This window comes from Clupea harengus, chromosome 3, assembly GCF_900700415.2.
Source record: "Clupea harengus chromosome 3, Ch_v2.0.2, whole genome shotgun sequence".
Classification (NCBI taxonomy): Eukaryota; Metazoa; Chordata; class Actinopteri; order Clupeiformes; family Clupeidae; genus Clupea; species Clupea harengus.
Genome location: NC_045154.1, coordinates 18,806,135 through 18,878,223, shown reverse-complemented (window position 1 = coordinate 18,878,223; position 72,089 = coordinate 18,806,135). Strand labels below are relative to the sequence as shown.

At 42.5% G+C, this 72,089-nt stretch overlaps 3 protein-coding genes and 1 long non-coding RNA gene across 5 annotated transcripts; 1 reads left to right on the top strand and 3 right to left on the bottom strand.

Annotated features, from left to right (window-relative positions):
* Positions 1-21,551: 21,551 nt before the first annotated feature.
* LOC105892478 lies at positions 21,552-22,279 on the bottom strand. The gene is made up of 3 exons (XR_001162063.2): positions 22,203-22,279; positions 21,999-22,121; positions 21,552-21,621 (listed from the first exon to the last, which is right to left on the bottom strand). It is a non-coding gene; the product is annotated as an uncharacterized LOC105892478 (long non-coding RNA).
* Positions 22,280-25,998: 3,719 nt separating this feature from the next.
* bnip2 (BCL2 interacting protein 2) lies at positions 25,999-42,419 on the top strand. Of its 2 annotated transcripts, XM_012818800.3 has the most exons (11): positions 25,999-27,060; positions 29,396-29,491; positions 29,968-30,050; positions 30,524-30,700; positions 34,044-34,226; positions 35,093-35,195; positions 35,504-35,635; positions 36,612-36,698; positions 36,846-36,944; positions 37,323-37,358; positions 41,448-42,419. In XM_012818800.3, the coding sequence occupies exons 1-11, from the start codon at positions 26,663-26,665 to the stop codon at positions 41,503-41,505; spliced, it is 1,452 nt and encodes a 483-aa protein (XP_012674254.2). In that variant the 5' UTR covers positions 25,999-26,662; the 3' UTR covers positions 41,506-42,419. The 2 variants fall into 2 exon arrangements, with proteins under 2 accessions (XP_012674254.2, XP_012674255.2); XM_012818801.3 differs by lacking the exon at positions 37,323-37,358.
* A 2,566-nt stretch (positions 42,420-44,985) lies between these two features.
* On the bottom strand, positions 44,986-46,351 carry LOC105892402 (beta-1,3-galactosyl-O-glycosyl-glycoprotein beta-1,6-N-acetylglucosaminyltransferase 3-like). Its single transcript, XM_012818648.2, has 2 exons — positions 46,343-46,351; positions 44,986-46,258 (listed from the first exon to the last, which is right to left on the bottom strand). The coding sequence occupies exons 1-2, from the start codon at positions 46,349-46,351 to the stop codon at positions 45,065-45,067; spliced, it is 1,203 nt and encodes a 400-aa protein (XP_012674102.2). The 3' UTR covers positions 44,986-45,064.
* An 11,540-nt stretch (positions 46,352-57,891) lies between these two features.
* On the bottom strand, positions 57,892-59,181 carry LOC122132800 (beta-1,3-galactosyl-O-glycosyl-glycoprotein beta-1,6-N-acetylglucosaminyltransferase 3-like). The gene has a single exon (XM_042707425.1). The coding sequence runs from the start codon at positions 59,170-59,172 to the stop codon at positions 57,892-57,894; it is 1,281 nt and encodes a 426-aa protein (XP_042563359.1). The 5' UTR covers positions 59,173-59,181.
* Positions 59,182-72,089: the final 12,908 nt, after the last annotated feature.

Genomic DNA, 72,089 nt, shown 5'->3' with positions numbered 1-72,089 from the left:
CCTTAAAAGCTTCTCTGTCTTCATAAAAAAACAGGCAGGGAGCACGCCTCAGCCTCAGACTCACATCGTCTCTCGTGCTTCAAAGAGTCCTTAAAACCCCACACACATTAACCAGTCTCACAGCCTTAAGCCAGCAGACTGCCATTCAGCTGAGGTTACCGCCCAGACGTCTCATCATTTTTTCAAATCTTCATGACAATTTCAGGTTTTATACCATTTCCCTGTTTTATGACTCATGACTATATGAGTATAACTACCAATAAGCCATTCTGTGGTGATTTTTAGCGCAGCATGCTAAATGTAGCCCCCTTGGGCAGGTGTAGATGTGTGCTCACCTCTTCTCCAGAGAAGCCAGTCAATCACCTCTCCACCCGTTTTATCTGTGAGTGCGTGCCCTAGGGGGACTGACAAAGGACAACAAACAGTGACATTAGGCGAACAAATGAGGCTCTTTTTTTTATCTGTGTGAGGCCATGGAGGGGGTGGGGGGGGGGGTAGCATGAGGGAGATAGAGATAGAGGCATGATATAAGAAATGTAGAGAAAGACTGATCCTCAAAGAGAGTTAGAGAAAGAGGAATGAGATGAGTGGAGATAGAGTGATGGTGTGAGAGAGGTAGAGAGAGGAATGAGAGGATAGAGTGATGGTGTGAGAGAGGTAGAGAGAGGAATGAGAGGATAGAGTGATGGTGTGAAAGAGGTAGAGAGAGGAATGAGAGGATAGAGTGATGGTGTGAGAGAGGTAGAGAGAGGAATGAGAGGATAGAGTGATGGTGTGAGAGAGGTAGAGAGAGGAATGAGAGGATAGAGTGATGGTGTGAAAGAGGTTGAGAGGTAGAGAGAGGACTGAGATGAGAGGATAGAGTGATGTGTGAGAGAGGAAGAGAGAGGAATGAGATGAGAGGAACAGATGGAGTATTGGCCTGAAAGAGAAAGAGGAGTGGTAGAGGGTACGACATCAAAAAGAAAATTGAGCAGAAGAGAAAGAGTGATGGCATAGAAAAGGTAGGGAAAGAGGGATGGGACGAGAGCAAGAGAGAAGAATGGTGAAAGAGAGGTAGAGAAAAACTGATGCCATGAAAGAGGTAAAGAAAGAGGGATGACACAAGACAGGCAGAGAAAGAGGGGTGGCGTGAGATAAAGAGAGCAGAATGACATGAGGAGGGTAGAGGGGCTATGCCACTGAACTCAAGCTGTTCTGTTGCCTAGCGGCAGATATTATGGGCTTGAAACAGAGCCCTGACTGACACTGAGAGTGTTCTATGGGCTTTTCTGTCAGCGACAGCTCGTGTGAGTGCTGTATCTAAGGTGTGTGTGTGTGTGTGTGTGTGTGTGTGTGTGTGTGTGTGTGTGTGTGTGTCATAGAGTGTTCAAGTTTGCATGAATGTGTATGTTTGTATCAGTGTATGTGTCTCATAGAAACTGTGTGTATGAGTGTGTATGAGTATTAGGGTGTGTGTGTGTGTGTGTGTGAGAGTGAGTGTGTGCTTTTGTGTGTGTGTGTGTGTGTGTGTGTGTGTGTGTGTGTGTGCGTACGTATGTGCATGCTTTTGTGTGAGAAGCAGGAGCAGTCTGATGTGTATGGTGTGTTTGTTCCACTGGTCAGTCTTCCATGTGTGTCATCAACAAATGAGGAGGAGATGAAGGGTGAGGAACACCTGGTCCTGGGGGGAGGGCACAGTCTGGTGTGTGTGTGTGTGTGTGTGTGTGTGTGTGTGTGTGTGTGTTTGTGTGTGTGCGTAGTGAGTGAGTGTGTGTGTGTCCTTGCCCTAAATGATGTAGAGATGAAGGTTAGGGAACACCTGGCTTGGTGAAACTTGTTGTCTGGACAGCGATTCCCATGTGTTTTAGTTCTGTCTCATGTGTGTGTGTGTGTGTGTGTGTGTGTCTGTGTGTGTGTGTGTGACAGAGAGAGAGAGGGACAGTGAGTGTGTATGTGAGCAAGGAAAAGAAAGACACAGAATCTGTATCTGTGACCAGGTCACTCTTTATATTTGACATCTGGTTGTGTTTCATATTGAATGAAATAATAAGCACACATGCATACAGGTGTGTTGAAAGTGACTACGTATGTATCCGCTGGGTTCACTTCAGCTTCAGCTTCACCTCATTTCTGCATCTATCTGCATTTGTTATAGTGCTGTTTTGAACCTCACTCTCATATGCACCAGACCAAAGCAAATTACAATTCCCTGCAGTCCTGTCATCCTAAATGAACACAGACCCCTGAAGCCAACCCCCTCAAGCCCACGTCCCCCCAACACACACACACACACACACACACACACACACACACACACACACATCCCCCCCTGTGATGAGCTTCCATCAAAAGCAATTAGTTAGGCATGTGGCCGACAGTAATGGATCATATTATCCACCCCTGAAAGGGGGGTAGAAGTAAGAGGGGGAGGGGGGGGGGGGGGGGGGGGGCACCTCCATGCTGCTACGGTTAGAGGCTCTAATGGCTGTAATGCTGTGGCCGTCAGATGCATCCCAGATTATCCCCGTCTAATGTTTTTATCTCTCTGACCCAATCAGTGCAACCTGCCCGCAGAGCCTCTGTGGGACCGCAGACCGCACGGATGGGGCCCCTGTTCACACACACCAGACATTCAGCTAGAAACAAACAACAGACAAATTATCAATCAATCAATTCAATTTTATATAGCGCTTCTCTATATACCCGAAGTCGCTTTACAGAGTCCAGAGTCCAGTAGTCATACACACACAGTCATACCGGTGGTGGTAAGCTACCTCAGTAGCCACAGCTGCCCTGGGGCAGACTGACAGAAGCGTGGCTGCCAATCAGCGCCAACGGCCCCTCCGACCACCACCAACATTCATTCATATTCATACAATGCAATGCATGTCTTTATGATGGTGGGGGAAACCGGAGTACCCGGAGTAAACCCACGCAGGCACGGGGAGAACATGCAAACTCCACACAGAAAGGACCTGGAACGACCTGGAAGGCGAACCCAGGGCCTTCTTGCTGTGAGGCGACAGTGCTAACCACTGAGCCACCGTGCTGCCCCAAATTATGGGTGAAATCATAACACTAACATAGCTATGACCAACCTACTTCAATGTGTTTTAATGTATGTGAATTGCATCTGCAACACTACAATTGTCCTTTAGAAAAGACAAGTATAAGACAAAAAACATGTTTTCGGTGGTCATACCATTCAGTGTTCAGTCGTATATAGTAGTGTTACATCTCTATTATCAGTAATTGCTGTGACAGCTCTGAAAAGGCTAGAATGTCTGACAGTTTTGTAGCATGTGACATAAGCTGTGCAGTTCTAGAATTCTGAGCGCTGCCATGGCGATATTTGAAAATGAGATTCTGCTGCCTTATGATTGGACTTGATCTCCACACGGTTCACCTCACAATCCATCACAGGATTCACAGAAGACACCATTTGTCTTGAACAAACACTGCCTACAAACTCGTTACACTGTCTCCAATCAGACCTCGTGATAGCATTGGAGGTGGCTGTTAAATCAGTCCTCACAACAATAACTGAGTTGAACTGGCATCGCGCTGCACCACTCTGCAGCGTCTGGATCAGATTAAAAAGGAAATTAATCTGCTGTTGAACTCCAGGTACACGACACACAACACAGGCCGTGGGGGCGGATGGGGGGGTGGGTGTGCCTTCATTAAAGCTTAGGCCAGTGGACAAAATGCTGGTTTTGCGCTTTACCTGAGCGTGTCTCTGATGTTCATAAATCCCCGTGTCAGCACTGGGAGTAGATCAGGCTGGTGAGTTATGATGGCTCTGATGAGGAGCCGCGGTCAGGCAGACCCGAGCCGTACCCCCAGTGCTGGCCTGCTGCCATATCACTCCTCTTTTAGGAGGTGTGGGGTCAGTGAGGCCGCCGCAGACGGGCGGAGGAGGCGGGAGAGCAGAGTTTGGATAACATTAAGTGTGGGAGAAGAGTTTAGATCATGTGAACCGGCATCGGTTTGTTAGGTCTGTCCAATTTATTATTTCAGTTCTTCTGCAGCTATTTCATTTCAGTGATCTTGTCATGGCCTCATCTACAGTTTATTGAATTATAGGCTATTTCGTCATTCTCAGACCAACATCTGTTGTATTTATATGTGCACCATAAATAAACTGACCTAGCCTTGCTTTCTGTACATCCTCGCATACAAGTCCATACTGCATGTCTGCGTATGCCAATTATGTCTAGACAACGATGCAGAGAAAGAGAAAACTAGCAGGAAACTAGCAGGAAAAACACAGATGCCAGCTGTGGTTTATCATCAGCAAGACAGGACCGGTAAAAAACACCCCTGACAGCAGATAGCTTTGGATCCGATTGTGGTCGAGAGGGTCGGTCCCGTTCTGCCCCAGTTCTGGCTCAGTCCCGCTCCAGACTCGCCTGCTGTGTGGGATGAAGCCTGCTAATGAGGCGAGCTTCTGGGGGAGCAGAAGTCATCGCCTCTCGGCTCTCCTCACAGACAAACTGTGGGAAAAGCCTGCAGTTGAAAGCCTGCTACTGACTCAAGTTAAAGGGTCAGACCTATTGAACCCCTGGACTCTGGGTAGTATTTCCACTACATCAGTCCCAGTGAGACATCAGGTCACGTTCAGGATACGTAACTCAATACTGTCACCCACTGAGGCCCACTGCACGCATCTCTGAGTCACTCATTCTCTCACACAGGGGAGGCTTCTCTCGCACTTTCTGCATTACATATGGTCATAAATTCATAAAATAATTAAAAAAAAAGTCGTACTTTTTCCATCTGCATTTGATAGGAACTTTATCAAGCTATTTCCTGATAGTGCCCAAAAACTGAATTAGTCATGAAAGCCCGGTTTCTGAATTACTACAAAAGTGAAATTCATTATTATTATTATAATAACCAGCGGGTCTTTTTTACAACTGAGCCTTAAGAACCAGTTTCTTCGTGTTCATTAATTTAACAGATGAAACTGCCTGATTAGACTCTATGTTTCTCGCATATGGCTACTGTTGAAATGTGCAACAAAACAACCTAATCAAGTGACTTTGTCCAGTATCCTTAACAAGTTGTTCAGAGCCTCTCTCCCTCTCCACTCCCTTTCTCTCCCTCTCTCTCTCCCTCTCTCCCTCCCTCTCTCTCTCTCTCTCTCTCTCTCTCTCTCCCTTCTCATCTTCCCTCTCTTTCTCATTTCTCTCTGCGCCTCTTTGATGCTCTCATGTAAGAAAACATTCAGATGAATGAGTGGATCCAGACAGTAGCACACACACACACACACACACACACACACACACACACACACACACACACACACACACACACACACAGACACAGACACAGACACACACACACACAGACACACACACAGACACACACACACAGACACACACACACTCAATTGTCTTTGCTTCTCACTTTACCACCACATTCCTGGCCTTGGGCTTCAACAGCAGAATGATGAGATACATCTGTTCTGTAACACATTATAGTGACACACACACACACATTCACATTAACCCTCTTAAGCTCACACACACACACACACATTAACCCTCTTAAACTCACACACACACACACACATTCACATTAACCCTCTTAAACTCACACACACACACACACCACACACAAACACACAAGGAATGGTTTGCAGATATGTATATGGATATGTGTATGGTGCTGAGCTGCTGTACATTAGCAGCATTAGAGCAGTGACCCTGCTGTAAGGAGGCCCTAGCCTCACGCTTGGCCAGAGGTGTGCAGATGTGACAGCTGGAAATCATGAAGTCTTTCAGCACAGCACACGGCCATCCAGAGGTGACGCAACCAGAGAGGATCACGTTTCCATCACAGGACTCGTTAGCCTGACACACACACACACACACACACACACACACACACACTGAACCTCTCTCTCTCACACACACACACACATCCACATCATTAACCCTCTCAAAGACCCCCACACTAACACAGACACACACACACACACTAACACACACACACACACACACACACACACACAGACTCTCTCTCACACACACACACACACACACACACACACACACATCCACATCCACATCATTAACCCTCTCAAAGGCATACACACACAAAGACACACACACAGACAAAGACACACACACACACACAGACTCTCCTCTCACACACACATCACCAGGGTGCATGGTATCGCACTTCAGTGAAATGAGCTGGGTGGAGGGCAGGAGAGGAGAGGGGCGTTGATGGAGTCTGGTCGCACAGGTCGCAGTCTCTCTCTCCCCTCAGACATCCATATGGCCATAATTAAAAGTCTTTTAATGCGTTTTCATCTCCAGCGGCAGCTGGCCCGACCATAACTCATCTTCATGTCATGTCTCCGCCGCGACCCTAGCCTTCCCAAGGCTCCGCATGATGTCATGCCTCTGGCTAATGCAGCCGCAGAGACACCCCCCACCCCCCATCCCCCCCGCCCTCATGTTCCCAGGGGACGATCCGTCACATGACGCCTGGGTCACCTGTCACCTCGGACAAAATACAAATGCCCCTGTCCTTAGCCAAACACTGACACCCCCTTCAGCAAGCCACTGATTCGATTCACTGGCCTCTTAATTCCAGTTTTATCCGGAAAGTACCTCTGGCTACAGTTAGAACGACAATCACATAGCATATCCACAAACATCACACAACATTGCTGAAATAATCACATAGCATATCCACAAACATCACACAACATTGCTGAAACAATCACATAGCATATCCACAAACACAAATCACACAATGGTGCTGGAATTGTTTAGCATTATTACATGTTTGTTGTAACCCACTTCTGTCAACATGGTCTTGTGGTCAAATGGAGCAATTTGAATGTTGTACCAAGACTTTTAGTTACTCTAAAATATATACCAATATACCATTACACCAATGTTGTAGTGTGCTCATTATTTTTTAAAGCAGAATACATGTGCAATTGACTCTGTTTTGATCTCCTGTTCATGATGAAAAGGAACTCAAGAGGGGAGATTTCATGCTTCTCTTTCTCTCTGTCTGTTTCTGTTATTATAACTGTGTTGTGTCTCCTCTCGCTCTCTCTCTCTCTCTTTCTCTCTCTCTCTCTTTCCTTCTCCCCCCCTTCTTTGTGCACACATTTCCTGTGAACTTAATGCCCCCTGCTATGGCCCCTTTATTAGAGACACACACACTAAGGCACACACACACACACACACACACACACACACACACACTAAGGCACACTCACATAGAGGCCCTGTCTTGGTGGTGTAAGCAGTAATGCCTAATGACACACACCCTAACACACACTCAGTGTGTGTGTACGTACATGTGCAGGTATGTGTAAGTGCCTGTTTAAGAACATAAAGAAAACACACATAAAGTCTCTCACATGCATATGTAGCGAACACAGCTGGAGAATCTGAGTTTGTAAGTTAATTCTCCTGTGCTGTTTGGGTCAGTGGGACCCATTTCAAAGTTGAAAAAAGGGGACAAAAGTAAAAAAAATGACATTCAGAATTTGTAACTTAATTGTGATATAATAATGTATAAATATAATAACTGAAAGACAATCAAGAACATCAGGTTTGCTCTTGAAATGTGTGCCTCCTGAAATAAAGAAGCTGTTCTATGGCTACTGTAGCAGGAAGATTGGATGGAAGAGGTGGCAAAATGGAGAGAACACAGGACTCAATTCAATTCAATTCAACTTTATTTATATAGCGCCAGTAACAGCTGAAATTGTCTCTAAGCGCTTTACAGAGCCCAGAGCCTGCACCCTCTAGAGCAAGCACTGGAAAAACTCCCATTTAACAGGACAAAAGAGGAGAGGGGAGGAGAGGAGAGGAGAGGAGTGGACAAAGGACAAAAAGAGGTGAGGAGAGAGGAGATGCGAAAGGAGAATAGAGGAGCAAGGCCAGGGTTGTCAGCCAAGCAAAGGGGACAAGGGGAAGTGTGAGTGTGTGAGTGGGTTGGGTGGGGGGTGTGTGTGTGTAAGTTAGTGTGTGTGTGTTGGTGTGTGTGTGCTTAAATTACTGTGTGTGTGTGTGTGGGGGGGGGGGGGTATATTATTGTGTGTGTGTGTGTGTGTGTGTGTGTGTGTGTGTGTGTGTGTGTGGCCATGAGTGCATGTGGCTGTGTGTGTGCATGTGGCTGTGTGTGTGTGCATGTGGCTGTGAGTGTGTGTGTGTCCGTGTGTGTAGTGTGTGTGTGTGTGTGCAAGTGTGTGTCTGTGTGTGTGTGTGCAAGTGTATGTCTGTGTGAGTGTGTGTGTGTCTGTGTGTGTAGTGTGTGTGTGTGTGTGCAAGTGTATGTCTGTGTGTAATGTGTTTGTGTATGTGTGTGTATGTGTGCGTGTCCGTGGGGGTGGGGGGCAGACAGGCAGGGAGACTGAGCAGCGGGGGGCGGGGGCTGTGACCGCGCCAAGAGCAGCAGAAAGAGGGATGGAGGCTGAGGGAGCACGGAAAGGTTATCAGAGAGCACAAAGCACACGTCCCTACAGACACACCTAACAGAACAGGAGGGCAGGGATGGCAGAGAGGGAGATTGACAGAGAGAGAGAGAGAGAGACAGAGAGAGACAGAGAGAGAGAGAGAGATGGAGGGCGGGAGAGAGAGAGAGAGAGGGCGGGAGAGAGGGAGGGGGGAGAGAGAGGAAGAGAGATTGGCAGAGAGGGAGGGGGAGAGAGAGTGTGTGTGAGAGAGAGTGTGTGTGAAAGAGAGAGAGGGAGAGAGAGAGAACAGCCATATAGACATCCTATTAGATCCACATGCATTACATCCCCAAAAGACAGTCCATATTCTGCTTCATATTTTAAAAGCTATTTACCCATGCTCTCCAACCTCACACAATTAATAGTAAATGCTTACCTTCTTTTCCTTCATTTACCAATTAATAGTAAAGGCTTACCTTCTTTTCCTTCATTTACCAATTAATAGTAAAGGCTTACCTTCCCCGGACTTTCCTGCCACCAAACCTCTAAAATACTCAGGATCAGTTGAACCACTCCCTTTCTTTCTGCTCTTCCAAATGGCCCAATAAAAAGTCCAAATGGCCCAATAAAAAGTCAATCAAAATACACCTACTTCTTTTTCTTGAACTCATACATAAAGCCACCAACAAAAACAAACTTTCCCAACCATCCTGTCAAGAACTCAAAAAGCCTTCTGCACCTCTTCCAGCACCATCTCTGGAAGCCAAAGGGACGTAATTCCTGCTGTTTCCCACTTGCTGCAGTCTCTCATCTCAGATGGGCCCAGCACAGGGCATCCAATCCTCATCAGACAGGCCTCCTAGTCCTCAAAAGAGAGTTCTAGAACAGATGGTAGCATCCTAGTCCTCAAAGGAGAGTTCCAGAACAGATGACAGCATCCTAGTCCTCAAAAGAGAGTTCTAGAACAGATGGTAGCATCCTAGTCCTCAAAGGAGAGTTCCAGAACAGATGACAGCATCCTAGTCCTCAAAGGAGAGTTCTAGAACTGATGACAGCATCCTAGTCCTCAAAAGAGAGTTCTCATCGACGTTGCATTCCCCAAGTACATCCCGAACAACAATGTCTATGCTGCCTGCAGCTGAGAGGAATGAATGCAACTTATGTCCACCACACCTTGAGCCCACTCCCAAACGGGTACATATAGCACTGGAGCAGGAGTCCAGTGATGTCCTGACCAGAGAAAGTTCTCCAGAACAGTTTATTTATGCCACAAAAGAGGGAGACAGGGAGGTTTGGAAGGACAGAGAGCAGTGATGCATGCGTGAGGCAGCATCTCTTTTGCATGTTCAGCACCTACACGTGTGTGTGTGTGTATGTGTGTGTGTGTGAGCAAGATTTTACCTTAATCTGTAATTGAGAGAGAGAGAGTGTGTGTATATGTATGAGAGTATCTGTATGTGTATGAATGTGTGTGTGTGTGTATGAGTGAGAGAAAGCAAGACCTTATCTTGTCTTTGGATAGTTGCATAAAAATAAGAAAAAGAGGAATATGCAGGTAACATTGAGTGTATATACGCTGTATTTGTGTGTGTGTGTGTGTGTGTGTGTGTGTGTGAGTGTGCCCGTGTGTGTGTGCGTGTCCGTATATGTGCATGTGAGTGTGTTTGTGTGTGTATGTGTGCGTATGTGTGCATGTGAGTGTGTGTGTGTGTGTGTGTGTGTGTGTGTGTGTGTGTGTGTGTGTGTGTGTGTGTGTGCGCGTGTGAGAGCGAGAGAGAGAAACACCTTATCTTGTCTTTGGATAGTTGCATGAAAATAAGAAAAAGAGGAACATGAAGGTAAAAGTGAGTGTATATAAATACATGTGCATGTGAGTGTGTTTGTGTGCGTGTGCGTGTGTGTGTGTGTGTGTGTGTGTGTGTGTCTTTAGTGGTAGACCATATAACCTGCCTCTGTATGCCTCTTTCAACTTGCTCACTGAGCCATGTGGTAGCACTCATTGTAAACCGCAGCAATATGTAATAACCCTGTCATTCTATTAAAGCTGTTTTTTGGAAGGGAGACGCATACACAGAGGCAGGGGAGAGAGAGAGAGAGAGAGAGAGAGAGAGAGAGAGAGAGAGAGAAAGACGGATGGAGGCAGAAAAAGGAAAAAGACAGCAAAGAAGAATAGAGTTTGTGTGTGTGTGTGTGTGTGTGTGTGTGTGTGTGTGTGTGTGCATGCATGCACCTTGGGAGGGGAGATTAAGGTGTGGCCAAAATGAGGTTACAGATACACATACAGACTCACCAGGTGTGTGTAGCGTCAAGGAGGATGTTGAAGGGACCAGCATAGGTCATAAGAATATGCCATAGTCAATAAGTCAATGATATTATACCTAGTCATAATTGTTACTTTTATTTGGATTTAATTAGCCATGAGTGGACTTTGCTTGGTGAATATTCTTTGTCTCTGGCCTGGGTAAGTGAGGTGCGACATTGGTCTCACCTCCCCCCCAGGTCGAGACAAAGAACCCTGCATGCATGGCCCATTTGAATAGACGGTGACACCCCTTAATGTCAGTGTATTTAACCGACTGTTCCCCAAGGAACAAGTCAGATGAGTCTGAGGTGAAGCTATGAGTGGACGTTCAGGCTTTGTCTCCCTTGGTGGCCACCACTGTATAAGAATAAACCTGAATCCTGACTGATCAAACCTAAGACTGAATCTTCAATATATGGTATAAAACTAATTACCATCAATGTTTACCCACTTGCTCTGTGGCTTTCTCCCTCTCATTCCTCATTTGATCTGAACAACAGCACTTCACATACTGACACACCACTTTACAGCCCAATACTGCAGGGAGTCTTATTGCTGATTGCTGCTGCTTTCTCAGTAGGGAAGGTGGCAGAGTTGTCTGCAGTATGAAAGGCACATGGCGGAGGAGGTGGTGGAGTATGGAGGTGGGGGGGGGGGGGGCGGGGGTATGTGTCTGAGGTGCTGCTAATCCTGCTTTAGCGCTAAGTGAGCTTCAAGGGTTGTTACTTTAAAGGGAAAATAGAATGAAAGTGGTTGATACTCATCTGAGCCATTTCCTCTTGAGTTAACCTGAGCTTGTTCTGTTTACTACAGAGAGGATGATTACTGGGAAATGATGGATGGATGTATATGTATGTGTATATATGTATGTATGTGTTTATGTGTATGTGTGCGTGTGCGTCTGCGTCTGCGTGTATGTATGTATGTATGTATGTATGTATGAGAGATTTGTGTGTGGATGGGAGAATGACATTGGGGTCTTCAGTTTGTTTTTATAGTCCACACCTCACCCTGAATACATTTTGCTGCTGGCTAATATAGACTATGCACAACCACTGCTAGGCCTACAGGGGAGCACAGAGGGTCGTGACACACACACACACACACACGCACACGCACACGCACACGCACATCACATCACACAAGAAATACACGGGATGGGATGGGACAGCACAGCACAGGACGCAGGGCTGACTTAAGTGAGCAGTTTTTTAGACTTGTCCTCTTTAAGTCAAATCAAGGGGTTTGAGTTTCTTTTCTTACCAAACAAACAGAATTCCCTACAGTACAGGAAGCAGGGATTGCATATAGAGAACGTCTGGAGTGACAGTGGAGAAGTGGTCTGAGTGTGAGAGAGAGAGAGAGAGAGAGAGAGAGAGAGAGAAAGAGAGGGAGATAAAGAGAGAGAGAGAGAGAGAGAGAGAGAGAGAGGGCTGTGAAGGGTAGGAGGTTAGAGTGGAGCACAGTCGCTTGCATCAGATGAGGAGAACTGGTCTGAGGAGAGGAGAAGGTCAGAGAAGGTCAGAGAAGGTCAGTGGAGACCAGCAGAGGAGGAGAGGAGGTGGGTGAGAGGGAGGAGAGGAGGTGGGTGAGAGGGAGCAGGGATTGGGCCACCACAAAACCAAAACAAGGGCGATAGGAAACTATGAGGCGCAGAGGGAGAGAAACTCTAGCAGTCAGGAAGAGAGATGTGCTCTGCATACGGGAGTAATAAGTAGGTTGGCTGTGAATAGAGTTACCTGTCAGAATGAGGCCCGGCTGGCCTTCTGCTCTGTGGGGTTGCCGGAGGGCCGGGCTGTTTGAAGAGCACAGGAAGCAGGTCAGGAGAGCAAGGAGCAGTCAGTCAGCAGTTTGAGGATTTCCAGGTGGATGGTCAAATCACAGAGGATTGCCACTGGTCTGGTCTACTTTCCTCAGCAATGGAGGGAGGGAGGGAGGGAGGGGGGTGGGGGTGGGGGGGTGGAGGGTAGTGCAGTGTGTCTGGCTGGCTAGTTCTTTGATTAAGTTTTACGGCTGACCCCGCGGGCAGCACCAGAGATTAGAATTACTCCCGAAACAAGCTGATGATCCTGGAACCGCTCTGGACCTGTGGCGCTGATCTGGCACGGATCTGGTGTGGACCTGGTGTGGATCTGGTGTGGACCTGGTACACATCCAGGCTGGACTGGCTCCAGAGGCTCCAAGAGCAGTTGGTATTTGGCTCCAACTGTAATGTGTCTGGTATCTGTTCATTTGTGTTGTTTTAATAATTGCCTTTATTCCAGAGACCTGGGTGATTACCTGCAGGTGTCTGGTGCCTTTTTAAGACCTTGCCATCGTCCCCCCCTTTCGCTCACAAACACACAAGCTGTCTGACAGCAGGAGTCCCACTCCTCTTCTGGTCTAAATCCTTCTTCACTTTAGTAAACCTTATTCTAATTGAAATCCTGCTGTTGTGTACTCATTGTGTTGCTTCCTGCCTCCTGAGCCAGGATTGTTATAGCAACAAATAGATGAAGACAGATTATATCGATATCACAGAGGTATGGGTTTCCAGTGGCGGGATATCAGTAAATCCCCTCTCTTCCTCAGTCAAATTGAGCCCGAGAGTTTTTGTTGTGTGTGATGCCACCAAGTGGTGAAATGGGGGAATAGTGTGAAGTTTCTCATTATGGCAAAGACTGATCTGCATTTACAGGTCAGGTCACTTGCGTGCTGCAGTGACATTCATTCTAAATAAAGGGTTCTTAACTCTCAGGGGTAGCGTAAATCAAACTTCTGGAAAAGTCTACATTACAGAAATAGGCTTACCTTATTCAGATGTATGCTTCTCCTCTGGACAAACCAAATGAAGTGAAAAGACAAGCGCAGGATTACATTAACTTGATTAAACGTAACTTATGAAATCAGCACTGGTAACAAGTGCCTGAAGGTACTGAAAGCAACAGTGCAAACCTTCTATATCCTTCTGTCCCTCCATAACAGTGCCAATAGCAGGGACTAGGTTCAGCCCAGCCTTGATGACATTTCAAAGGTACACATTTGATCAGGAAAAATGTCCCCAGGAATAGTTCTGTAAATCTCAACTACGTGGTTGTTGCTGCCGTCACTGTCACCATGAGAACACAGCGGTGTGGACTTCTCAAGAGCGCCAAGGCTCCATTAGGGCCATTCTGTGCCCCTCTGAGACACTTACATGCTCTCTGATAGCAAGTTATGAAATAGCCCTTTCACATCACATAAAAGTACAGCAAACAACAATGTTTGAAACAGCCGCTTAAGTATCAGCCGCTTAACAGAACTTCATGGTAGGTTAGTAGAAGGTTCTCAAGGTGAAAATTACTTGTTCAATTAAAGACGTATGTTACACACTGGTAATATCTAAGGGATGGTGAAAATTAATGAAGTAGTATAAATGAGTAAAAAAAAATGTTTGAAAGCGAGTGGCAAAATGGTGGGCCGTTTGTCTGTAGCTCACTAGCGGACCGCCTGAAAACCATGAGAAAAAGACCCGCTGACCGCCAGCTCTGCCCCCAGTTGGCTGACAGTGGTCCACTGGCCTTTTGCTATCAAGGTTAAACTCGATTTTTGCTGGTATGCCTTTTTTTTATTATATGAGAAATACAAACACAAATTTCCACTTTCCTGATCGATTTCAATTTAATTTTAAAAGATAATCAATGATAACTTTATAACAACAATAACCAATAGTAAGTCTATAATATTTCGCTTGACAATTCTTTTGAGACCAGATTTTTATTAAAGATTTGCCCCCCTTGAGACCAGATTTGAATTCAGTTGTGAATTCAGTGCATTTCACCAAAGATTTCAAAATGTTCTGCCTCAATCAGCTCTGATTTCAGTGTCCATTGCCTACATTTATGGGCGACATTAGAACAATAATTTGGGTGACGTTAAAAGGCTGCTATTGTGATTAAAGTATTACTCGATAGTCGTAATTAACTGTTTACGGGGTCCTACTGGCAAATAAATGCCACCAACTAAATTCTGACCAATGAAGTAGCAGAATGTATCACTCCGTAGACAAATGAGGAGTTGACGCGTCACAAACGCGACACGTTCTATGACGTATTCTAGCAAGTTGTATACTCTAGCAAGTTGTATACCCACAATACCATGCAATGGAAAAGCATTATTTCCGTTGCTAGGCAGCCTACACTAATTCTACCTGTCTGTTTAAATTTCTTCGGTTTTATTGTTGTGTTGTATTCCATTCCAAATGTCCCAACTTCAGCCTGTGTGTCCGTGCACGTCTTCTTTCTTCTGTTTCACAACTTTGCGTGTTTTTGTCTAGCACCCAAATTTAAATATTAGATGTGGGTATTTAGCATGCATGTTGGACACCTACAGTATGATTACCTATTTAATTATGTAATTGAAAGACAGGCAGACCAAACCAATCACAAATTATTTCACCAAAGTCCTTTAGGACACAGCATCAACAAAATAAGAAGCAATATTATTGATCAAATATTGTGGTCGATGTAAAACTGGATATTTGCTACACTGCTGCCACCTACTGGATCTCTAAAATAGGCTCACGTTGTGCTAATATAGATCGTCATAGAGAATATGCAAAGCAACATTATCCATGCTTTTACCATAGATAAGTTATGATTATGTTGGTGACTAGTTTTTCTGACATCCTCAAATTTATTTTGATGGTATTGTCATGTGATGGAGAGATGAACCTCAGTTCTTCCCACTAGTCACCCAGGCCAGTCGTCACGTGCTGGGGGTATTTCATCTGTATTATGTACCCTCAATCAGGGCATGGCTGAAAAAGAGCCCTGTGCTCAGTCAATTCTCCCTGAATAAATTATGATGATGATGATGTAGATTTGTGCTCCAGAGTTCCATAAAAACGGCTTTCATAAAAATGTTGAGGTTTGTTATAAGATGAGGGAAACTCTGAGTTTTCCATTCCAGAAAGAGAGGTAACTCAAACTTCGAATCAGTTACAGCTGCGCAGTTCTGTGCAACTAACCCTGTCTCCTACCTCCTGCTGAGCAGCTACAGTCCGGATCGTTCTTACGAAGTGAAATTAGAACACTGATTTGAGCTTGAACACAGAATCATAAAGGGGATCATCCACTTATCACCTGTAGGCAGCTGTGTGATGCACTGAGAACAACATTGTCAGTGCTGGCATCTGGGAGAGGGCGGGGCTCCTATTGATTGACAGCTGTGCTCAGGAATCAGAGGTGGTGCTGTGTGGTTCTGAACAGGGCTACCTTTCATGTCACTGAGCATTTATCTCAAACATCTGGTTCAGCTGAAGATGTCACAGTCCATCATGCCAAATGTTTGTGCAACAGCACAGTCTAGTGCAATATTGATATTAATATAATTTACCAGAAAGTATTCAATTCACACTTTGCTCTAAAGTGTTCAAAAGTTTTGTCAAGTTCAAATTCAAAACATACAGTATGTTATGACAAAAAGAAGAGTTTCCTGGGGGGCACGGTGGCGCAAGCCGATAAAGCCCCCCACTTACGGGCTACATTGACCAAGGGGACACAGGTTCAAGTCTGGCCTGATGTCATTTCCCAATCCTCTCCCCACCTCTTCTCCGCCTCGCTTCCTGTCATAACTTCAACTGTCCTATCCAAATAAAGGCATAAAAAAAGCCCCCAAAAAAATAAAAAAAGAAGAGTTTCCTAAAGAACTTGAGAGTGAAACTTAAATGTGGCCCTAAACTGCACAAGCTGTTGTTGTTTCCCCTACTGACTGTCTTGCTTCATGTGAGGCTAGATACTCATAAGGACCAGTTCACACCTGGTATTAACATGAGTCCTGGGTGATCCAATCACTTGTGGTTGCTCTAAGTATGTCAGTTCACACCCTGCGTTAAATTTCGTCTCCACATGCCTCGAGTGACCACTGATGCAGGGATTTCACTTCCCCACTCTGTATGCTAATAAACACGCATGTCATTTCCACTTGCAAACAAATGTGTTTTAGTTTTTAAAGCCCCATTATGTGAGAATTGGTATTTTTTGCTATTGAGCTCCCCCTAAAGTTGTGGAGTATACTTCAATTTTACACCACTGTTGTGAATACAAATTGCGCTTTGGGCCCCCTTAGAGATGGTGAATACAAATTCTGCTTTAATGCAAAGGAATGCAGCCCAAAGTGCTTTTAGACACCCTAATAGATGGTGGTACTCGTGTATTTGTTGACAGGCTGAAGGATATGGAACCAGCAAAGACAACGCCAGAGGCTAGCTCGGCATCTGACTTGCATTCTTTTGTCTCTTTTAGCTCTCACCAACGAGTAAAAGCCAGTCTGGGACTGAGTCTTGTTTGGTCTCTTGCTCGGTTCCTTTTTTTTTTTTTCTCTTCCTCACTTCCTCTGACAATGTCTTCGTCGGTTTCTTCGCCACCTCTGCCATGATGTCTATACAAAGAATACTGCGCTAGCTTCCTCTTACAGCTAGAACAAGAGTCTAATTGTGTGACGTGGTGCCGTACAGCATTACATAATTCTTGTGAGGTGTCACGCCCTGCACCAAAGTTACATAGTGCAATACATTGGCGTACCTTGGCAGTGGAACAGACACCATTCTCCATATTTCAAGTCAGTGTAACACCAAAATTATTTTGAAGCTGTTATTTTTTTAGGTAAAACTGTTATATAGTGTTGCTTTAACTGGTGGAAGGCAGCAATCAAGGATTTTATTTATGACCTGACTTACATGTCAAGAATATGCAAGCTCTTTACCACAGATTTATCATGCAAGTATTGTACATGACAAGTGTGAGTCCTTTATGTTTGTTTACGTGTGTATGTTTCCTTTCCATATGGGAAACAATAGTAAACAACGAAAAGCCTTACTCGTTTTATACACTCTTCTTTTTTGTTCCCCAGACTTTCCTTTCATCTTTTTTTTAAAAGTAGCGAGACATGTCTAACGCTTTTTAATCTACACTGAGACCTTGTTGAAAATCCAGATGCCTTGCTCCTTCCTCATGCCACAGTGCAAAAACTGATTACTTTTAGAACAAATTTGAAAATGGCAAAGACTCATCTTTGCGGAGATCACCTTTTGATTTAATACAATACCCCTGCCCTCACTAGAGTAGGGGGAAACTATATAGTTAAAACTACAGCTTTTATTGTTGCTATTATTGCTGGTATTTTATTATTGATTATTGATGTTATTTTGATTGTATTGATTTTTCTATTTAGTAAGTGTTTAGATGTATACAAAAAATAAATAAATCTGGTGACTTTAGCCTAACACCTACTAGAGTATACTCTCAGTTCATTGCATTCACACGCACACACACACTCAGAGTGAAACTTAACAATATATGGCATGCCATGCCGTGCCATGTCACTAGCACAGAGAGCAACCCTAAATGACATTGTGATGTGAAACCCTTGCCACTTCCTCCTCCCTCATTCTTTGCCTGGGTGACATCTTTCCTAAGGTGCATTTGCATTCAGCACTGTCTGTAGGGCAGTTTCATTTCAGTTTGACTTAGTTCAAGCACAATGGCTCTGGTAAGAAAAAAATGTAGACAAAAGACACTGAAAACTATGTGTATGATATTGATGTGCATGTGTCTGACTTTGATTTTATGGAAGACCTCAAAACACAGAAAAACTAAAGACAGGTCTTCAGACAAACAGAAGTTACCGACTGGGGACCTGGGGGAAATACAGGCATGCTCAGCAATCATTCGAGGAGATCTGGATGGACTCAATAAGGAGGACCTCAGCAGACTTCTGAAGAAGACAAGACGTGTCGCTTTGCCAGAGTTTTTCTATCTCAATTCAACCAAGGATTGCAGTGCTTACATCAAAGACAGGGGCTTTCTAACCGTAGCTCTCAGTGAAGAAGAGAGGGACTTTCCTATTGCCTATTCCATGGTGATCCATGAGAAGATGGAGATGTTTGAGAGGCTCAGAGCTGTGTACACACCACAGAATGTGTACTGTGTGCATGTGGACAAGAAGTCTCCAGAAAACTTCATGAAGGCTGTGGAAGCAATTGTTTCTTGTTTTCCAAATGTGTTTGTGGCAAGCAAACTGGAGATGCTTACTTTGTGCTGTCGAGAGAGTTTGTGGAGCACTTGTTTAAAAGCCCAGAGGCTAAAGCTTTGATGGAGTGGGAGAAGGACACATACAGTCCAGATGAGCACCTTTGGGCATCTCTTCAGTGCATGCCAGGTATGCCAGGGTCCAGCCCTCCCAACAACAAATACAACAAGACGAACATGAACTCCATAGCCCGTCTGGTGAAGTGGGCTTATCGTGGGGGAGATGTAAGGAAGGGGGCCCTGTATCCTCGATGCCATGGAATATACAGAAGACGTGTGTGTGTGTGTATGGTGCCGGTGATCTCAACTGGATGCTCAGGCATCAGCGTCTTTTTGCCAACAAATTTGACACAGAAGTCGATGAAATTGCAATTAAGTGCCTGGAACATTACTTGCGCAATAAAACTTTAACTGGTCAATCACTTCAGTTTGCTGAAAAACCACACATAATGAAAAACCTTAAAGTTCTATCAATTTGTTTTATGTATATAAATGGCTTCATGAGGTGGTGAAAAAGTCATATTGCGATTATTATGAACAATATTGCGATTTGCAATATAGACTAATAAACAAATGGTATTGTAACCTTATATTTTATGGCTTTGGGTTAATGAAGATAAAAAAATTAATGTAGAACTTATTGTTTATATTACATTTTGCTTTCATGCACACCAGTAACCTAGTCTGCTGGGTCATGAGAGATTGGTTCCAGGGGGATGTACCCAGTGGTAAGGTAAATTTGGGCGCTATTGGGAAGAAGAGTAGTGTGTTGTGTGTGTGTGTGTGTGTGAAGTGAGTTTGACTCTGTGTATTTAGGTTGTGTCTCATTTCTAGTCTAGTCTTTTAATCTGTTAATTTATACTTCTGAGCGTTCGCCCCGTGACTCTGCTAGTCTTCCCTGTTTGTTTTCTATTCCCTTTTCCCTGACTGAGTTTAAAATAAAGACTCAGTTTGCACCTTACAACTCTGCGTCCTGAAGTCCCTTGACAATAGGGTTACAGCATCATGATATACTTGGTTATCAGATTGTCAGCGCAGATTACTGATAGTTTTAAATGTGTAATTCTCAACTCAAACATACAAACTTAAACTGGCAAACACAAATTAAGTATTTGTACAGGACTCTTTCCAAATAAATCTAATATTTTACTAAATTAAATATCAATAACAAAAAACAATGAATGCCCATACAAGGACATTTAAGCAGGGTGAAACAAATATTGGTGATTCAATTACAATATGGGGCATACTTTGCACAACCTGTTCTACAAATAAAAATTGGATATCAAATAAAAGTGATATTTTAGGTGGTTCACTCACACCCAAACCACTTAAACTGAAAAGTGAAATAAGGGGGAGTGAGCTTAGGTGAAATTGTTTAGAGGAAGTGTGAGGAAAAGGCCCAAGAACTGGAAAAACAGCAAAAGACAGAGATGCAGGTGACTAAGTTATTTCCCCTGTGCCCCCGGCTCTGGAGGCTCTCAATAAACTCCATCTCCCAGCATTCCCTGTGTTGTCCGACATTCCATGACACACACACACACACACACACACACACACACACACACACACACACACACACACACACACACACACACACACACGCACACACGCACACACACACGCACACACACACACACACACACACACACACACACACACACACACACACACACACACACACACACACACACACACACACACACACACACACACACAGAGAGGGAGCCTGAGGGAGGTCTTGTGACATGTACATTTTATAACAGCTTAGACGCTGCCACTGCACAGAGAACTAACCTGCTCTCCCACTTGCATACCGGCTAGATTTTATCGGCTAGTTTTCTGCTGCTGTGAATGCCAGTTCCCCCCACTCTCTGGGACAAGTTTTTGACAGGGATGCCAATTTTACTTGTTTGATGAGCTGATTTATCCTCAAACTACTGGTTGTGTTAGTTATACTCTTGGGAATTTTCTATATGCATTTGGGACAGCAGCTGTAAGGGGGAGCCCCACAGCCCTGTATAAGTAGCCAGACTACGCCACCCTGGGAAGTGTTCTGCCGCACTCAAGCAGTGCCCACTAATTAAGTAATTGTTGAAAATCCAGATGCCTTTCTCATTTCTCATTCACCACAGTGCAAATGCTGATTGCTATTTTCAAAGTTGTTCTAAAAGTAAAGACTCATCTTTGCAGAGATCACCTTTTGATTTAATACAATACCCCTGCCCTCACTAGAGTAGGGGGAAACTATATAGTTAAAACTACAGCTTTTATTGATGCTATTATTGCTGGTGTCATTATTATTGATTGTATTGATTTTTCTATTTAGTAAGTGTTTAGATATACACAAAAAATTAATAAATCTGGTGACTTTAGCCTAACACCTACTATACTCTCAGTTCATTGCATGCACACACACACACACACAGAGAGAGAGAGAGAGAGAGACTGTTATGAAGACAATATATGGCATGCCCATGTCATTGTGTCACTGGACTGGCATTAAGAAGAGCCCCCCTCCCATAAGTACCCCAACGCAAATTTAAGCTGGGTGAAACAAATTTTAGTGAATAAATTACAAATGGGGCATACTTGAAATGAAATTGGATATACAGTACAGTGCCCTCCACAATTATTGGCACCCTTAGTGAATGTGACCAAAACAGGCTATGAAAAAAATATGTCTTTGCTGTTTATCCTCTTGGTCTTTTACTCAAAATATTCACAAAAATCTTACCTTTTCATTTAAGTAAAAGTATTGAAAGAATTTTTTTTTTTTATATTAAATAAATATTATTCTCCAAAACAGGTGTGCAGAAGGCCCTCCACTATAGAGGAGGCTGTCGAGTTAGAGACTGAGAAAGAAGAAACAGAACTATCAGTCAATCATTAGAAACATTTCCCCATGGCTAGAGTATTACATGAGTTCTTTCTTTGAGATGCTGAACAACATAGACATTTAGAACAGAGATGTCAAACTGTGAACAGAGTCTTCACGACATCTGCTGCAGAGATAAGCACAAAAACACTAAATGACTCCACAGTGTTCACAGGTTTTTGCCACATTAGAAACATCAAAAAGGAGAATATCCAGACGGTAACGTATAGGTTCATTCAGATGATGAGACTGATACATGTCTATGATGCAAAAGCAAGATGTTAAGAATGCCTAAAGCTGAATGTTGCTGTTTTGAGAGACGGGAGGTAGAGTCTGATTAAAGAGCGTACTTACCAGGTGCAGACTGGGTCGCAGCATGGGTCGCAGCATGGGTCACAGCAGAGTGCATACAGAGAAGAGCGGCCAGTATGAGAACCTTCATGTTGATTTGTGTAAATTCTTCTTCCTCTGGGGAATCTAAGGATAAAAAATTGTCACAGTTAGTAGATCATTGAAGGTTTTTCAGAGTGCATGAACAGAGAGAAGCAGGATTCTTACCTGTTGTAGATGAGTATCAGGCACACCTGTTCAGGTAAAGTAAACTAATGCAGTGATGATCACAGCGTTTGGTCTGCTTTTTATACCATTCTGAGACAGGTGTCGGAGTGTCACGTCTCTGCTGAGCTCCGCTCCGGCCACGCCCCCCTCAGCAATTCAGGGCTGCATGTCATCAGTCTCATTCACCGTCCCAGCTGCACTGCATTCACGTCTCCCAATCACACAATCACACACACCTGTTTCACTCCCTACCAGTGGCGTATCTAGCCCTATTTTGGGGGGGCTGGAGACCCCCCAAAAGTTTCCTTAGCCCCCCCAAAAACAAAAAAAAATATATATTTTTTGATTTTGAGATCGTCAAATTCACACCTATCAACCGATTTAGTGAACTTGTTTTGTTAAATTTTTAGAGTTAGAAATAAAGTAGCACAGGAATCCCGCCTGTTAAAGACTGTGGTCCCAAAAGTGGGAACCTAAATTCGCCCCTGCTAGAAAGAATCACTGTTGTTTTGTGTAAAATTAACCTTAATGTCTTTGTTTAGGGTTATAATAATAATAATAATAATAATACATTTTATTTAAAAGCATGTTTCAGGACAATCAAGGTCACCTCACACACAGCCTACAATGAAATATATATGGACCAACCAGCCTCAGCCAGAAAACATACATGGGCCAACAAGCTCTTTGAAAGGTGCTGTTTCTCCCTCAGAATCAGTGGTCTATGGGATACTGTTCTTTCCTCTGTTACATGATGCCATTTAATAAAGAGATAAATGAACAATCAACCTAAGTTGAATTGAGTAATTCAGTGGACTTTCTTAGTATTCCCTATTTTGCATTGCTATGGATAGGGGCACTTTTGTCTCTCCGAGCCTTTTTAGCCCCCTACTAAACTCTTTTAGCCTCCTACTAAACTCTTTTAGCCTCCTCTGCACACAAGCTGATTGGCCAGAGCCGTGATCAGTTCTGTGGTTGTTATGGCTGCTGTTGTTGTGGGGTGGTGGTAGTTGCACAGGGTTTTTCTGACATTTAAATAGTGTTTGTGTGCTAGCTGTACTTTTTCACACTAGGAAGACCTGAGCTCCAAGAAGAATGAAATTCTGTGATGCGTGTCCTTTTCTGCCGCTGATATGTGTGTTTGTTTGTTTTGTGGATATGCAGGTATAGCACATCCCTTTTAATTGGTACCTTCTCATAGGTGGTGTGTCTTTATCTCATGTTGGTGAAGCCTCGTCTGTTTGACCTCTCTTTGACATTTTCTCTAATATACTTAAACACATCTAAAACATTGTCTCCAGTCCAGATTTAATATCTAAAACAAGACATAATATTATCTATATTTCTGACGCTGAGAAAGAGTGCCACTGCCATCTACTATAAATTATTTGAAAGCCATTTAATAAACCAAATGCTGCCACCTGGTGGAGAGAATTAAGACTTTGGATGTAGTGCGTTTTTTATCCAGATATCAAGCATATCAATCCACCGATGGACTTTTGGTCGGGACACCAACCAAAATCCACTTCTGGTCCACTCTCGGACCACGATCATCTTTAGTGTAGCTGTACGTGGATATTAAGAAAATAACATTTTACCTGGAATTTGTAAATCATATCCATATCCAAGTCTATTTAATCGCTAACACCCTCTTGAAGCAAGTCCCATAACACGGTTATAACCATCTTGTGTAAGGTCCTGCTTTGTTGACCCTAGCAGCTGTCAAAGAAGAGCATATTAACCCTATTTCTCCCTGTGTTTTCATCCACACAGATCTAACCAATCAGTTAGTTCACAGTTCTAACTGATTCTATAGAACAGTAATTGAAACCTTGTCAGATTAGATGGTCTCCCACAATAATAAATTCACACTTGTAGGTAAACTAAATTACATTAATGAAGGCCATAATTACATCTTCAACCATGTGACATGTAATCAGTACATGATTACTTTTCCTAAGTACTGTGACTGTGAATGCTTGAACAGTTAATTAAAAGGGAATTACCTGCACAGTGGGCCTACAGTCTATTTTACACCTGTGAGAACATCTTTGAAGATGATCAGATTAAGAGCCCCTCTACTTTTCATCAGACTTTCTATACTGGCATTGACAGTATGTCTGAGCCAGTTTTATCTCAAAATATAAATACAATGTTGTAATATGTCAATAAGAAGAAAAAAAAAGAAAAAAAGGTTTGTTTTACTAGTCAGTGTCACCGTGTGAACTGACATGTAAACACGCATTTGCACTAACACATCTGGACTGAAATATAATGTCTAAGAAGGCTGAGAGCAACTCTTTAACATTTACTAATGAGCTGCAACATAGTCTGGGGATACCGATGAGTAGATGGGTCTGCCCTTTTGAGTTGGGTTCTGCTAAAGGTTTCTTCCTGTGGAAAGAGAGTTTTTCATTATCCCCTGTGTGCTTGCTCAAGGTGATTCTTGAGACAATGCCACTAAAAAAAAATCAAAAAATGTATATAAATGCATAAATAAGTGTACATGGAATTTAATATTAGAAATAAAGCTCAGAATTTAGCTTTACTGTGGAGAGATGATAAGTAAAAAAAAAAAACATGGCTAATACCACGTTAACCTATAATTCAAACAAAGCACACTGACTGGTTGCTATGACTGTGCACATATACAAGGGTGCTAATACACATGTACACATATCTGCTCTCACACAGATAAACATATTTTGGTACAGTGCATTGCTGTGCGTTGTTTTTCCTCATTCTTCAGAAATTCAGGATCAGGTGGTGGCGTCACAACCTTGAAGGGAAGTGGGAAGTGGAGAGGCGTTAGTCCCAAAAGCCAATGGATGGTGGTGCCCCTTAGTGTCCTCTGGGCCCCACCATTAAAGTAGGGGGGAAGGGGCCCCATGACCTTTGGTTGACTCCCTACATAATTGCTGGTGTCATTGTCACTTGTCACTAAAGAGCTTTGAGCTGCATTCTTTTGCATGAAAGGTGCTATATAAATAAAGTTTTATTATTATTATTATTATTATTATTGTCTAGAAAATGTTGCCGCTGGCCAAAACTAGCCCTCCTTGCGATGCAGAAATTTGTGAGAGTGATTGTGACCAATTATTTTCCCTGCCTTAAGGTTGCAAATGTCCCCGGACAGCTGTAAGTCAAACTCCTGGACCTTATAGTGTGTTGACTGGTTTCAGACTGTAGTGGTTCAAGCAAACGTCAATTGGATACATCTGGACTATAATGTAGGCTACAGTTATGTAGCTTAATGAACTCAGTGTCTCTGCAATATATATTGCAATGCTAATTAGTGAAATGTTCTGATTACCTGAAATTATTTAAATATTTTCAAATTGATGTATCAGACTTGGCAGCTACCAGCTGTAGCCTATATCAGTGTGAATGCAATTATATTAATGTCATATCATAACACACAGGAACTTGCCAACATCGGAGTAAATAAAAAGATTCAGGTTTAGAGAGGTGGTGGTTCAGAAATTCATGCACAACTTATATATGTTGATATTCTTTGGAAAGTCATCATTAATCTCATGAAAAAAGGACTAGATAGACATAGGCTACAAATACGCAAATAACGGCCTTTTCTTTACTCCCTCATTTTCTCGTATTTTATAGGGCACTAATACGTATCCTAATTTTTGTTTCAAACCGATTTAGGGTACCCAACTCTTTACCAAAGTCCTCCGTTCCCTTCACCCAAATATTTTCCACGCCGACAGAGGGCAATAGAAAAAATTCGTATTGGCACAGTGTGAAAAAGGAGATGACGACGTGTTATCCGAATAACGGAGAAGGGAAGAGCTCAGTGACAGTTTTGGAAGCCCCCTTCTACAGGAGGGGATTGGGAAGTCACCCGGCCCGCTCATCGAGTCGAACAAAACAATGGAGGACCAGTTAATACAACGGAATAAATAGATCGTTATATTAGATGGTGGGAGAGATATTTGATCCATTGGAAGGTCGGACTCCATGGATCTTGACTTATTAGTCACCAGATTGACAAAGTTTTGTTTGTTAACGGTAGCTTGATAGCAAGCTAACTGTATTAGCAAGCTAGCCGAGCCGAAGCAATCAAGCCGTGGAAAGGAAGGAAAGGGAAATAAGGACTGCGCACTCTACCACCAAAAAGCAGATCCCTACCAGGGAAGTTTACAAAAAATTGGTGGGGTGCACGAACGTTATCAAAAACTTAATTTGACTTCATAAATCTGTCAGATGAACTATGTAACGGAAGGAAAGTCACTTGCATTGAAGTAAACTTACTAACTTTTTAGCTAGCCAGCTGTCTGCGGTTACCTAACTTTAGCCTGCTAGCGATAGGTTAGTCTACTTGATTGTTGGCTGGCTAGCGAAGGAAAGGAAACACAGATTAGGGGAGTTTGTGGTGATTGACTTACGCTTGAGCCACATAGCTTAGTTGGAAGTAAAAGAGGCCGTGACTGATATAAGCTCTCATGGCCTCAGATGTGATAGAAAGTGAAGTGGACTTGAGGCGAAACACAGCTGGAGAAGATATGGGTCTGAACAAAAGCAGCCCAGACCCAGACACACCCAGCACTCTTGAGATTCTAGAAAACAGTGCGACGACGAGTCCATCATATTCATCAGAATGTGGAGAGGAGGAGGAGGAGGAAGAAGAAGAAGAAAAGTCCGAAAACTCTCCCTCAAAAGACGCTGTTTTGTTGGAGAACGGGAAGTGTGCTGCGCCACACAGCCCGACCCCACCAGGAGCTCCGCCACAGGAAACGGCAACTCTAGACAATGGACAAAAACAGGAGGAATCGGCTGGGGTGCGAACTTCGTCTCCAGTTAATTTGCCACAAACGTACTCCTCGTCTGATTTAAATGGAAGGTAACTATGCTTACATTGCTTTGATTTCTCGTTGGTGCTTAGTTTTCCGATGTGTCCAAAATTAGTTTTTTCTCATTATGCAAAATTAATCCAAAAGCAAGCAAGTTGGCCCATGACGTTCAGTTTTTATATTAGTGTGCTGCATTACCGCACAAAACTGTCTCGTTTGATTATTATTCTAATACAAGTATGTTTTTTTCTGTAGTGACACATACTAGGAAGTTAGCACTGTTTGTGAAGTGCAATCATTTTGCATCCCTTGGGATAATGAGTATGAAATGTCTTTTCATGCCCCATTAAGTGTCTGAAATGCATTTGACTTCAAATAAGATGACTACAATCAGTAATATTTGTTTGAGTGACTGGGGATGAGTCTTGCAGTGTAGCAGAGCAGTCTGTTTCTAGTATTAACATAACAGGTCTTGTTACATGCACTGAGGTTATATTCACAGGCTTCCAAAGCACAAGTTTGCAAACCTCTGTTCGGCATCATGTGCCACACAAGACAGCTTCCTTTTGATTCAAGAGGACTCTGGTGTGTGAAACTTAGTTGAGTTTGTAGGTGACAGGCATTATTGTCGGTCACGTACAGGGGTTGAACTTCCTCTTCTCTGTAAAAAGTAGTGCATCTGAAAGCTTGGCACTTTCAGAAACCCCCCTGTGAGAACACGTCGCAGTGAAACACACACACACTGCTTGGCAATGTGTCTGGAAATCAGTCAGGTTACTAGCAGAGACTTGTAGCGTCGGCAGCTGTGTACTGTGCTTTGTTGCTTGACTTTGGGTGAGCTGTATCTCTATGGCCTGGGGCAGTTAACGGCACGGGTATTAGGCTAATGCCCTTGTCTCAGTCACATCCAAAGGAGTGTGTTCAACGTGTCATGACTCGCATGAGAATGAGCTCTGGTCATCCCTAAACTGTGACCTAGTGTCCTGCTCCTCTCTGACTCTCTCTGTCTCCTCTCGCGTGGGGCAGGTTGTCAGTCGTCCCTTTGAAATGAGCACACAGCTGCCTCTGTAGAAGAAAAGCTCCTTTGGGTGGTTTATTTTTGTTTTGAAAGAAGGGAGGGGATCCCCTTCCCCTAACCACATGTCCGGTGTACATTTTTCTGCGCTTTGACATACACGTCTAAAGGTGGTAGAACCACAAAGAATAATATGATCGCGATAAATAGAATATGTCAGCCAAATTGACGTAATTTAAGGATTTTCAATTATTGTAAATGAAATTATGTGGGTTTTTTTATACATAAAACACAGACACTATTCAGTATATCTTCAGACCTCACACGCCAACATAAAGGAGAGGCAAGAAACCCATTGGTAAACTAGACTCTTTCATGCTCAGACAGGACGAAGGAGGAGGCTAGTCTCTCTTTCTGTCTTTGCTTGCTTATTTGCCATCCCCCTCGCCAACTCTTACAAAGCTGTCTTTATTTCTTATATGTTTCCGAGTTTCTCTCTCTTTTTCTTCCACCTCCCCCAAATTCCATAGAGAATTGGGCACATCTCTTTACTTTGCCGTGCACTGAACATTGTCTGGACTTGTCAACCTGTTGGACACGATTTCCCCCAGCACAGGAGATCTGCGTGTTTCCCTCTCAGTCATGTGTCATGCGTAGCTGTGTGTTGTTGTTGTTGTGGATTGAAAGAACAGTGCCGCTCAGCTGATGGATATATAATGCCATTTGTTTGTGAAAGGAATGCAGTGAATTTTCTGTGTCTGGATGTGCAAGTACATTAGCATTGGAGATTACTGCATCAAAGAGGGCCTCTATACCATTCAGATTCCAGACATACTGAGCGTAGCCCAGTAGTCTTCAGCTCCTAGCAGAGTTATGAGTTACAAACTAATCCTCAGTGTGGCCGGTCTTAGCATCTGGGGCTCCTAAAGGCACTAGTGTGGTCGTTTGACCAAGCCCAAGTCCAGCCTAAGAGTCTCCTAATAATAATAATAATAATAATAATAATTCATTTAATTTGTAATGCACTCTTCATTCAGAAGAATCTCAGAGTGCACTCCTGCAATGAGTAGGCCAACACAGACTCCACAAGACAGAACAGATGAAGGTTTTACACATGTTCGGCTTATGATTTCTCTTCAAAGATGCTGTCATCATCCGAAAAGTCTAGTACTCGGTTATCACTGCAGGCTCTGCTGTATGATGTAAGGATGTTGTCTCTAGTAGGCCATGGTCATTTGAGGGTATTATATTTTTTTTCTTTGCATGTGACTCAAAAAGCTGCCATAACATGGTCATGATGTTGACCGCTGACCCCTCGTTCTGTAAGTTGAGATGGATAACCTGCCCTCTCTCTCTCTCTGTCTTGGCAGTCTGGAACGCCAGGAATCTGTTGCCACCACGGAGGCCCGGCTGAGGATGGAGGGGGTGGAGCTGAAGGAAGAGTGGCAGGACGAGGACTTTCCCAGGTAATGAGCCTCACCCATTCACTCACTCAGCATGCATAATGGCCAAATTAAAGGTGAGCCTAGTCTTGGACACGTAAGTTCCCTGTGTAGGCTAGCGTGGACTTCATCTTGGTTAACAGGAGTTGTGTATTTTTTAATAAATGATCATCCTAGGTGTTTGCTGTTCATGGGTCTTTCAACGTACCTTGTTGACCACCAGACATTTGGGATGTAAACTACTGAATGTTCATATATGTATCACACACATATTATATTCAGTCATTCTGGTGTATGTCCACCTGCTAGGCTTTTTCGGTAAAAGTGAACTGAAGCTTTACACTTACCTTTACAGTAGGAGAAAAGCACCGGCTCAGCGAAGAAATAAAAGCATAGGAGTAGTCTTTCTCTCTCTCTTTATCTTTCCCCCTTTCTCTCTTTCTGTCTCTCTCACCCACATCCACTCTCGGGTTTTGTAAGAAATTATTGTGTGTTGGCAGACCTCTACCTGAGGAAGAGGAGGAAGAGGACATTGAGCTCAGTGACGAGCTATTCACTGGCGCATCAGGAGATGGAGAACCTGGTAAGACTCACCCACCAGTTCACACTGAAGAAGACTTAAAGCAGTAAGGAGATTTGGTCTAAAACTAGGGAGATAATTACCTAGACACGTATGCAGAAAATGTGCAAACACTAACACTGTAGTTGGTACTCAGAAAAGCTTGCTAGCATGCTAACATGTGTTATTTGGCACCATAGTTGCTGATGTTGTGCTGTTAAAGCTTTTCTTACATTGTTGTGGGGTGTTCCGTCCCAGACCAAAAAAACGATGTAGTGCATAGCCTGGGCGGCTGGTGGGAATGACTGGTCGGTTTATCTGTCCTTCACATGACCATCATCTGATTTTGAAGTTGTTGCCAATTAAAGCATACCTCAAAAAGTGGCAAAGTGGCAAAGTGGCTGCATGCTGATGCTTTGACATAATTCATCTGGGACATAAATTCTTCCTGGTGTTGAGTCACCAGGCATTCAAACTATGCCTCCATGCTGTTGCAGCGGCACAACCCTACTGCACCAAGAAGGCCAAGAAGAAGCTGCCGGCCCCTGACATCAGCCTGAATCTGGACCGAAGCGACAGCTCGGTCCTCTCCGACGAGCTGGACAACAGCACTGAACTGGACCTGGACGACTTGGACACGCCCTCAGACAACAGCAACGAGTTCGAGTGGGAAGGTAAGAGAGGATCTGCTTGATGTTGTGCGCACACGTTGCCAGTCTCCTGCAGATGGTGGTACCAGTCTGCTTGATGTTGTGCGCACACGTTGCCAGTCTCCTGCAGATGGTGGTACCAGTCTGCTTGATGTTGTGCGCACACGTTGCCAGTCTCCTGCAGATGGTGGTGCCAGTCTGCTTGATGTTGAGCGCACAAGGTGTCAGTCTCCTGCAGATGGTGGACTTAAAGTCTGCATAAGAAAAGATAATTTCTGCACACACAATGTCCATCTATTGGGTTATTGTATGCATTTATGCAGCTCCAACATCTTTGCTTCAGGATGTTTCTCTAAGCACATGTATACAGCTATGCAAATTTTTGCATAAGTCATGTTATGCATTTGGTACAGACACAGATCTTTGCTTATAGTTTTCTGCTTATAGTTGTTAGTAGAATGCAATTCCTTTTGTAGGTCTTTTAGATGGCTTTCTGGAGTCCGACAATGATCCGACCATGATCAGACCATGACCAAGGACCCCAAAAGCACAGCCCCTCACTGTTGTCGTGTAATGGATTTACAGTATTTCATTGGATCCTGGTCGCTTCTGTCTATGCCTACACAATTCAAGAGACAACAACAACACAACAGATTTTGGATGATGTCCAAGTCAGCTTACACAGGCACAATAGGCAGCTTTCCCCCTAACTGGTGATAGATAGATAGATAGTAGATAGATGGATACTTTATTAATCCCGAGGGAAATTAAGGAGTTGAAGTTAAATGCTTCAGTAGTTAATGTTTTCCCATGACAAATGACTGGCATCGCCCCCCTCCACAGAGTAGATTGAAGCGTATGAAAGTGTGCCCGCATACAGGCATTGCCTTAGTACCTGACAAAAGAACACTTAGAGGTAGTGTATCTTTTCCACTGTGTCACGCAATTCTGCCTGTTGCACTCTGGTCAGGTCAATCTGGTTTATAGATTTGCTGCAGTCTTTCAACTTCACGTTAAGTTTCCCTTCATCTCACACCAGGGGTACTGGTGACCTCACTCTGGAGTAGTAAAACTGTGTGTGTGTGTGTGTGTGTGTGTGTGTGTGTGTGTGTGTGTGTGTGTGTGTGTGTGTGTGTGTGTGTGTGTGTGTGTGTGTGTGTGTGTGTGTGTGTGTGTGTGTGTGTGTGTGTGTGTGTGTGTGTGTGCGCGTGCGTGCGCACACGTGTGTGTCTGTCTCACTGTGTGTGTGTGTGTGTGTTCTTTTGTGTTTCTCTTCTTCCACTGCTTCCCTCTCTCTGTGGCCTGGAAGGGAAGGGTTGTTTCTCCTCAGTGCTTGTGAACAGGCGCTGTGCCTCCAGCGTGTCGTGGTAAGGTCTCTGACAGTCTCACTCTCCCTCCCCGCCATCGCCTCTCCTTCCGCCCGCGCACATCAACGACGTCCTCCACCGTTTTCATTTCAGATTGGTTTATTTCTTTTTTTCTCCTGTGTATGGTTTGGCTCGGCCAAAACAAATCAAGCCTTGTGTTCCTCTGTGGTTTCAAATTTTGTGATGCTTTCAACTTTGTTTTTATTCTCTGTTATGTGTACGTCTCTGTTACGTTCATTTGGGACTCTGATGGTTTTGCATGTTTTTCACATACCTCCTATTCAAATCACTGATACACCAGAATGTTTGGTCTTAATATTCCAAATGAGATTCTAATATGTTCCTTTTTAAATGATTTGTTCAGCATTGGTGTCTTCCACATCACATACTGTATGCTTGCATATCAACGCAGGTTTTGCTTTCCAGCATGTATTACATCAGCCCCAGTGCAGTCCGGTGGACTCCTCCCCATAGTATGAGATCAGCCCCAGTGCAGTCCAGTGCACTCCTCCCCATAGTATTACATCAGCCCCAGTGCAGTCCAGTGGACTCCTCCCCATAGTATTACATCAGCCCCAGTGCAGTCCAGTGGACTCCTCCCCATAGTATTACATCAGCCCCAGTGCAGTCCAGTGGACTCCTCCCCATAGTATGAGATCAGCCCCAGTGCAGCCCAGTCTACTCCTCCCCATACTTGTACAGTTTGGGTTATGACGTTATAGTTAATCTGCCTGTGAAATCAGACGGGATTATTACTTTCTGATTCTGAATCAAATTTGTGACGTTTTGTGTACTTTTTTTTTTTTTTAAGATTTATTTTTGGGCTTTTGTGCGTTTAATCGATAGTGCAGTGAAGAGTGGGACAGGAAATGAGAGGGAGAAGAGCTGGGGAGTGGACAGGAGAAATGACATCGGGCCGGATTCAAACCCGTGTCCTCCATGGGCGTCAAGCCCGAATGTGGTCGGGGCTACTGCTTGCGCCACAGTGCCCCCCTTTTGTGTACTTTTTGGTGAAGATAAACGTGTGCTGCATGGTAAGTGTGTCCTGCCATGGCGATCAGTTTGGCAGTTATGTGATGAGCGAGTTGATCAGAAGGGCATTTGGGCTTCAATCTGTTCTGGGAGAGATATGTGCATACTCTGGTACAGACTGAAGTGTTTGTTAGTGGCAATGAAAGATTTTAGACTGATTTGGCTTTATTATAGCGATCATACACTCTCCATTTTGTAAAGGTAATGTCTTTTAAGATGGTTTCAGAATACACTTAAAAGATTAGTATTGATGACGTTGGGCCTTTTAAGATGGTTTCAGAATACACTTAAAAGATTAGTATTGATGCCGTTGGGCCTTTTTAAGATGGTTTCAGAATACACTTAGATTAGTGTTGGTGACATTGAAAACATCAAAAAGCTTGCATCAACGATTGACCTGTTTGTTAGTGACTTTCAGTCGGTGAAAGTGGAATATATGCTGCTTAGACAGGGTTTATCAGGACATCAGCTCTAAAGGCACTTCAGTGAGGTGGGGTTTCTTGATGGTTCACACACAAAGCACAAATGCTTTGAACTGAAAACTAACCTCTCTCTCTGTCTTTCACGTTCTCTTCCTCTGTGTCTCGCTTTCTTCATCTTGCTTGTTTGTTTCCCCTCGCTCTCCCCCTCTTGTTCTTTCTTTGTTTTCTCTCTCTCTCTCATTTTCTCTGTGTCTCTTATTCTATTTCTCTCTCCCGCTTTCTCTCTCTCTCTCTTTCTCTCATCCCTCCCTCGTTCTCTCTCACTCCCCTTGTCCTCCTGCTTTTGCTCTCCCTTGCTCTCTCTTTTTCTCTCTCTCCCTCATCTCTCACTCCTCTGTCCTCCTCCTCTCCTTCTCCCTGTCTCCCTCTTTCTCTCTCTCTCTCTCTCTCTCTCTCCCATGCTCTCTCTTTCTCTCTCTCTCTCTCTCTCTCTCTCTCTCTCTTTCTCTCTCTCTTTTCCTCGCTCTCTCTTTCCTCTCTTGTCAGACGACCTTCCGAAGCCGAAGAGCACGGACCTCCTGCGGAAGGGCGTGGAGTCAGTGGAGGAGTACTCCGTGTTTGAGGAGCGGGAGGAGGGCCGACGCTGGAGGGTCTTCCGCATCGGGGACCAGGAGCACCGCGTCGACATGAAGGCCATCGAGCCCTACAAGAGAGTCATCAGCCACGGGGGTACGCAGGACCACCCTGTTGTTTCCATGGCAGCAGTCACAATAGTTTTCCACAGTCAACGTTTCCATGGCAGCAATCACAATAGTTTTCCACAGTCAACGTTTCCATGGCAGCAATCAGAATAGTTTGAACACTCAACGTCTCCATCGTTTGAAGCCCAGTTGCTAATGAAAGCCACGGGGGGCTAAGACTGAAGGGGCAGAGATTTGGGCGCTCAAAGCTTCCCTAGTCGCATGATAAGAACTCATCTTGACGGACCCAGATGAAAGCGTTTGCGTTACATCTGTAGGCCTATCTCGCTGGACAGGCTCACTTTAATGTCCAGAACTCTTCTGGGCTTTGAGGTTTGAACGGTTGGTGGATTGAATATGTGTTGTTGGAAGTTAACATGACTGGAACAGCTCACGGTTGAAACAGCGCTATCATACAGCTGTCTTAGTCACTAATTCCCCACCACAGGGCAATGCCATTATTCTCCTCCTCCTGTCCTCCCTCCCTCTGCACCTCCTCCTTTCCTCCCTCCCCCTGCATGGCTTGACACAAGCTTCACAGAGTTGGCCTAATGGTTAACTTGAGTAGCTGTTTAAGGCTGACCACATTATCCCCTCTATCCAAGCGCCCTGTGTCCATCTGTCTGACTGATTCAACGGCTCTCTCTCTCTTAAATAGCAGCTGTTCCCTGTTATCTGCCTATGTGGGGAGGGATTGTATTGTGGTCCTAACAGGGTGTGTGTCACTGAAGCACACTCGTGGACCCAAGTTGGCTATCTGACTGGTCATCCATATGTTATTCAATGACAGGTTCATACAACAAGATGATTGCTTCTCATATATTCTGTTTGTCTCCCCTTCTCATTCTGTTGCAGGTTACTATGGTGACGGGTTGAACGCCATCATTGTTTTTGCGGTTTGCTACATGCCTGAGAGCAATCAGCCAAATTACCGATACATCATGGACAATCTCTTCAAGTAAGACTGGCACACGTCACATCCTTCTGTTTCCATGTAATCACCTAGTGCATCCATCTAATCCAACAAACTACGTAATGGAGGTTAAACAAAGAAGAATGCGGTTTACACCGACAAACTTGTGGATATTTGGACATTGGACGGTTGATTGACTACAGAAGTACTATGAAACAGCTTCCGTGAACTTGGAAGTGTTTAAAGCAAATTAAATGACCTCTTCCTGCTAAATGTAATGGCTACAGAACAGATTCAGCTGTAGTCGGATCAGCCCAGTTGACCCTTGACCTGTGTGTGTCCTCCCGGTGCAGGTATGTGATCGGCACTCTGGAGCTCCTGGTGGCTGAGAACTACATGATCGTTTACTTGAACGGAGCCACGTCTCGACGCAAGATGCCCAGCGTGGGCTGGCTCAGGAAGTGTTACCAGCAGATCGACCGGAGGTCAGTGTGGCAGCTTTCAGAAAGCGTTCAGAAAATATTTGAGCACTGTCTCTTCGTCTCTGTTTATTTCTCTCTTAAACATTTAGATACATTATGGGAGATTCTCTTTATTCAAATTGTCAAGCCATAATGTTCACATGCAGGCCCAAAGGCCTCTTTAGGCCTGGGCAGTAGAACAGAGGTTTGGCAAGCCAGATTCATGTTAAGAGAAATGTTAAATTCAGAATTGGGCCTAAGGATTTGTCAGACAAGATGTTTGTTTTCAAAGATAAATTGAGGCATTATATTAGGTTATAGAGATTTATTAATACAAAACATTTTTTAATTATAAATAATTGTTTTAATATTTATTTTGCTAGAATAGGTGGGGTAAGGTAACTTGCATGAAGTACTTATCACATATTTTGGTAGTTATTTGTAGGAGACTTTGAAGGAGCCTTTCCTACCTTACTAGACCTCTCTCCCACTCTCTCTCTCCCTCTCCCTCTCTCTCTCCTTCCCTTTCTCCCTCTCCTTCCCTCTCCCTCTTTTTCTCTCTCTCTCCCTCTCCCTCTCTGTGCTGGACTAAACCACTCTGTACTCAGCTTTTAAAGGAAAAGTAGACAAAAATAGTAATTAAATAGTTCCATATTAGTAATGCTTTGTAGTATATGTCATAGTACACAAGAGCTTGCATGGCCATCTTAATTGCTTATGGGGGACTTGCTCTTTGTAAGTTGTAAGGAGGGAGCCATGGAGATATGGAAGTGGATAACAGGAAATGGTCTAAAGGGCGAAGTTTGTTGTTCAGCCATAGAAGTGTGTAATTCTGTTCAGTCAATCAATCAATACCTTAATTTGCAGTATAAGTAAAACTCTCAACAGAAAACTCTTTTAATATTGTTTGTAGTTATTCAATGAAGGGTCAGTTGTCATCTAAGTGAAATGAGTACGGACTAACTCTCTTTTTTTTTTTACTCTCCTGTTCAAATGAAAGGTTACGGAAGAACTTGAAATCTTTGATAATCGTCCATCCTTCCTGGTTTATCCGCACACTTCTTGCTCTCACCAAACCGTTCATAAGGTCAGCCATTTTGTCCATCCTGTTACAGCAAGCATTTACAATGAGGCCGCTAAATGAATTTTACATTATTTCACATCACATTAAGTCACATCATTCAAATTAACATCTTCATACACACCATAAACTGTTCTTTGTATGGTTTCACAGCACAAAGTTTAGCCAAAAAATCAAGTATGTGTTCAGCCTTACGGATCTGGGAGAGCTTCTTCCCATGGAATATGTGTCAATACCTGAGTGCATTAAACAGTAAGTGCCTCTACCGTCACAACTACACTCTGTGTCTCACCCTCTCTTAAAATATCTCTTAATGTCCTAAGTTAACATGATCCCAGGGAAACGTTACGGTTAACCCTCAGATGCACTATTTATGCTAATAGTTTATTTGTATTATTAATTATTTATGATGTTTAAGATAGGGACCTTTTCCACGCCTGTTTAATTAGATTTGATTTGATTGGTTTCTGTCTTTAAACCTGTTATCTGGTTGATTACACCTCCAGAACTTTTCTTTTGACCCTGTCAAAGCCCTTTTGACAGTGTGCTTATGTGAATGTTTGCTGATGGCTGTTGGAACTGTCAACAAATCTCTTTTCCCTAACCTCGTCTTCCTGCCCTTCCTCTAAGGTTTGATGAAGAAAAAAATAGGAAAAGACATAAAAGGTACTTGTCTGCTCCTTCCAGGCCTTGTTCCTGGTCCCCATAGGTCTTTTTCTGCATCGCACGGGAACTAACACTTCAATCATTGGTTGGCTTTGAGGACAGTAATTTTAAAAAAAGGAAACTAATTTGCACCCTCATGTTAAATAACCAGTTTCCAAAGGGGTCACTTGTTCCCGCCTTCTCACTTCGGCCAGCAGGTGCTAAGCCACACATGGTTTATCCATCACACGCAGTCACAATTTCCTTTGGTTTGATTGACGAGGATGCATAATAAAGCTGTTGTCCAATGAACATGAACAGCTTTTTGACCACATAACATCTGAGTCAACAAAGCTCCTTTTATGTCCAGAATGTAAAGTTCAGCCCTGTACCTGTAGTAGACAACTCCTACAAAGTTATGTGTAGGATTAAATGGGGGATGATGGCGAGGACATCATCACAGTCATGTTGAGCCTGGTCACAGCTTAGTGGCGAACATCAGCTGCCTGTGAGTTTTGCTGAGGGTCTGTGAAGGCTCCAGTCTCAAAGCTAACCAATGTGTGTGGATCGTAGGGAGACTGAGTAGCCCGCCACAGCGTCACACAGAAACAATCCAGTCCTTCACAGTGGTAATCCCCTACTTTTAGCCCCTAACCAAGCCCCACATGCGACCCCCTCCTCCTCCTCCTCCTCCTCCTCCACCCCCACCACCAACCCCTTCCCGTTTCCTAAACACACAACACTATAGCTACCTCTGCGGCTGAAGCAGTGCAAATACAAGGTCAATGTGTGGAGCATGTTGTGTTTTACATTCCTTTGCTGTTTCTGTAAATTCAACATGCTACTGCTCTTCCCCTAACACCCCCCATTAATTCGTTATATGTAAATACTGTATGTAGATAAATAAGTCATTAAATCATCGCCAGGTCATCATCATCATGCACACAGTCAGATAGTTGTGATTTGTTGTGATTGTGAAATGTTTGCTACAAATGCTGCAAGGTTGCAGTGTGACCCACTTTCCTGGTTAGCTTGCCAAGTGATGGATTACAGATTTTAACCGCACGCCTGCCTGTTTGCTGTTGCTCCGGCTGCACCTCCTCACTGCTACCTGCATGTGTCACTGTTGCACCTCCTCCTCCTCCTCCTCCTGCAGCACAGCCCGGTCCAATCATGCACTATACAATCTTCTCTCCTGCAGCACTGCCCGGTCCAATCATGCACCATACAACTTTCTCTCACGTCGCTCCTCAGCTCTCATTATGTGGACCAATAAGCTAAATGCAGCACGTTATTTTTGTACACAGGGTGACTGGTTGACAGATATTTTTTTTTTTTTTTTTTTGGTGTCACACGGTTCATGTTCATGTGATGTTAAAGGTTGAGCATAGGAGGGCGTTAACGTTATTTTATACATACATTTCATGACGAAGATAAGTCCATCAGTGGCAATACGTCAGTATCTGCCATCAGCTTCGGTAAAATATATATAGATACGTATATATTTTTTTTAATGGTCATTTTGTCAATATTACCACCAGCATTGATGTACAGTAATATCGTTTAGTTTACAGGTCAAAAAACACATTAACAGTGGCATGCACAGGTTTGGGTGGCCTTGGTCAACATTTCTGTTCCTTATGATCTGATTTCCAAAAAGCATGAAGTTAAAGATGATGCATTTCTTTAATATTTTAGGCAAGATTACTTTTTTTTATTTACATTTTTTTTACAGGTTTAAAATAACAAAAAAGAAAAAAATGCCAAAAAGCTTTTTATTTTTTTGACAGAGGGTGTGATGTTTGCTTCCAGAATTTCCTGGTATTTCATTTAATCCGTTCTTCCCTATACCAGTGAGGTGTTCCCTGTGCCACTGGCTGCAACACAAGCCCAAAGCATGATCCATCCACCTCCCTGCCACCTCCAACAGTTGGAGAGGTGTTCTTTTCATGAATTTCTGCTCCCTTTTTTCTCCAAACATACCTTTACTCATTACGGCCAGAAAGTTCAATTTTAACCTCATCAGTCCGCAGGACTTGTTTCCAGAGTGCATCAGGCTTGTTTCCAGAGTGCATCAGGCTTGTTTCCAGAGTGCATCAGGCTTGTTTCCAGAGTGCATCAGGCATTTTCCCAGAGTGCATCAGGCATTTTCCCAGAGTGCATCAGGCTTGTTTAAATGTTCTTCTGATGCTGGGTTTGGTGGTGAGGACACAGGAAAGGTTTTCTCCTAATCACACTTCCATGAAGTTCATATATGTGTGCCGGTGTCACTGCACAGAACAGTGCACCAACCCTCCAGAGTGTGCTCAGTCTTCCTGAAGGTGTTCTGAAGTCAAACGGGGGGTTTTGATTGGACTTTCTAGCAATCCTACGAGCAGTTCCCTCCTCAATAGTTTCAGTTGATGTTACGGTCCTCTTTACGCTCCGGGTGGCGTAGTTCTTTTCTTTACTCGGTGCCTGCTCTTTTCTGTTTCGTTAATAGGTTTCTGGTGCGACCTATATTCAGGGGTGGAGCCGTTCCCTTAATAAACCGTGTCGTCCTGCCGTGGATGAGGGCGCGTTATCCTGCCATTACCGCGTGGCCTCGCGTCCCGTTCTGAATGTCGAGACAGCATTCTACTTGTGTTAGCCTTTCAAGAGTTCTGTGTTGCGTTTGTTTGTAATAAATAACCCCCTAGACACGAGCCGCTTTGACTCTTGGTCATTCATGTTGCAGTCAGCGAGGCTGGCCGTAACAGTCGACTTCCACCGTTGCTGTTGACTGCAGTCCTTAGACAATTCAGGTCTGAGAAGACAGTTATCTGAGAGCTCGTCTCTGAGAAGACAGTTATCTGAGAGCTCAAATCTCTTCTGGTCCCCAAACTTTTGCTCATTTCCTTTTTTCACTCCGAAATTGTACAAAACAAAATGTATACACTAATCTTGCTTAAAATGTTGAAAACAATGTTTCATCTTTAACTTCATGCCTTTTGGAGATCAGTTCATCTTCTGCTCACTTAACTATTCACAGTAAACAGAACATTTGACCAGAGGTGCCTGAATGGTTACATGTGACTGTAGGGTTGAAGGAAAGATCAGTCAACCTCTCAATCTCTCAATAATGAATGAATGGCTTACACCAGAGCTTACAAAATTCAAGTCACACACACTTCGTCTTGACGGCCTGAATATGTCTCAGTGTAATGTAAACTTTAAGGAACATTTTAAAATGTATTAAAAAGCCCAAACCTTTGCTTGTCTCTGTAGGTGTGCACTACACTACACTCTTTAATGTGTTTGTTGTAGTTTAGTCTCTCTCTCTCTCTCTCTCTCTCTCTCCTTTCTTTCTTTCTTTCTTTCTTTCTTTCTCTCTCTCTCTCCACTCTAGTTCTAATCTGTGTGCTCAAAGCTGGTTGGCTGAGGCAGAGGCTGATGTTTACAAGAGGATAGATGAATGAACTATACAAACTTAACATAAAGCGTCTGATAATAAGAACACATACTAATGGAGTAGACTGATAATAACAACACATACACTAATGGAGTAGACCGCCATACTGTTTAGTCATAAAAAAAGTATTCAGGTCATTCTGTCTTTTCAACAGTTGGCACACGTATGCATGTAACCATATTCACCTTCACCCTTCATACATTGGATTTGTATTCTGTTGTATGTATCCTCACAACAATACCACATCATCTGGACTAAAAAAACATTGACTACCGAAATTCTTCTTTTCTAAAATTAAATTTGTTTTCTTTCTTTTTGTGTCTTACCCTCATTGTTGATCTTCAGCTGTAATCCTGTTTTGATTTTGTCTGTTGCCAATGCTAGTTCTTTGATGTTATGCGTCTTAAAGCTTCAACCTGATACATACAAGTATCTGGTCTGGTATTATGAAAACATATCTGGTCTTTACACCGTGAAAGACGTCAAGCAGTGCTTTGAAACATACACAATATACCTGATATTCAGGAAAATCAGAATCACAGTGATCTGTCAGACCTTGGGTTGGGCATCTTTGTGTAACATTGGGGTTCATTGAAGAGAGGAACCGGGGACTTTGGGTTTTCCATGGCCTTTCCATGTCTGATCGTTAAACAGTGTTGTTTTTTTTTTTTTTTGTGCAGGATTGACCAGGATATGCACGGCAAGGTGGAGATGGCAGCCGCTGCGGTGCCTGAGTGAGACAGGGTGTGTGCAGGGCTCCTCACGTAGAACAACTAAAAAGAAAAGAAAAGAAAAAAAAAGACAGAAGAATGTGCAACGCTACAGCCAGTGGCATTCAGGCTTGTTCTCATCTTGTTTCTGTGTTTTTGTTTAGTTTTTTTTTTTTTTTTTTTTTTTTGAAGACTCTTGAAGATCGAATAGAGATTTTGTCGACTTGTTGACTCCGGAGATGTGCCTTCTGAGACATCGCTGCCTGTTACGTTTGTGGACGTTTCCTGTACTGTGCGTAGTAATGCCAAACATCCAATCAATATTTTGAAATCTCAATTCTGTTGCAAGCAAGCAATTTTTATAACCTTTTTACATATGTAGTCGAACGTAGATATTTCTGTTGCCGTTGTCATAGTTACTGATGTATATTTAAGGCACTCCATTTCCAAATAGATGATGCATGTTCCTCATTACAGTTAAAATATATATTTATATTTCAAAAAAGTGATGAAAAAGGAGAGAGATTTAATATATTTTTACGGCTATTGATTTTAACAATATGTTTAGTTTGCTCACCATTGAGCTGAAAACAAACCTGTTGCTATTTTACTGCTGAATGGAGCTGGGAGGTGCATGAAACAAAACAACACAGGAGGTCTGTGGTGTGTCCTTTCGCCACCACATGCCCATGATACAGTTAAAAGGAAGATAATACAGGAACAAATGTGATTAACCAGAATATGGAGCCTGTGGTGGGAGTAGAGCACCGCTCGATTGCTCTGATATGTGTTTCTAAATTGGTTGCCAAATGTAAAATGCCAAATGTATGTGTTGTGTAAATGTGTTTTACTGTAATTTGACAGAGGAGTAAGAGCAAGTAATTGTAACTACATAAGGAACGGAATCTGTCAAGTAAAATATGGCCTTAAAAAAAAAAAAAATTGGTCTGCGTTGCACAGTCATTTTGGGGGTGCTGTATAAAGCAAAAGTGTGTTTTTCTTCCAAGCTTTTTATGTATCAGCCTTATGAAATTCGTTTATTATATCTGATGAAGTCTTAGGTTGTCAAGACCCCTCTCTGGGATCTCCTATCATGCCGACCACATCAAAAACCTTTTCAATCGCCACAAACCTTGTTGAATCTTCACCAAATTTGGCCAATTTGATTTATCATGAGGGATCCGGTTAAAAACAAGTTATGGGTGGTTGCCATTTTGAAAGTCCAACATGGCCACCACAGAGACTTTGAAAAAAAAAAAATTGAAAGATTGGTTTTGGGGTTTGTCACACTAACCTTTTTGAAAAATCTATAGTTTATAAACTATAACAAATTTTGAACAAAGGTTGAAATCTGAACATACTCTATGGTATGTACATTCCAATTGCTGGAGGTCGTTGAAGGTTCGCGTTAGAGGAACATGATCTAGACTTGACTTAAGAAATTTAAGTTAACATTTCTCTCCAAACTCCCCTCTACATAGCCCCTAAAGTCCCGTAAAGAGATATTTTTTTGATCTTGAGTGCCCAAGTTATTATCTTGTGGGAACAAGTTATTATTGTTGGAGCAAGATAATAACTTGTTCCCGCAAGATGCTGATGACAAATATCTCCATCTGAAGACTTTAGGGGCTCTGTACCCCTTCCCTTTCCCACTCTCACTTTGCAACACAAGTGCATTCTTACTTGCAGAAACACAGGTTACGATGTGAGGCTCATCCAAGTGAAGTGTTTTGTGTCAAGTCAAATGAATTATTCAGGAGGCTGCTCTAAGGGTGTGACACTTTTGTTACTTGTCTGACAAGAAACCTTGACCTTGTGTCTATCTGCTGCATAGCCTGTGTGCTTTGCTCTGAAACATTATTTGAACAATTATGCCAGCTCAACACAAATACAATTATTATTGTGCATATGTTCTTCAGGCAATCTCAGTTTTTGCCGGTGTAACAGGCCATAGTATACCCCCAGTCCGGACTATACCTGGGGTTAAAGGGGCCTAGGCTAGATTATACCCCGGGTATATTATGGCCTAGGCCAATTTATTCGCCGGGGTTTAAATTGGGCTAGGCCAATTCATACCCCCTCAGGCCAGATTATACCCCCATGATATCAGTAGTGTTGAGTGATATACACAAGAATTACTTACTTTTTCAACATTTATTGGGGGTTCAGCTTTGTCAGGTAAGTTAAGTGAGAAAGCTAACTGACTTAAATCTTAAAACTCTAAAACATAGACCTTTATTACTTCAACCATAAAAACAGAAAAAATATTAGACTTCCACACAATCAAAAGATTATACGTCCTGAAACTTCAACTTCTAAGACTAGCGATATAATATAAATATAAATGTTACAATATACAATATAAATGTTCAAAGTTAAACACTGATAACAACATCAAAACATCCACAAAGATCAAAGATTACTACAACACTTCACATAACGACCTCACATAACATAATCATCGACAGTTACTAGCTAATTTACCGTAGCATAAATTACAGAGTTGTGCAGGTGCCTCTTGAGGTTTGTTGTGTTCTTCCAACCTATTTTGAAGCCACACGGTTTCTCTCCTGTTATTGCAGTGGGTTGTGTTTTATTTTCTGTCAAGTTATTTTTCTTCCAGTACCAGAGTCCAGAGTGCTTGAACTTCAGCCATCATCTAACGTTTGTTAGGACGTCTCTTGCATGTCTGGGCATCTCAGGGAGTGGAGGAGGGATACAGAACCGAGGAACATTCAACCATTGATATTAAGAATGTACTGCACTAGGTACAGGCAAGTTTAGAAAAAATTATTAATAAAATGTTGTATTGTCCGTTCGACCCATACACATCAATGCGCTAGCATGTTCTGACAACACCCCTACCTCTTTAGATTTTTGGAAAATGTTCCCCTTATGTTAAATATATTTTTTAATGTCAAAATATTGGTTGGAGAAATAGAAGGGGCTCAAAAAACTTGCAAAAAAGAAATACAAATATATACTATATAATAATATATATATATATATATATTTTTTTGCTTGCCGCAGTTTTTGGCGCCCCCTTCTAGGTGGCGCTCTAGGCAACTGCCTTTGTCGCCTATAGTCTGGCCTAGGCTATTTTACACCCCCGGGTATAGTTTGGCCTAGGACAGTTTATCCCCTCGGGTATACTCTGGCCTGGAGGGGTATAGTATGGCCTAGGCTATTTTACACTCCCGGGTATAGTTTGGCCTAGGACAGTTTATACCCGGGCTATACTCTGGCCTGGGCCAAAGTATACCCAGGTTTAATCTGGGCGGGTGTTAATTTGGGCTGTTACACCTGTATGCTTGTGTCCTTTTGATGCATGACTGGGTCAGTGCAATCAGAACTTATACACAAGGATCTGCATCCAAAATCCTTACTGTACAAATTATATTTAAGAATGTTTAACAATAATGTAATATATTTAACAAGGAAATAGTCATAAGGAAGGATTTCTCTAAAAGGTTATTCGTTTCAGGTATCAGAATGACTGACTCACTGGTAGTATGATGTGCACAGTTCCAGTAATACGTACCCTAAGAATGAACAATTACCCTTTTATTTCGTAGTTCCTCAGCAAGTCACTGTAGTGATTGTCCAACTGACGTGTTCATGCGCAAATAATGTTCCAGGCATTTAAGTACAACATCATCAACTTCGGGGTCAAATTTGTTGGCGAGCAGATGGTGCTGGCTTAGTATCCACTTGAGATCCCCAGCACCATACACACATACTGCTCTTCTATGCGTACCATCACACGGAGGATAGGGTGCCCCTTTCCTTATGTCTCCTTCCAGATAACCCCACTTCACCAGACGGGCTATGGAGTTCATGTCCGTCATATCGTATTTGTTGTTGGGAGGGCTGGACCCTGGCATACCTGGCATGCGCTGAAGAGATGCCCAGAGGTGCTCATCTGGACTGTATGTGTCCTTCTCCCACTCAATCAAAGCTTTAGCCTCTGGGCTTTTAAACAAGTGCTCCACAAACTCTCTCGACAGCACAAAGTAAGCATTTCCAGAGAACATGGGTGTCCTGATGGGTTGATGGGTTTTTCTAATATTTGTCTGAACAATACCAGACTCAGTAATGTCGTAGTGATACTCCCAGCGAGCTTTCTTGGGTTCAGAAGGCATCTCAGACTCCATGCTATTCTTTCCCTTTAGCACTTTAAGTATGTGCACCATCTCTGCATTTGTTTTGATGGGGAAGTCAGTTCCACAGGTATTGATAAGATACCTCCAATTGACAGTTGAATCAAGCAGATCTTCCATGCAGTTCAGGTCAGCTTGGACTCGAGACCAAGAGGCATAAACTATCGCTTCCAATTTACTCGCAACAAACACATTTGGAAAACAAGAAACAATGGCTTCCACAGCCTTCATGAAGTTTTCTGGAGACTTCTTGTCCACATGCACACAGTACACATTCTGTGGTGTGTACACAGCTCTGAGGAGCCTCTCAAACATCTCGATGTTCTCATGGATCACCATGGAATAGGCAATAGGAAAGTCCCTCTCTTCTTCACTGAGGGCTACGGTTAGAAAGCCCCTGTCTTTGATGTAAGCACTGCAATCCTTTGTTGAATTGAGATAGAAAGACTCTGGCAAAGCAACACGTCTTCTCTTCTTCAGAAGTCTGCTGAGGTCCTCCTTATTGAGTCCTTTCATATCTCCTCGAATGATTGCTGAGCATGCCTGTATTTCCCCCAGGTCCCCAGTCGGTACCTTCTGTTCCTCTGAAGACCTGTCTTTAGTTTTTCTGTGTTTTGAGGTCTTCCATAAAATCAAAGTCAGACACATGCACATCAATATCATACACATAGTTTTCAGTGTCTTTTGTCTACATTTTTTTCTTACCAGAGCCATTGTGCTTGAACTAAGTCAAACTGAAATGAAACTGCCCTACAGACAGTGCTGAATGCAAATGCACCTTAGGAAAGATGTCACCTGCCTCCCTTGCAAAGAATGAGTGAGGAGGAAGTGGCAAGGGTTTGACATATCAATGTCATTTAGGGTTGCTCTCTGTGTCAGTGACATGGCACGGCATGGCATGCCATATATAGTTTAGTTTCACTCTGAGTGGGTGTGTCTGTGTGTGTGTGTGTGTGTGTGTGTGTGTGTGTGTGTGTGTGTGTGTGTGTGTGTGTGTGTGTGTGTGGTGTGTGTGTGTGTGTGTGTGGGTTTCACATGAGTGCATGAGTGAGAGTCAGAAGGTGATATTTGCATACATTACAAACATCACTCTTTGTGTGTGTGTGTGTGTGTGTGTGTGGGTGCATGTGAGCGCAATTAAATGAGACTATACTCTTTTAGGTGTTAAGCTAAGGTCTCCAGATTATTATTGATGGAGATAATTTCCAAACACTGTTAATGACTTAAGAATATAATAATCAAGTGCCTTGTATTATTAATTACCTTATATGAATCATGTACTTATGTAAGCAGGAACATGGCTTTTCTGTGTTTCTGCGTGTGTGTAACTTAGAATATTAGGTGCCACTTGTACAAGAGCATGTTTAGACCAGAAGTGATAAGAAGGGTCGAACTGTGCTTCTTCCGACCTTGCAAAACTTCCATCCTTGCCTCGGACATCAGAAATCCACCACGTGGTTTTCCCTGCTGAACGCTCAACTTCTGTCTATATAAATCTTGTGCGATGTGTTTATCATTGCTTCACTTTCAGCCTTGTGCTGGGAGTGAGCCCGATTGCAATTGTTGTTTGTCTAATAAATATACTTATATGCAGCTCCGGAGTCCTGAGGTAACTAGGGTGAATTTTCACCTATCATATTTGGGGGCTCGTGTCCGGGATTCCAACAACCTCATCGACTCTCCACGCTGGGCTAATCATCAGGACCTGAACCGTCTAAAGACCTCCAACTTGAATTGGAAGGAGGCCAGGGCCTGCCAGCGAGGAGAGCCGAGAGTGAAGGAATTGAATTAGACTATAGGGGTTGGACTCCGAGCTGTTTGTGAGTATATTGTTTGGTTGTTGAAAATGAACGCCAGTATATGGTTCTTGTTTGTTTTGGTTTTGTATACACTTGTCTTCAAGTGGGAGTGAGACTAACTTGTTTGCATGTTTGCTGCGGGGTGTAAAGGGGAACAAAGGTTCCCATGAGAACTATTTCCTGTATGCCTCGTGTGTTGAACAAATTGCTAGAGTTAGAGAGACTCCTGTCTGTAAGTTTTCATGTTTTGGAGCGCTAGGGTTATATAAGCACTGTTCACCTTCCCATCACCTTCCTGTTGACCATAAGAGTAGGAGGAACGGAAAGAAGGAAGGGTACCGTTCGTTTTTGGAACGATAAAAGGCTATATGTAAAGAAATGAGACCTGTTGCCGTCGGAAAAAAAAAAGGGTTAGCGCGCGCTAAGGTTATATAAGCACTATTCACCTTCCCATCACCTTCCTGTCGACCATAAGAGTAGGAGGAACGGAAAGAAGGAAGGGTACCGTTCGTTTTTGGAACGATAAAAGGCTATATGTAAAGGATGAGACCTATTGCCATAAAAAAAGGATAGCGCTGTATCTGAAATTGAAAACTCTCTAGGCCTATTTCTCCGGATATTTCTATATTTTCCTGTTCGCCTTGTTTGAAGGGAACAAACTTCTCAATTTCTGTTTTCCTGTAGGATCTCCTGATAAGTGAGAGTAATACTACAAAAAGGGAAACAAGCAATATATTTTCCTGTTCGCCTTGTATGAAGGGAACAAACTTTTCAATTTCTGTTTTCCTGTGGGGCAGGCCTCTGGGTGCATTGTTAAAAAGGGCTTTACAAGAGGGTTATAGTCCGTTACGAATTGATATATTCCTGAGGGAGACGAGTCTCCTTAAAAGATTAAAAAAAAAAGAGAGAGTCAGAGATACTCCTGTGTGTTATTTTTCTGTGGGGTTGAGACAAACTTTTTACAATGAGTAAAACACAGATAATGTAGTCATAATTTATGTAATTAAAGATTTCGCATTACTGAGATGCCTTGACCCGGAACCAGTAGGGGACTGATCACCCCAGGGAAATTCCCTGGCCTCAACCTCCTCACCAAACGAGTGAGACGGGGGCCCTCTGGTCGGGCTCGGGTTGACTCAGCATTGCGATCTCAAGAACAAATAAGAAGAAGAAAGAGACATCTAAAAGCAAGTCTAAAAGAGTCTGAAAATAGAAACATAACTAACCCTAGTGTGAAGAATAAGATAAAGGTAATTTAAAAGGTTTCAAGATCAGTTAGAGGTATTAAGAGAAATACATAAAATAACTTAAAAAATGGGAAAAAGTGCGTCAAAATCAGAAGACGTACATGATAATGGCAATAAGAGGTGGTTTAAAATGTCAAGAAGAAGAAAATTGTAACACTGATTTGAAAATGTTTTTACATTATTGGTTGCACCAAACAGAGCAAAGCTTACGTTAATGGTGGCAAGAAAGCCAATGATTTTTTGTTTTGTTTTGTGTGACTCTGATTACTTGAATTAGATGCCCAGAACAGTAAGGTTGTAAGAAACATCTAAAAGCAGACTCTGAAAACAGGAGAGATATTTTAAAAATACAGATTATGTTTCAAAAACATGCCCTACAAACTTATTAGTTAGAGATGTGATATGGGTTGGGCATTAGAATTGTTCCAACAATACATGGGTTTTAGAATAAATTAAACAATGGTGTGTCAAAGAAATGGTGTCCCAAAATATTACTATGTATAGAATATACACTGTTTAGCCCCAAAAAGATTTAAAGAGAAATTGAAGCCTATCACACTAACTACATTAACCTAGACTGATGCATTGGACACAGGCTGGGTGGGGGTTGAGTGCTGGCTCAAAAGAATATGCTGTTCCTCCAGATAAGAAGACCTGTAAACAACATACCCTGGCGTTGTTAAGATTTTTAGCAGAAACAAGGCCACAAAATTTGCAACTGTGGTCCAGTAGAGTAAAGCTATCTTTAAAAAAAAAAAGCACCTCAGCCACAGACAAAGAAATAAATTATGTCTTAGCACATCCATGACATGACAAAACCATTCGTACAAACTATAGACTGTAAAAAATAAATAAAAAGGTTATATGACATCTGTGTTAATGCATAAGTGGGGACTTAAAGTTGATACCAGTGCCATACTATTCCACACGGCTAGATCCAGTAGCACTGTCTGAATGTTTACAAGCAGTAGTGGCTGCAGCCTTGGCGGTGCAGGCCTCTGCTCCTATTGTACTAAACAGACACTTACACTGAAAGTTCCACATGCTTATTTCTTTAAAAAAAAAAATGTATTCTTTGTTTGCTCACTCAGCCTCATATCAATATTGAGCGCTGCGTGACATTTAACCCAGTTACACTTTTACTTACAGCAGAGAACAGATAAAACTATGGCAGCCAGAGCTGACCTACAAGATATGCCTTTTCCAGAAGCTGATTTAACTATTGTTTGTTGATGGTTCAAGCAAATAAACCTTGAACACATAGCCACTACTTCCACACTATTCCGCACAAGCAGCAGAACTGATTTCCCTGATTGCGCATACACACATGCAAAAGACCCGGTTTCATTGGGAAACCAAAGAGCAGACAAGGCCACAAACCAGGTTGCACTACAACAACCATCAGACACATACACAATTGAAGAATTAGATCTCACAATACTAAAAGATATGCTGTAATATTGAGCCATGGTGAAAACATGCCTCAATAAGTGGGGATAGTAAGCATATATTTATACTTCTTATTTATATTTCATGAGAAAGATGTTTAATCATTCATTATTGATTTTATTGAGTTAAATCCCAACGAAAGAAAGAAATATTGTCTAGCCATAGACAATCACTGTTCATACAACCCCCAGTCAGCCGGACTGGTAGAAAAGAATGAACCAAACTATTAAAAGCTAATTGAGAATCCAAGAGTGAAATTAGTGAAATTAAGCATGCATGTTGTTATCACTGTTTGAAATGATGTATGGAAGAATCTACACTGCCTCAGCACTCAAACCATTTGCTGAAACAGACCAAGAGATTGAATATACATTTGCAGAATTTATGTCAAAGATGATGTCGAAACTAAATGCTCTCAGACTTCTCTCCCCTACACAGGAACACTGTGAGGCTGAATTCAAGGTTGGACCAGGAGATTGTGTCCTAAACAACAGCCTCAAAAGAAAACACTGCCATTCGCCCAAGTGGGACAGACCATAACAAGTGCTACTGTCAACACCTACCGCAGTCAAAATAGCTGATCATCTTTCTTTGCTGTTTCCAGGGTGTGCCCACTGTGACAGAAGACCAGCCTACAAAGGGGTTTAGATGTTTAGATTCTATTCGTCTCAACCGCTGGCAGAAGATACAGTACTGTCCTGGGGGATTAGAACCTAGTGGAAATTGTGGAGTAGAAGGTCTCTTCCTCTGCAAGGTCATGGGAGGTTACGGAAAGCGGGCCAAAGGATGTGAGGGACTCTTAGCACTCTTAACGACTGTAGGATTTTACATTGTTGGTCTATTAACATACTTATGGATGAGACAGCAAACACAGGCCCTAGACGAATATCCACGATGGGACCTGGCTAAAGATCATCCCTGGTGGAAATGGGTAAATCAGACCGTCAGAACGCAAGTACCACAAGGTGACTGTTTAGTCTGTGCAGGGCCCAGGGTGCCAACCAAACCACTCCTGACAACCTCTGTACCTTATGACATAGATCACTGCGACAAAGAATTTAGAGAAACTGAAGCCTGGAAGAAACATGACAACTTACTCTTAGCTATCAAGTGCACGTGTGAGATGTGCCATCCAGCAGACACCTCGTGTCGTAGAAAAGAATGTTCATATCTTCCTGCCCAATGTAACTACATACAACAGCCAATGTGTTCTGCAGAATGTTTGCTGATGATGGGAAATAGGGCGTTTAATGATACAGCTATACAGCATGACTGTTCACATTTTAACTGGCCTACATGCCAGACAATGCTGCTCCACCTCCACACATTATAAGAAAAGATGCTCTGTTTGAATGCTATTTAAAACCTGGGGAAAAGAACGATGCACACCTAGGACACTGGACACAATGTAAAACCATTACACATGTGATAGATAATGGGAAAGAAATACAGTTAAATACTTCCACTGAATGTAGAATAGCGGGGATGTGTTTGAATGGCAGACTTCTTGAAGTACAGGATATAGCCATAGCTGATATGTGGGGATGGTGAATTAAGAGCTACACTGCCTGTGGGTTGGTCTGGGCCTTGTGCTAGAATAATGTTGGTACAACCTTTTCAGATTACCCCCAGGTCCAAGACTCATCAGTACCTGAGGAACGTTCCAATGCATTCCGTACGAGGGAGGAGAGAAGCAGGGGATGACAGCGGGATCTGGTTCGATGGCCTGGGCATTCCCTGATTGCATTCCAGACCACTACAAAGCCTTGAACCCAGCAGCCAATGGCCTGGCATCTACCCTCTGCCCCTGGTGCGTCATCGGAGCACACACAGATTGGATTAACTTCCTTTACTACGCCGAGATGAAGTTCCAAAACCTGACCACAGACGGGACTACAAAAGATCAGAGAAGAACTACACGCCAACTCCAGGTTAACGCGGCAAAACACAACTGCGAAATTCTCACTGCCATGAATGGAGGCATTCGTGTCATGCTTGGTACTGACCAATGTTGCACATATGTCCCTGATAACACCCGAGATGGGAAAGACTTAGATCTGATCCTACAAAAGATGCAAAAAGTTGTCCAACAGAATGCCTGATGGGGAACAGGGCCTTCAAGGACACAGCAAAGAAACCTTGTTTGAATGTTATCTGAAGCCTAGGCGAGCTAATGACACACACAGTCGACACCCACTATGTTGGCCTACAAATGCAAAGTATTCAAATGTGTGATGAGAAATATGATGACATTTTAAATGATTGACTTATGATGATATGGAGTGATGCTCAGTAATGATCTCTGTTCCGAAAATCCATGTGATGAAGCTCAGAGTGATGATTTTGAAGTTATCCATTGAAATTGATAATTGACGAATTAAGAAAGATGATTTGTGATTTTAATTGTGATTTTGATTGTGATTCTGAATTATCCATTGAAACGGATAAAAGGAGGGACTGATGGAGATAATTTCCAAACACTGTTAATGACTTAAGAATATAATAATCAAGTGCCTTGTATTATTAATTACCTTATATGAATCATGTACTTATGTAAGCAGGAACATGGCTTTTCTGTGTTTCTGCGTGTGTGTAACGTGTGAATATTAGGTGCCACTTAGTCTGCACATGTACAAGAGCATGTTTAGACCAGAAGTGATAAGAAGGGTTGAACTGTGCTTCTTCCGACCTTGCAAAACTTCCATCCTTGCCTCGGACATCAGAAATCCACCACGTGGTTTTCCCTGCTGAACGCTCAACTTCTGTCTATATAAATCTTGTGCGATGTGTTTATCATTGCTTCACTTTCAGCCTTGTGCTGGGAGTGAGCCCGATTGCAATTGTTGTTTGTCTAATAAATATACTTATATGCAGCTCCGGAGTCCTGAGGTAACTAGGGTGAATTTTCACCTATCAATTATAATTTTTTTTTGTGTGTTTATCTAAACACTTACTAAATAGAAAAATGTAAAAACAAAATGAAATAAAACAATCAATAATAATGACACCAGCAATAATAAAAACAATAAAAGCTGTAGTTATAACTATATAGCTTTCCCCTACTCTAGGGAGGGCAGGGGTATTGTATTAAGACCAAAGGTGATCTCCGCAGAGATGAGTCTTTACTTTTAGAACAAATTTGAAAATGGCAATCAGTATTTGCACTGTGGCAAATAAGAAACAAGCAAGGCACCTGGATTCCCTACTTAACAAATAGAACCAGGCTACTGCTTGGCTTGAATGCATTCAGAAAATACGGAAGAGTATTACTAACGCAACCAGTAGTTTTAGGATAAATAAGCTAATCAAACAAGTCAAATTGGTCCAATCCAACCTAGCCCGTATGCAGGTGGGGGAGCAGGTTAGTTCTGTGTACAGTGGCAGTGTCTAAGCTGTAAAATCAGTCACATGGTCACATGGAGAAGGAGGAGACAAATGTGCTGGTCCTCATGCACACCCCTCATGTAGGCCTCAGTGTAGATTAGAAAATGTCCCTGTCAACACACAGGTGCACCTCCCTCAGGCTCCCTCTCTAACTTTGGCTATGTGAGGTGTGCGTGTGTGTGTGTGTGTGTGTGTGTGTGTGCGCATGTGCAGGTCAGTGGTGGACGAAGTACACTAACTACGTACTTAAGTGAAAGTATAGATACCTTGTGTAAAATATTACTCCAGTAAAAGTGGAAGTATGCACTTTGAATTTCTACTTAAGTAGAAGTATAAAAGTATTTGCCTTCTTATATACTTAAGTATTAAAAGTAAAAGTACCTTGATGAATTATGGTTCTAATGGCCTTTTATCATTTTCACATCAAAGCTCCTGCTCAATCAACTGATATAAGATGAAAATACTAATGCCACTCTTTAAATAGTGTCTTACATTTTTCTATTAAAAAGTATAAGCACAAAACATTGAAAGCTATCTATTGCCATTAGGTAAGACCAAGTGGTTATGAAATAACAGCACTAGAGAACAATTATTTCATTTTACATTTATTTGTAACTTAGTTGCACATTTAATTATAAAAAAATGTGGAGTAAAACATAAGCTCCTTTACTATATCACAGCTGTATGTCTGTGTTACCCTTAAACTCATTAATCCTGATTTATGTTTCAAAGTATGATAAATACCATTACAGGAACTAGTTCCACACAATCAGAGAATGTGGTGTTATACTAGTTTGTGCTGAAGACTAGTGATAGTAGCTAGTGATATTCCCCACACAACCCTAGGTACAAAAACAGACGAAAGTCAAAACAAAACACGTGACCTCAGATCAAACCAAGGAAAAAAAATAATGTCATTACAGGAACTAGTTTTTGCATAAATTCCATACCAGTCTGCACCGAAGACTGTAAAGAAGTATGTAGTGATATTGTATTGTGCTTAGGCAGGCAGAGAAGACACTCAAAATACAATGAGTCCTTCCTTTCTTCCAATTCAAAAAGTTTGCCTAAATAAGGCCAAGGGTGTTCAGGCAAGTAAGTGTCAGCCGTTTCTTCCATCATTTCCATAATTTATGTAGCGTTAAGTAAGCATGAGCATAAAACATCCTCAAAATGCTGCAGCGGGGTTGTAACGAATTCCACGTAGCTCGCGCTCAACGAACGAACGAAACTGGCGAAACCGAAAGGACTTCAGAGCAAATCGCGCGCTGAGCCCTGATTGGTGTGATTGTGCAATCGCTTTGACTTCTCATAATTTGATTCGCTTTGGTAAAAAGGAACGAGAGGTTTTACTAAATGTAATGGAGTAAAAAGTACGAATTTTCACTTTGAAATGTAGTGGAGTCAAAGTATAAAGTCTCACCAAATAGAAATACTTGAGTAAAGTACAGATACATCTATAAAGTACAGGAACGAATTACATCTACTTCGTTACTGTCCACCACTGGTGCAGGTGCAGGTGCGTGTGTGTGTGTGAGAGTAATTCACCTCTTAGCTCGCCACACATCCTAATACATCAGCACTAGGGATGGGAATTGATACGATTTTAACGATTCCGATTCCATTTTTCAATTCTGCTTATCGATTTGATTCCTTATGGATTCTCTTATCGATTCTCATTGGGCAAGGTGAAAAAAAAGACTACAAACAGGTTTATTAACATTCATTTTCTTATATATAATATTCTGTGAATAGATGATGCACAGCATAAACAGTATGTATGTATAAATGTACATATTTTAAATAACCAAAAACAAACCTAATAGGTCAACAAACTCTCAAAGTAAGGTCCAGAGACCCATAGCCTAGGGCAGGGGTTTTCAAAGCGGGTGCCGCATGCTCAGGGGTGCCGCGGAATGGCCCAAGGCTTGATCATTTAATGTCAATTTCAAAATTAATTTTATTGTAATTATATCAATTAACATTTTATTTGCAGCACAAGCAACAATAGGCTAGGGATCCTTTTCCTTGATGGGGTGCCAGGAGGTCCCCAGAAAGAAAAACATAATTTGTTTTGACTATAATTCCAACCATAAGTAACAGAATGTATGACTGATTTGGTAATGGGTTTCATACAATTTTTGTAATAAATCATCTTAACTCAAAAATCTTATCAGATGGGGGCGCCTGGAAAAGAATCGTATCAAATGGGGATCCATCCCTAGTCTAATTTGTGGCAGTTTAGGGGTCCTTGATATACAAGAGTTTGAGAACTGCTGTGCTAAATAATATTTGAACATGCCAATTACAGGGCTGTGTATTCACCTTGAACCAAAAATAAAACTGACATTAACAAATAGTGAAAGCTGGTTTACACAATGAAACAAATGGCACTAACACAATAGACAGGGTCTGGAGGAGTTTACATTCGATATTAACAGATGAAGCGCTAACGTTAGCCGCGCTGCTGTTGCTTGGTTGAGATTCATTAACATTATCGTCACTCCGTATCGCATCAAAAACGACATTCCTGCAAAGTTATTGCATGCTGTGTGGACAAATGTTTCTGCATATTGGTACTATTTCCCCCTGTTGACAAAATAGACGTTTTGCAAGCAATTGAAGTGGCCCTGTGATCATCTTTTCGCGTGGAATATAACCACACTTTTAAACGCCTCTGCCTAGACGCCATGTTGGCTGCGGTCTAAACAAAACAAGGCTGCGTGCCTGTGACGTCGATTCCAATAAATCGATCCACTGGGAACCGGTTCTCAACAAGAACCAGCTCTTGATTATCATCCCTAATCAGCACCATCTTCATGCACAAAAGGCAAACAGCTATAGAAATGTAAGCCCCACAGTTTTCTTCCAAATAAAAATAATATCTGTCTGCAATGAGTTACTTTAGTCTCAGATGTGACCTCTCACTGACAAGTCTAGAAACGAGGTCAATCACCCATGCAAAGAATGACACTACAGTATCCTCGCTAAGGATCCACAAAGCTTAAGATGTGTCTCGCTACTTTAAAAAAAAGATGAAAGGAGAGTCTGGGGAACCAAAAAGAAGAGGGTATAAAACAAATAAGGTTTTTTATTGTTTCCCACATGGAAAGGATATGTTAAAAAAAAAACATCCACACTTGTCATGTACAATACTTGCATGATAAATCTGTTGTAAAGAGCTTCTAAGTACTTTGCACAGGTCATAAATACAATCCTTGATTGCTGCCTTCCACCAGTTAAAGCACATGTGTCAAACTCAAAGCCTGTGGGCCAGATCCGGCCCGCCTAGCGATGTCTGCGCTGTCTGCAGCCTCATCACCTGAAGTCAAAGTTTAGCTTGTCTCTGTCTCTCTCCCCCCCAAAAATGGCCAATATTGGCAGAATATATTTTTACCTATGTAAAGGGCAAAGCTGTTTGTCTTGTGCGGAGCCGATGTGGCTGTAATGAAATCATATAATTAAAGACGGCACTATGAAACTGCATGATAAAAGTTTGCGACATCGTGTGCCCTGATAAAAGGCAAGCATTTTTAAATGTGAGCCTGAGCAGAAACACCGTTGCTGATTGTGTATGTGACCTTGCCACCGATCTACAACAACAGCTGATGGGAAAGGGAAAAGATTTCATCGCATACTCCCTTGCTGTGGATGAGAGCAGCGACACATCTGATACTGCCCAGCTGTCAATCTTCATCCGTGGAGTGGACTCGACTCTGTGCGTTATAGATGAACTTTTGGGATTTAAATCAATGCATGGCACAACTACGGGGAAAGATCTCTTTGAAGAGGAATCCAAATCTGTAAATGAAATGGGGCTGCCTTGGGACAAACTTGTTGGACTGACCACAGATGGAGCGCCTGCGATGTGCAGAAAAGAGAGGCATAAGAAATGAACGCCTCTGATGTTTATTTTATTTTGAAATTTGATCTCTGTGTTTATAGGCAATAACTAAAAGGCCTAAGCTTTAGGCTGCTTGTCCCAGATTCAGTAGGCCTATGTTAAACTTAAGTTCATGTTTACATATGAAAAAATATATTATATCTTTTTTTTTTCCAATGTTTTGAATATGTCCGGCCCTCATCTTGGGTGCAGTTTTTTATTTTGGCCCTCTGTGTATTTGAGTTTGACACCCCTGAGTTAAAGCAACATTATGTAACAGTTTTACCTGAAAATAACACCTTCAAATTCATTTTGGTGGTACAATGACTTGTAATACGGAGAATGGTGTCTGTTCCACTGCCACAGCATGCCTGGTATTGCACTATGTAACTTTGGTGAACAGGGCACGAATAGTATGATGTGCACAGTTCAAGTAATACGTATCCTAAGAATGAACAATTACCCTTTTATTTCGTAGAGTTCCTCAGCAAGTCACTGTAGTGATTGTCCAACTGACGTCTTCATGCGCAAATAATGTTCCAGGCATTTAAGTACAACATCATCAACTTCGGGGTCAAATTTGTTGGCGAGCAGATGGTGCTGGCTTAGTATCCACTTGAGATCCCCAGCACCATACACACATACTTCTCTTCTATACATACCATCACACGTAGGATAGGGTGCCCCTTTCCTTATGTCTCCTTCCAGAGAAACCCACTTCACCAGACGGGCTATGGAGTTCAGGTCCGTCATGTCGTATTTGTTGTTGGAAGGGCTGGACCCTGGCATACCTGGCATGCGCTGAAGAGATGCCCAAAGGTGCTCATCTGGACTGTATGTGTCCTTCGCCCACTCAAGCAAAGCTTTAGCCTCTGGGCTTTTAAACAAGTGCTCCACAAACTCTCTCGACAGCACAAAGTAAGCATTTCCAGAGAACATTGGGCTACTGATGGGAGGGGGGCTCTTCTTAATGCCAGTCCGGATGACACCAGACTCAGTGACATTGTGGTGGTATTCCCAGCGAGCTTTCTTGTACTCAGGAGTTGCCTCAGACTCTAAGCTGTTCCATCCATTTAGCACTTGTAATGCTCGCACCATCTCTGTGTTGGTTTTGATGGGGAAGTCAGTTCCACAGGTATTGATAAGGTACTTCCACTCAACAGTCGAGTTCAACAGATCATTCATGCAGTTCAGGTCAGCTTGGACTCGAGACCAAGTGGCATAAACAACCCTCTCCAGTTTGCTTGCCACAAACACATTTGGAAAACAAGAAACAATGGCTTCCGCAGCCTTCATGAAGTTTTCTGGAGACTTCTTGTCCACATGCACACAGTACACATTCTGTGGTGTGTACACAGCTCTGAGGAGCCTCTCAAACATCTCGATCTTCTCATGGATCACCATGGAATAGGCAATAGGAAAGTCCCTCTCTTCTCCACTGCGAGCTACGGTTAGAAACCCCCTGTCTTTGATGTAAGCACTGCAATCCTTTGTTGAATTGAGATAGAAAGACTCTGGCAAAGCGACACGTCTTCTCTTCTTCAGAAGTCTGCTGAGGTCCTCCTTATTGAGTTCTTCCACATCTCCTCGAATGATTGCTGAGCATGCCTGTATTTCCCCCAGGTTCCCAGTCTGTACCTTCTGTTCCTCTGAAGACCTGTCTTTAGTTTTTCTCTGTTTCGAGGTCTTCCATAAAATAAAAGTCAGACACATCAATATCATACACATAGTTTTCAGTGTCTTTTTTGTAAAATGTTTTCTTACCAGAGCCATTGTGCTTGAACTAAGTCAAACTGAAATGGAAGTGCTCTACAGACAATGCTGAATGCAAATGCACCTGAGGAAAGATGTCACCTGCCTCCCTTGGAAAGAATGAGGGAGGAGGAAGTGTCAAGGGTTAGTCAGAAGGTGATATTTGCATTACAAACATCACTCTGTGTGTGTGTGTGTGTGTGTGTGTGTGTGTGTGTGTGTGTGTGTGTGTGTGTGTGTGTGTGTGTGTATGTGTATGGGTGCATGTGAGCGCAATTAAATAAGAGTATATCTAAACACTTACAAAATAGAATTTTTTTAAAACAACATGAAATAAAACGATCAATAATAATGACCCCAGCAATAATAACAACAATAAAAGGCTGTAGTTATAACTATATAGTTCCCCCTACTCTAGTGAGGGCAGGGGTATTGTATTAAATCAAAAGGTGATCACGACAAATTTGAAATTGGCAATCAGCATTTGCACTGTGGCAAATGAGGAACGAGCAAGGCATCTGGATTTTCTACTTAACAATTAGAACCAGGCTTGGCTAGTTTGGCTTGAATGCATTCAGAAAATTCAACCAATCCCACCTAGCCGGTATGCAGGTGGGGGAGCAGGTTAGTTCTGTGAACAGTGGCAGTATCTAAGCTGTAAAAGCAGTCACATGGTCACATGGAGAAGGAGGAGACAAATGTGCTGGTCCTCATGCACACCCCTCATGTAGGCCTCAGTGTAGATTAGAAAATGTCCCTGTCAACACACAGGTGCACCTCCCTCAGGCTCCCTCTCTAACTTTGGGTGTTTGTGTGTGTGTGTGTGTGTGTGTGTGTGTGTGTGTGTGTGTGTGTGTGTGTGTGTGTGTGTGTGTGTGTGTGTGTTGGGATGGGAATTGATAAGATTTTAACGACAGTGCTGAATGCGAATGCACCTTAGGAAATATGTCACCTGCCTCCCTTGCGAAAAAGGAGTGGCAAGGGAGAAGGAGTGGCATGTATTGTTTAGTCTCACTCTGAGTGTGTGTGTGCGTGTGTGTGTGCGTGTGTGTGTGTGTGTGTGGGGGGGGGGTCACATGAGTGCATGTGAATACAATGAAATTAGAGTATACTCTTTTAAGTGTTAGTCTCCAGGTTTATTAATTTTTTGTGTATATCTTAACACATACAAAATAGAAAAATCAATACAAATCAAAATACAATCAATAATAATGACACCAGCAAGATTAATAGCAACAATAAAAGCTGTAGCTATAACTAAATGTATACCCTCTACAAAAGGTGATCTCCACAAAGATGAGTCTTTACTTTTAGAACAACTTTTAAAAGGCCAATCAGTTTTTGCACTGTGGCACATGAGGAAGGAGCAAGGCATCTGGATTTTCAACAATGACCTAATCATAGGCACTGCTTGTCAAAAAACTTCTCAGGGTGGCGTTGTCACATTATGTAGGCCTCAGTGTAGATTAGAAATGTCCCTGTCAACACACAGGTGCACCTCCCTCAGGATCCCTCTCTAACTTTGGCTATGCGTGGTATGTATGTGTGTTCGTGTTCGTGTGCGAGTGCGAGTACGAGTGCATGTTCGCATGTGTGAGTTTAATTCACCTCTACAGCTTGCCACACATCCTAATACATCAGCACCATCTTCATACACAAGGCAAACAGCTACAGAAATTTAAGCCCCACAGTTTGCTTCCAAATAAAAAAAAATGTCAATCCTTTACACGGATCATTCTATCATTGTCATCCTATTCATGTCTATCCTTTACACGGATCATGATAACACGGTTCAACAGTCATTCCATATTCATCCTGCCATTCATGTCTTGGGAGTGTGTGTGTGGAAATAAATCCAGTTCTTACTTTGTCATTGGGACTTTGACATCATCTGTTCTTACCGGACAATCTGTGGCGATTGGCACCTATTCCCCTCAACTAGCATACAGATCCTTTTGGGATTCATTCAGCCAAATATCCCCCTATTTTATAGGTATAAAACATCCATAATCTGTGTTAAAGAGGTTGCATATACTGTACATGGAAGTTAGGTCATAAATAAAATGCCTGATTGCTGCCTTCCACCAGTTAAAGCAACATTATATAACAGTTTTACCTGAAAATAACAGCTTTAAAATCATTTTGATGGTACACTGACTTGAAATATGGAGAATGGTGTCTGTTCCACTGCCACAGCACGCCTGGTATTGCACTTTGTATGTAACTTTGGTGAACAGGGCGTGACACCTCTCACAAGAACTAGGTAATGCTGTACGGCACCACGTCATACAATAAGACCCTTTTGTTAGCTGTAAGAAGAAGCTAGCGCAGTATTCTCTGTATGGACATCATGGCAGAGGTGGCGAAGAAACCGAGGAAGACATTGTCACAGGAAGTGAGGACGAGAAAAAAAAGACTCAGTCTCGGACTGGGTTTTACTCGTTGGTGAGAGCTAAAAGAGACAAAAGGATGCCGAGAGGATGCCAGATGCTGAGCTAGCCTCTGGTTTTGTCTTTGCTGGTTCCATATCCTTCAGCCTGTCAACAAATACACGTGTACCACCATCTATTAGGGCGTGTCAAAGCGCAATTTGTATTCACAACAGTGGTGTAAAACTGAACTATACTCCACAACTTCAGGGGGAGCTCAGTAGCAGAAAATACCAATTGTCACATAATAGGGCTTTAAAAACTGCAACGCATTTGTTTGCAAGTGGAAATGTCATATGTGTTTATTTGTATACAGAGAGGGGATGTGAAATCTGATCACAAGTTGTCACTCGAGGCATGTGGAGTCGCACTTTAACGCCAGGTGTGAACTGACATACTTAGAGCTGTCCACTCGTGATTAGATCATCCAGGACTCATGTTAATACCAGGTGTGAACTGACATACTTAGAGCTGTCCACTCGTGATTGGATCACCCAGGACTCATGTTAATATCAGGTGTGAACTGACATACTTAGAGCTGTCCACTCGTGATTGGATCACCCAGGACTCATGTTAATACCAGGTGTGAACTGGTCCTCATGAGTATCTAGCCTCACATGAAGTAAGACTTATATGTGGCCCTAAAATGCACACACTTTTTATTGTATCTCCTACTGACTGTAAGGGATACAACAACAGCTTGTGCATTTAAGTTCCACTCTCAAGTTATTTATGAACACTCTTCTTTCTGTCACAACATATGTTTTGAATATGAACTTGACAAAAACTTTTTGACACTTTAGAGCAAAGTGTGAATTGAATACTTTCTGGTAAATGATAGTAATATCAATATTGCACTAGACTGTGCTGTTGTCTCAGTTCACACAAACATTTGGCATGATGGACTGTGACATCTCCAGCTGAAACAGATGTTTGAGATAAATGCTCAGTGACATGAAAGGTAGCCCTGTTCAGAACCACACAGCACCACCTCTGATTCCTGAGCACAGCTGTCAATCAACAGGAGCCCCGCCCTCTCCCAGATGCCAGCACTGACAATGTTGTTCTCAGTGCATCACACAGCTGCCTACAGGTGATAAGTGGATGATCCTCTTTATGATTCTGTGTTAAAGCTCACATCAGTGTTCAGAGTTAGTTGCACAGAAGTTTGAGTTACCTTTCTCTCTGGAATGTAAAACTCAGAGTTTCCCTCATCTTATAACAAACTAAAAATGTTAATGAAAGCCGTTTTATGGAACTCTGGAGCACAAATCTACATGGTGACTGGCCTGGATGATTAGTGGGAAGAACTGAGGTTCATCTCTCCATCACATGACAATACCATCAAAATCAATTTGAGGATATCAGAAAAACTAGTCGCCAACATAATCATAACGTACATATGGTAAAAGCCTGCATAGTGTTGCTTTGCATATTCTCTATGACGATTTATATTAGCACAACGTGAGCCTATTTTAGAGATCCAGTAGGTGGCAGCTGTGTAGCAAATATCCAGTTTGAAATCGACCAGAACATTTGATCAATAATATTGTTTCTTATTTTGTTGATGCTGTGTCCTAAAGGACTTTGGTGAAATAATTTGTGATTGGTTTGGTCTGCCTGTCTTTCAATTACATAATTAAATAGGTAATCATACTGTAGGTGTCCAACATGCATGCTAAATACCCACATCTAATATTTAAATTTTGGCGCTAGACAAAAACACCTAAAGCTGTGAAACAGAAGAAAGAACAAGTCCTGGTGCACGGACACACGGGCTGAAGTTATAACAAACTCAGAATTTGAATGAACCTGTTTTCTGGAATTACCTCTCTGGAGCACAAATCTACACGGTGGCTGGCCTGGGTGACTAGTGGGAAGATAGGGTATATGGTACTCCGTACTTCACGATTTCGGACACATGGGAAGGGCCAACACATAGATGGAACGCCCTGGAACGCCCTCTCCGTCGTCTCCGGGGCCCTCGGAGAGCTCTCCCGTGCACCGTTGAAATTCCTGTCGGTCCGTCATGCCGTGCTGTACAGCGACGGATACCCCTTGGCCGTGATTGGTCCGCTACGACATAATTTCCAAACGACATCATTTCCGGAATCTCACATTTCTGGACCTCGCGTTTCCTGTTTCATTCCCTATATATCACAATACCGCCATGTTTAAAATCCACAAAAAAACTTAAGAAGATGGAGATCACGAACATAGACATATATATAGGTCTGGAAATATCCTCACCTCTATAACACATCGCTAAAAGATTACAAAGATGCGCGAATGACTGCCAATTCTGCAGCGGTAGAGCTGGACACTAAAGACTGCGACTGTTTCCTGTTTCATTCCCTATATATCACAATACCGCCATATTTAAAACCCACATGAGCGCCAGCATCTGACAGAGTAGGTGCCAGAGCCCGGCAGGAGCAGACAGCAATTCAAATATTTTGTCCAAACAACCTTTGGACATATTCATTCATATCATATCATGAGACATATCCAACAGCCTCATTAGAATCTGCATCGACAATGATGCCATCTGACAGAAATAGCCTATCTCCATACAGTTCATTTCTTTTAAACTTGCTTTATGATGCATTTGCCGCCTGTAATCACGTTGTGACAGCTAGGATACAAACAAATTCCCGCAACAGGAAGAAGGCTGTTATCCTAAATGTGAAGTTATTTTATTCTCAAAAAACGCCCGACAGCAAGTAAAATATTTAGTCGCTCACACAAACAAGCCCCGTTAAACTCACAAGCGCGCACAAGAGGGAGATAAGCATATTGAAATAAAATTATTCACATTGCAAGATCGGAATGAAATGGCCTACACATTACACACGCTAGGCATCTGTATATCCCTAAATAAAACTCACGTTATATGCTACACCAGAAGAGGCACGAATAAAACAAGTCAGTTTTTTTCTTGAAAAATGTAGGCTAAGTACATGGCCACATTCGTTATAAAACTATCTACATAGTCCAACCATCGAGGTTTAATCCATGTTGTTGTGGAGAAAGAAGATGGCATCAATCATATTTCATTAAAGCTTCACACTTCTTACATTGGACATATCAAACAGCCTCATTAGAATCCACATCGACTATGAAGTCTTCCGACAGAAATATCTCCATACAGTACATTTCCCCTCATTAAGTGTCGTTTCAAACTCTCCAGATGACAGTTTCTTTTTAAAAAAAAAAACGTTAAGTGCACAAAGTGATTTAATTTACTCTCAAAAACGAACTTCTGCATTATATGAAGCAAACATGTTCCAGTGTTGGGAAAGTTCACTTTCTACATGAACTAGTTCAGTTCATAGTTCACAAATTTTAGAATGAACTAGTTCAGTTCATAGTTTATAATTCAAAATTTAGAACTAAGTTCACAGCTCCAAAAAATGGAGTTCTTTTTTTCAATATGCTGCGAGTTATAATTTTTCTGCAATACCGCTCTCGGCCTCTACGCAACTCGGCGCACACACATTGTACTTGCTTAAAACACACAGCTGTCACGGGGCTATTACCGGACCAATACCTTTCAAACTCGGTGATATTATTCACAACTCATTTGTCCTTCATTCTATCAAATATGATTAAACGGCATATGGTATTGCACCCGTGAGGCAAGGGAGTAGAGTTTTGTTCAGTTATCTCTCTAGACTGATTACTGACCAACCTTCCACCTTTGAATAATTAAGCAATATAGTACGAGTGCGAGTGGGGTAGGTAAGGGATATTCCCACGGGTGGTGTTCGGCCGTAGCCACGAGGCCGGAGGCCGAGTGGCGCAGGCAACAACACCCGTGGGAATATCCCTTACCTACCCCACTCGCACGAGTACTATATTGCTTTTATAAAACAATTTTATAGTCAACCAATTAACATTTAAACACGAAGTTATTGATTAAAACATGTTTATTTCGCCATTGTTTCTCCGCAACAAAAAAATAGTTCCATTGTCAACGTCTTTTGGAATTATAAGAACTTTGAATTAACGGTTATCGCTTAATTGTATCAACGTGCTATAGAATGTTTCATCGCGGAGTGATTTATTATTAGCTGTGAAAAGTCCGAGTTGGGATGTCCTGGGATATTCCAACTCATGGAACGTCTCTCGTCCAATCAGAAACAGCTAAATAATTCAATAGAACCCAATTGTTTTATAATGTAACTTATAAACACTTCGTTTTAAAGCGCTGTGGCCGTCCTTAAAATATGTGTCAATAAACGAACTTCTCCATCATGTGAAGATGACAAGTTGACTTTACTACTTATTAAGATGTTTTAAATATGGAATGCTTTATCGCGCAGGCAGCAGTCTCTCAATTTGCCAAGATGCTGATTATGGATTATCCGTGTGCTCTGCCCTGCTATTTTTTCTAACAATACAATATTTCTTTGTTTGAGTGTGGTTGTTTAGTGCGATGGGGGTATATTATCGTTACTGTCTATAAAGGAAGACATTGCAACAGGAAAATCTCCTGCTCATCTCCATTTGCCCCCACCTGTCACGTCTCTGCTACCCACCAGTTGGGCTCTCCCCACACTTCGAGAAACGCTGTGGTAGGGGGAAATTGACAGGGTGGTTGCAATAATAATAAAACAAATATTATTATTTTAGTAATTGATACACATGAAGTTTAGTTTAAGGCAAAGGGTAGTGATGGATAAAGTTTTCTATAAAAAACAAGTGAAGTCTTTCATTCTCACTTTCCACTCTAAAACTATGAACTGAACTGAACTATGAACTGGTTCAGAATTTAAATGGTGAACTATGAACGTGAACTATTCATGTTTACTTGTTTGAACTGAACTTTGAACTGGTTCATGAGAGGTGTGAACTTGTACAACACTGTCAGCTTGTCGGTCTTGACGTTCAGATGCTGTGCCTAAACTAGCTATAGCCTACCATCGTCTCGTCACATGATAAAAATAGAGACTTGACATTGGACCACAACATACATATTACCCAGCAATCATCATTGCAAATCTGAATATGACAAAAAATACCAAAGAAAATAAGAACGTATTCATTTCAGGGAATCGTTTTTTAATAGTTTTAATATTGTATATAAGAAAAGCATATCATTTTGTTATAGAGTGCTACTATTTTCCCCACAAATAATACCTACCATGATAGAGATACGTTTGCCCTTTCAGGTGATTATATAGCATTAGACACACTCTAAAATTTCATATCATGTGACTACACCTGCTGCACTTATCATCTGACTAGTTACAGCTGGTAGGGGGGGCACACGTGTGGTGAGAGGTGGGAGATAAACAATGACGATTTCTAACTTTCAAAGACGTAACAAAGCCACGTGTTTTCGACAAAAAACCGCTTCTCCACCTACTGTTCTGGCAGTGAATTGTTTTCAGCACCCCCAGCCTTTGGAGAACCATAAAGGCAACAGAAATGCTAATTAATCCGTCCTATCCGGCGGCACGCCCATCCGTAACGGAGTCTGAGTACCATACTGGCACCTAGGGGAAGGGGAGCCAGTTCCTTCTTTTCTTCAGGAGAACGTCCACTTTAAGCCTAATGAATTTTAACCCCCTCCTAGAGTCCATGATTCCCTGGCAAAATAGGTTCATCTCTCCATCACATGTCAATACCATCAAAATAAATTTGAGGATGTCAGAAAAACTAGTCACCAACTAAATCATAACTTAACTTTGGTAAAAGCCTGCATAATGTTGCTTTGAAAATTCTCTATGACGAGTTATCCTAGCACAAGTGTGAGCCTATTTTTATCTTTCTTTAATTTGATTTCAATTAAATAGTTAGCAATGCTTTAAATTAGATCCAAGTTCCAGTAGGTAGCAGCAGTGTAGCAAATATCGACCACAACATTTGATCAATAATATTGTTTCTTATTTTGTTGATGCTGTGTCCTAAAGGCATTTGTGTTTGGTCTACAATTCTTTCAATTACTTCATGAAATGTGTGTGACAATACTCAGCTGTTAGTTTATGTAAGGTTCTTCAACAAGAAGAATAAAAGAGTTCTGTGAAGACTTGTTAGGTGTTACACACCTTCAGACCAGTACAAGAGGAGAGGACATATACCTTGTGGACGACCAAACCTGCCATATTTACAAATGAATGAATGAATAAATAAATGTCCACATCCATGCATTTAGACAGAAATAAATGAATAAATGTATTAATTAATGCACAATTGTCAATCAATAGTTACTTATAATTTACATTTATGTATGTATTTATTTCTGTATTCATTTATTTATTCATTCATTCATTCATTTATTTCTGTATTCATTCATTTATATCTGTATTCATTTATTTATTTATTCATTCATTTATTCATTCATTCATTTATTTATTTCTGTATTCATTCATTTATTTATTTATTCATTCATTCATTCCTGTATTTCTTCATCTCAATATGTTAATGAGATGTGTCAATCAAAAATAGGTAGGCGGTATTTGACACACCATTGGCTAATCGTTTTCAACGCGTTGTATTCGATTATGTTAGCCTTACCTTGCTGTCATGGAAAAAGGGCAATTGACCGATCGCGAAACTCCTCCCTAGAACGGCCCTCGTCCAATCATACCTTAGCAACCGCTACTAAGAGAAGAAGGTCCGACAACTTTGAGGTCTGAGCAGCATGGTGAAGCAGTGTGCTTACGGGACTTTTAGATCTGACATAGAGATTAGAGGGATGCGTGTTTTTTTTCCGCATTTCCAAAGCCCAAAACACAAGAGGAAAGGTGCCGGCGGTGGATTAAACGGTGTGGGAGACCCCACTCCCACCTCAATATATCGAAAAACACACATATGTCTGCTCCAAAGTAAATGAAGCTGCTTGCAGCTAGCTATGATATCTATCTAGCGAACTACGCTATCGCTAGGCATGATAACTAACTGTCTAGTTGAGAGAACATCCCCAAACAGTTATGGTTCATGACAACTTGTATTATTACCACTACAAGTACATAACTAGTCTCTCCAACTAAAGTGTTAATGTTAAAATCAAAATGTTACCGTCAAAATGTTAATGTTACCGTCTGTAAAATTGCACTCTGAGCTATCCTAGCTAGCGATAGCAAACGCCAGCATTGAACAGAACTTTTAACGAACACTTTGTATTTATGCTTGATACAACATTGAACAGAACTTTTAACGAACACTTTGTATTTATGCTGCTGGCGTTTGCTATCTCTGGCCAGGATAGCTCAGCGTGCAATTTTACAGACGTAACATCAACATCGCTAGCTAGGATAGCTCAGCGTGCAATTTTACAGACGGTAACATCAACATCGCTAGCTAGGATAGCTCAGTGTGCAATTTTACAGACGGTAACATTAACATTTTGATTTTAACATTAACACTTTAGTTGGAGAGACTAGCTCGAGCTTAACATACTGTATCAATGTTGAACAAAAGGCCATTATGAAGTTTGTGGCATTTTGTGAATGGGCAACCTACTCCTGAGTATCCCAAGGTATGCATAAGGCACAACCTGAGAGCAATAACCTGGTGATCTGATACAAAGCCATAGCATTACATCAGGATCATCATTTTACAAGGAAGTTATCACTACAGTGACTGTGAAATACTTTCAGCAACATGCACACACATCCCTTGAACAATAACGTCACTAGCAGCTATCTTGATCCACACTGGTACGTTACTGTACTGTTCTCTAGATTGTCACCATCCTAGCTAGCTAGATCGATAGATACCTCCAGTACCAGAGTGTCTCGCCAGAGACGGAATAAATAATAAGAATAAATAATCTTTGTAGGTTATTAGCTAGCTTGAAATATTATATACATATCTTACCCAGTGGTGAAATAACATGACTAGTCTACAAGGTTTGTGCTGGTTGCATTTAATGAAGAGGTCGTAGGGTTTCTCATTTCTTTTTATTGAGACCTGTATACTTTTGCTTCGATTATTGTTGTGTCCACTTCGTTGTTGATCTTAATATTTTGGATATACTTCCACTGCATACTGCAGTCCCTTTTGCCTTGATCTGGAGGATATCGTGGAGGTATTACTCCAAAAATCATCACTCACACTGACAGCTATAGAGCTTGTCCCCGTACTCGCCATGGCTTTTAGCTTGACAGTTCCGGGAATTGTGTCGGACGTAGCAACAGTAACTAAGGGGGCGGGGCCCTGGCGATCGGTCAATTGCCAGAGACTTGGCCAGGCTGGCCGATCTCATTGAAAATGAAAATGAATATCCAATCATACCTTAGCAACCGCTACTGAGAGAAGAAGGTCCGACAACTTTGAGGTCTGAGCAGCATGGTGAAACAGTGTGCCTACGGGACTTGTAGATCTGACACAAGGTACCCTGCGAGATTAGAGGGACACGTCGTTTTTTTCTCGCATTTCCAAAGCCCAAAACACAGGAGGAAAGGTGCCAGCTGTGGATTAAACAGTGTGGGAGACCCCACTCCCAACTCAATATATCTCAAAATACACATATGTCTGCTCCAAAATAAATTAAGCTGCTTGCAGTTAGCTAGCTATCTATCTGGCGAACTGCGCTATCGCTAGGTATGATGACTAACTATCTAGTTGAGAACATCCCCAAACAGTTATGGTTCATGGCAACTAGTATTATTACCACCAGAAGTACATAACTAGTCTCTCCAACAAATGTGTTAATGTTAAAATCAAAATGTTAATGTTACCGTCAAAATGCTAATGTTACAGTCTGTAAAATTGCGCATTGCGATAGCAAACGCCAGCTAGTTGCCAGGAGCTTGACATACTGTATCAATGTTGAACAAAACGTCCCAAAAGGCCATTATGAACTTTTTTTATTTAAATCTTTGTAGCAAGGGAGAGAACAGTCAAGCTAAGAGCAATAAAAAAGCATGGTGTAACAATAAATACTACTTTACATGAGAATTAGAAAAACAACAACCTAGAAAAGAGGAAAAAGAAGTGCAGGAATGTAACTGCTGAAGTGCAAGTTAAGCGCTAGTCAGGTGCCAGTTAGGAGGGGAGGTGCTCTCTGAAGAGTTGGGTCTTCAAAAGCTTCTTGAAGGTAGAGAGGGACGCCCCTGCTCTGGTAGTACTAGGCAGTTCGTTCCACCAACGTGGAACTACAAATGAAAATAGTCTGGATTGCCGTGCTTGCACGGACGGCAGTGCCAAACGACGCTCACTAGACGAGCGCAGCGTCCTGGGTGTAACATTTGCCCTTACAAGAGCATTTAGGTAGGTGGGAGCAGAACCAGTAAGCACTCTGTAGGCAAGCATAAGTGACTTGAACTTAATGCGAGCAGCTACTGGCAGCCAGTGGAGCTCGATGAGTAGCGGGGTGACGTGTGCCCTTTTCGGTTGGTTGAACACCAGACGCGCCGCCGCGTTCTGGATCATCTGTAGTGGTTTCACCACGCAAGCCGGCAGGCCCGTTAGGAGGGCGTTGCAGTAGTCAAGGCGGGAGCTCACCAAGGTTTGCACCAGCAGCTGGGTGGCATACTGGGTTAGGTACGGCCTGATTTTGCGGATGTTGTATAGCGCAAATCGGCACGACCTGGAGACAGAGGCGATGTGGGCCGTGAAGGTCAGTTGGTCATCAATAATGACCCCGAGGTTTCTTGCTGTTTTGGATGGAGCAAGAGATAAAGAGTCAGTATTGATCTTGATGTTGTGGTGGATGACCTGTTTGGCTGGGAAGACCATCAGTTCCGTTTTGGCCAGGTTCAGCTGAAGGTGGTGATTTTTCATCCATGTGGATATATCAGCGAGACAGTCCGAAATCCGCGCCGAGACCGTGGTGTCCTCAGGAGGAAAAGACAGAAACAGTTGAGTATCATCGGCATAACAGTGGTAGGAAAAACCATGCGAGCGGATGATAGGGCCCAACGAGGTGGTGTAAATGGCAAAGAGAAGTGGTCCCATCACCGAGCCTTGGGGCACCCCAGTGGTGAGGCGGTGAGGTACAGACAGCTGACCTTGCCATGACACGTTGAACGAGCGCCCAGTGAGGTAGGATTCAAACCAGGAGTGCGCATTGCCAGAAATGCCCATACTTGACAGTATGGACAGAAGGATGCGGTGGTTGACTGTATCAAACGCAGCTGATAAGTCAAGCAGGACGAGAGCCGAGGATTGAGCTGCTGCTCTAGCTGTTTTTAAGGCCTCCATTACAGACAACAGGGCTGTTTCGGTGGAGTGACCGCTTTTGAATCCAGACTGGTTCGGATCGAGGAGATTGTTCTTTGACAGGAACTCGGTGACCTGTTTGGAAGCTGCCCTCTCAATGGTTTTAGATAGGAGCGTGAGAAGTGAGACCGGTCGATAGTTTTCCACCTGAGTGGGATCGAGAGACGGCTTCTTGAGCAGCGGCGTTACCCGAGCCACTTTGAAAAGAGAAGGAAATGTTCCAGAATTAAATGAAGCATTAATCACCTGTGTTATTGCCGGTAAGACGGCAGGCGATATGGCTTGAAGGATGTTGGATGGGATGGGGTCCAGCGGGCATGTAGTTGGACGGCTACC

Coding starts and splice junctions, on each gene's coding strand:
- bnip2 (XM_012818800.3), top strand. CDS start 26,663: ATGGCCTCAGATGTGATAGAAAGTGAAGTGGACTTGAGGCGAAACACA. Junction 30,051..30,523: donor ATCAGGAGATGGAGAACCTG/GTAAGACTCACC, acceptor ATGCTGTTGCAG/CGGCACAACCCTACTGCACC. Junction 37,359..41,447: donor AATAGGAAAAGACATAAAAG/GTACTTGTCTGC, acceptor TTTTTTGTGCAG/GATTGACCAGGATATGCACG.
- LOC122132800 (XM_042707425.1), bottom strand. CDS start 59,172: ATGGCTCTGGTAAGAAAACATTTTACAAAAAAGACACTGAAAACTATG.